The sequence below is a fragment of the Theropithecus gelada genome, chromosome 13 (genome assembly GCF_003255815.1).
Source record: "Theropithecus gelada isolate Dixy chromosome 13, Tgel_1.0, whole genome shotgun sequence".
Classification (NCBI taxonomy): Eukaryota; Metazoa; Chordata; class Mammalia; order Primates; family Cercopithecidae; genus Theropithecus; species Theropithecus gelada.
In genome coordinates, this window is record NC_037681.1 from 48,754,229 (window position 1) to 48,817,739 (window position 63,511).

The window sequence follows — 63,511 nt, forward strand, 5'->3', positions numbered from 1 at the left end:
TTCTTCTCCTCCTCTTCTTCTTCTTCTTCTTCTTCTTCTTCTTCTTCCTTCTTCCTTCTTCCTTCTTCCTTCTTCCTTCTTCTTCTTCTTTTTTTTTTTTCTTTTTTTTGAGACAGAGTCTTGTTCTGTTGCCCAGGCTAGAGTGCAGTGGCACAATCTTGGCTCACTGCAACCTTTGCCTCCCAGGTTCAAGTGATTCTCCTGCCTCAGCCTCCCGAGTAGCTGGAACTACAGGCATGCGCCCCCATGCCCGGCTAATTTTTTGTATTTTTAGCAGAGACAGGGTTTCACCATGTTGGCCAGGCTGGTCTGTAACTCTTGACCTCAGATGATCCACCTGCCTCGGCCTCCCAAAGTGCTGGGATTACAGGCATGAGTCACCGCCCCAGGCCCCAAACCTTCTGACAGTGTAAAAGTCCCCTCAGTATAGCGTGTTGGTAATGGGTCAGGTCTGGGACTTTTTTGTCCTTAGAGACATACCTCCTGGAGGCCACCACCCTTTGGTTCCAGCCTGCATAGGTTGCCCTTCATGACTGCTACATAGTTGTCATCTGAGACTTCTTTCATCACTCACCTGTTTAGATTCCTGGTTTCTTAGATCTTCCAGGGAACGGATTCATAGGAGGTCACCTTTTTGGGGGTGATCACGTCTGAAGATTTTGTATGTATATTTCTACCTTCACTTTCTTACTTTGACTGAGTACAGGCAGAAGATCATTTTCCCTCATAATTTTAAAAACAAGCACCCTTGTCTTCTTGCTTTCAACAATGCAGTTGAGAAGTCTGATTTCATTCTAATTCTGGATCCTCTGCTTTTGACCTATTTTCTGTCTACTCTGGAAGTTTGTAGATTCTTTTATCTATCTCCATCCAGAAATTTCACAATATTCCTTGGGTCTTTTTCATATATTGTATTAGCACTTGGCATTTTTTTTTTTTTTTTTTTTTTCTTTTTTGAGACAGGGTCTCACTCTGTCACTCAGGCTGGAGTGCAGTGGCATGATCACAGCTCACTGCAGCCTCATACTCCTGGGCTCAAGCAATCCTCCCACATTAGCCTCCTGAGTAGCTGGGACTACGGGTGCCTGCCATCATAACCGGGTATTTTTTTATTTTTTGTAGAGATGGGATCTATGTTGCTCAGGCTAATCTCAAACTCCTGGGCTCAAGAGATCCTCCCACCTCGGCCTACTCCCTTTTTCCCAGGCCCAGTGCTCCGAGGGGTTAACCTAGGAGGCCTCTGAGGTCCCTGCCAGCTCTAACAGTCCCCAGTCCCCTAACTTAGAGGCACACTCTCCAGAACGCTCTCTCTGGGATGAATCTGCTTTCTAACATTCTTTAAGTTTATGCAGGGGCAATCATGAAAAACAGACCTCAGCCTCCCAAACAGTTGGGATTACAGGCATGAGCCACCACGCCCAGCCTGGCAATTGTCTTGCTGAAAGACATTTGATGATTACTTTCATATTGGTCACCCATGTCATTAGTCCCGGAAAATTTTTCTTTTATTATTTATTATTTATTTGATTATTTTTTCCCTCCAATTTCCCCATTCTCTTTATATGTAATTATTGGTATATAGTCAGATGGTGAACCTCTTGGATTAATTCTCTAATTTTGTTTTGATTTGTTTTTTCTAATTTTTCACCTTTCTATTCTATTTTCTGGGAAAGTTTCTCAACTTTATCTTCCAACTTTTCTACTGGATTTCTTTAATTTTTCTATCACATTAATTTCAAAGAGCTCTTCTTTATTTTCCAGTGGTCTCCCTTTGTAATATATATCTTCTTGTCTTTATTTCACAGATACATAGCTTCTCTTATTTCTCTGAACAGTACAGGTCATTTTTAAAAGGTTTCTTGTGCTCCCTTAATAGTCTGTTTTCACTCTTAATAGTCAGAGGCAGAAGCAGGCCCAGAGTGCAGTGAGGTTTCCAGCCAGGGCCTCTGTCTTGAGGCCTCACACTTTGAACATTCCCTGTGCCTCCTCTTTTTCCTTCCCTTCATCAAGACAAAACCCATCTTACACCCATCTCCTTAACAACCTGCCTTATGGGAGCTAACTGTCAAAGTTTCAGGAATTTGGAGAACTGGCTGGTGTCGCATTGGCAGCTTGAAATCAGTGGTGAGAGAAGCATTTAAACCATGACAATTTGCAAATGCTATACATCAGGTTATTGTTGTTTTGTGGCTTGGGGTGCTACTTGGGGGAGTTGTTTTAAGAACTGGGTATTAAACATTTACCAATATACCACTGAGTATCAGTGTCTCTCATCCCGTGCTCTTGTCCTAGGGAGTGGGTTGCAGGACGATTGCAAGGAGTTGTGTAACAGGGCAACCCTGGTGGGGACTGATGCTCCGAGGCTGGGCCTGCTGTTGAATACCTCTGTTGAATGCCTCTGCAGCTTGCTGCATTAATGAATTGATTTTACTTTACGTGCTTGGAATTATGACTTATTATGCAAACAAGTGCAACCTATCTTCAAATTACTATCTCTGGGACACTTTTTTTTTTTTTTTAATGGTCACCGTAATCCACAGGGCAGGGCGCCATAGAACCAACCACAAGCACCAGGGGATCCTGATTGTCCCCAGGAAGCAAATGCATCTCTTCCTGAAAAGGTAAACCGAGGACTCTCTTGTCCCCGCAATGTGGTGGGCAGCCCACCCCACCTCTTCAGTCTTGTAACCTCCTGTTTCTACCTCTCTTAGCTGCTCCTGTAAAGATAGCTTGAAAGGCTGGGCTGCCCTTGGTGCCAAGCCTCAATGTGATCCCACATACAAGGTGACCAGAGGAGTTTGGGAAGTGCAGAGAAAAATAGGGAGTCTGTTCTCAAAGCCCCGGTGCAAAGGGGTTGCCCGGGGTCTTGACTGTCTCTGCCCCTTCATGCCCTATGCTCCCATCTCCTGCAGCTGCCCTCCTTCCAGTGCCTTCGATGCCGGCTTCTGCCACCCAACCAGACTGAAGATGGGCTGCCCAGTGCACACTTCCTGGGGCAGCACAAGAGGAAGGAAAGAATCAGGGAAGCAGGTCGTGAGGTGCCTGCTCTGAGCCTCTCACTGGCCCCTTGTGGACTCTGACTGACTGCTCCAAAGGAAGGTGCCCCAAGTGGACCCTGGGGGTCGAGGGCACCCGGGCTTGGGCAGCATCAAATTCTAGGTATACTAGGTAAGCACTTACCCTTCTGCCCTGTTCTGATTTCTTTCTGTGCCTTAGTTTTCCCATATGTGAAATGGAACTAATCACCCTCAAAACACCCCTGCAAGGTACTAATTACTGTCTGTGAAAGGCTTTGAGATCCTTGCATGGAAAATAACAGTACTAATAATGGATAATAACACTCTCCTTCTCCAGGGCCTTTCATCCACGGATCTCAAAGCCTTTCACAAACCTTAATTATTCTCACAACACCCCAGTGCAGGAGGCTGATGGTCATTAGCCCTATTTTACTGCTGGGGAAACTGAGAGAAGTCAGGAGACTGGCTTGAGGCCACACAGTAAGTTGGAAATCTTTTGAAGGTTGGAACTCACAACCCCCGGCCCTTGGGAAGGGCTCAGACAATGGGGGCTTCTACCCAGCCCAGCAGGGGGCAGGAGCCCAGCAGGGCAGCAGCAGAGCCTCCCAGCCCACCAGGGCCCCTGGAGTGGCTGCAGAGGGGAGACTCGGGAAAACAGGAGGAGGCCCATAAGCATGGACTTTGCTGGCCTGGCCTGGCAATTTGGGAAGAGAAGTAGCATTTATAGGGTGGTTCCTGAATGTCTTCAGGAAGCAAATGGACCTCCTCCAAAAAAGATAGATTAGGGACTAATTTGTCCACTGAGCCCTTGATGGGGTCAGCAGCCTGGCATCCCCACTCCCAGGCCTCTGTGGCTAGGAGGGCTAATGACCATCAACCTCCAACATACACCAGGTCCCATAAGAGGCACTTTTGTGTTGTGGTCTCCTCCTACCTGTGAGGAAGGGCATAGTGTTCTCATGAGGAAACTGACTTGTTTTATTCTCACCTACGGTGGGCCCGGCAACTTGCTGCTGTCTTCATTGGCCCTAATACAACCACAGGCCATGCAGGGACTATTAGCACTAGGCCCTATTAACCATCATTTTAGAGATGGGGAAACTGAGGTACACAGAGGCACACTGACTTGCTCAAGGGTGTGACTGTGACAAGCCACTGCTCTTCAATGGCCTTTCCCCGCCCCCTCCCCAGCCCGAGTGAGTAGGTGAGGCTGAATGAGATCATGTCCAGAAGGCCTTTGAAGTGTGTGGAGACTGTAGCTCTGGGGCCTCCCAGGGGAAGATGAAAAGCCTGGGGTCCTGGGATCAGTGAATGGAAGACAGCAGGGTCATCTGGGCTGACTGGGCATCACCTGGGGACATGTCCTGCCTCTGAACTTCTCTGGGGGAGGACCATGCTTCCTGGGACAGAGGGGTGAGCCCAACCCTGTATGGGGCAGAGAGGCTCTGAGACCACAGCTGTGCAATGGGGCAGCTACTCTCCTTCTCCCAGGCCCAGTGCTCCAAGGGGTTAACCTAGGAGACCTCTGAGGTCCCTGCCAGCAATGACAGCTCCCAGTCGCTTAACTTAAAGCCACACTCTCCAGAACACTGTTTTTCATGATTGCCCCTGCATAAGCTTCAAGAATGTTAGAAAGCGGATTCATCCCAGAGACAGTGGCAGGACCTTGAGGATCCAGCAGGGTGTCAGCAGCGCTGGCTCAGGCTCCGGGCCATCTCACAGACCTGCTGTGTGATCTGCACAAAGGTCTTCCTCCTCCTTGCCTCAGTTTCCCTGTTGGTAAAAACAGCAATGGAGAATACCAATGGAGTAATCCTGAGGCGGCTTGTGAAGCCCAAGGAAAGACATGCAGGGGGTGGCAATGATGAGCTTTCGTTGGCCAGGGAGAGCGCATGCAGGGACTTACAGAACGAAACGGGGGCGGTGCACATAGCATTTTCTTTCGGGGACAATACTAAAAGCTCTATTACAGTTTTGCTCACAGCCTGCCCACCCTCGATAGAAGTAACATTTCATGTCTGTGTAGCCTTTTACCTAAGTTAGCAACAGGCTTTCTCTCCTACGTTATGTCTTTCCATTCCCCTAGACACCTCGGGGGACAGCTATAGTACCCTCGATTTAAGGACAGGGAGACTGAGGCTCAGCAAGATGCAGTAATCTGCTGGAGGACACACAGGTGAGGGCAAACCCAGGCCTCAAAGCCAGCAGCCCCTTTGAGACATGCTTCTCTAGAAACTTCCACACCACGGGGTCCTTCCTGGGACCAGTACAAGGCAGGTCCGTCCTAGTGGTTGGGAGTGTGGTCACCACGTGCCTGGTTTGAGGGTCTGGATCACAGAGCCCACTTTCTGGGTCCTTTTCCTTCTCTCGAGGGCCCCAGGAGGTAGGCAAGGTCCCTTAGAGTGGAGGGCCTGGCCCCATGTGGGAGGTGAGGGCAGGGTGGGCGAGGTTCCTTGGGGTGGGAGGCCTGGCCCTCGTGACAGTGAAGGCAGGGTGCAGCCAGCAGTAGGTGGGAGGTGCAGGAGGCTCCTGCTCGATGGCTGGGCAGGGCGGGGCAGGGCGGGGCAGGCACCAGGAACAGGGTGACCTGGACACCGTGACCTGTGATCATTGAACAAGGCACGCAGAGGCAGTGGTGGAGATAGGGAGACCCTCTGTGCCTGGGGGAACCCTCACTGACGTGGGCACCCTCTGAGCCTCCCACCCTGCTAGCTCCCCCTCGGCCACCGCTAGGCAGCTTCCAGGAAGGATGTTCCTTCTCCCTCCCAGCAGGCCCTCATCTGGAGCCTGCTCAGACCTGCCCTCCCCACAAAGCACGGTAGCAACTCCCCAGGGCAGAAAGTGTCTCTTCTGAAAGCAAGACAAGAGTTTAATTAAGCCCTAAATGCGCAGAGTTGAGCCTGAAATTAGGGTGGTGAAGGGAGGGGGAGAAGGCAGTTGAGGACGGGGGGCTTCAGCCCAGCCCTGCCCCAGCTGAGCAAAACAGCCCACGAGCAAACATTTGCAGAAGCCGAGGGCTTGGTTACAAACATTCTGACCTAGAAAGGGGAGAATGCCAAGTTCCATTCCCCCTAAACTCAGGTTTGGGGCGTGGTATTGGGGTTTGGGGCTAATTTGGACAGTGGAAAGGGGGAAACCAAGAGGTAAAGAGAGGCCACCTCTGAAGGTGGATGCCTGGGTCTCTGAGGGTGTGCGGGGAAGCATGGGTCTGCCCGGATGGAAACTGGCAGGTGGGAACCCTCCCCACCCTGAGAGGGAGGGAAGGAGAGAGGACACTGAGGGCTGCTGGGCTCTGGGTAAGCCAGTCAGACTGCACACACAGGTGTGCCAGGGCTGGGACTCCTGCCCAGGACACCCAGCACCGCTCTACCAGGTGGGCAAAGCTCATTCTGCTCCCCAAGGAGGAAGGGAGCGGCCAGCCCTGATTGACACAACCAACTGGGCTCCTGGCTTTAGGGACAAAGCAACTGAGACTTGCTTTTACCAATGGCTGCAGGCATCTGGACAACTGGCGGCGTTGAAGGGAGCACTGGCCTTAGCCCCTCTCTCTCCTGTCCCCAGGTCTCCCTAAACTTCTGCTGAGACATTCAAACCGCAGCCTCCTCCTCTCCCTGGTAATTGATCCTCTTTTGCCCTGCAACTTGGGTTTGGTCTTAATTTGCCAGGCACTAAAGGCAAGAAGAGACGAGCAGAAGGGCATGTTATCGCTTGTCTCCGGGCACAGAGGCTGTTGCAACAGAGCTCCTGAGTGCGTGTAAAAGTGCACGCGTGTAGCAGAGGAAGGGAACAGGCTGCACACGGGGTGGGGGATGAGTGCCCAGCTCTCCTCCTTTGTGTGTGCGTACGGCTGGGGGAGGGTCACTGGGCTGATTTCTGTCACTGAGGCAGGGGACCCCACGACACAGAACAGACCCAGCAAGGCCTCTGTAGCAGCAGCCGCTGCCTGAGCTGCTCAGCCTCCCTGTACTGACTGATACTGACTGAAGCTGGCCTCACAGCCCCACTCCTAGCTTCTCAGCCGGTCTTGACTGGCACCTGCCTGGCAGCGCATTGACCACTTAGTGGAGATGGTCTGACACCCTGGGGGCTAGAAGCTGGTTGTAGGTTCTTTGACTTTAAGGGACTATCTTCTAAAGAGGCCAAAGTAGGCACCTTTGCTGGTGGCTCTGGCAGAGCTGTGGAAGCAGCAGCTCAAGTTCTGCCTTGAGACTGAGTCCATTTGCTTTCCCCCTTCGCGGGACAGACGGGAAATCCTACCACAGTTTTCTCATCACTGAATCAAAGGTATCACTGGGGGTGACGACCAGTGGGCAGGGGGTCAGGAGAGGCCCTGGGATCACTCAGCACAGACTCCTTCGCCGCCTTCCTCCTCAGCACCCCTACCTCTCTTGGCTTCCTGTGGCTGCTGTAACAGATGACCACAAACTCGGTGGTTTAACACAACAGACTCTTCCTCTTTCACACTTCTGGAGGCCAGAAGTCTGAAATCAAGGTGTCGGCAGGGCCTCGCTCCCTCTGGAGGCCCTGGGGGGACCCATTCTTCGCCACTTCCAGCTTCTGGAGCTGTCGGCATTCTTTAGCTTGTCCCTGCATCTGTCTGCTCTGTCTTTGTGAGGCCTTCTGTGTGTGTGTCATCTCCCTCTACCCCACTCTTAAAATACTTCCTGTTGAATTTAGGGTCTGCCCAGATAATCCAAGAATCCAAGATGATCTCCTCCTCTCAAGATCCTTAACTTCCTTACATCTGCAAAGACCCTCTTTCCAAATAAGCTTACATTCACAAGTTCCTGGGATTTGGACACAGACCTATCTTTTTGGGAGACCACCATTCAACCTGCTACACCATTCATTGGTTGGTAGGTTGTGGCTTAGACCCCTCTAGTGATGGGTGGCTCACTAGTGCAGGAGTTGGCTCCATCTATGTCCAAACAGGTCTAATTATTTTAAAGTTCTTACTTGGGTGGAGCTGAAATTTTGCTCAACAGGAACTTTTACCCACTAGCCTTAGTTCTGGTCTTCAGAGTACATAAAATACATCTAAATAAATAAACCTTCCAACCCCACCACCTCTGCCCCTGATTATAAGGCAAAAACAAAATGAGAAAAAGGATGAATGGGCTTAGTTTTGATATCAGGGAAAATGCACAGACCCCGGTCTCCCTGGTGGCTCTGTCCCTAGGAGTTTGTGCCTGTTACCTCACCGTAACACCAGAGAGTGGCGGAATCACCGTTTCATGGAATGCTTTTGAGAAATGCATCCTGGAGATTCACAATTTGCACTGGTACATTAAAGGCTCTGAGAAGTCCTCAGTAAAGAAATCCACTGAACCCCAATATTTTCCAAACTTATTTGAAAATACAGTGCTTTTATCGACTACCATCTTCTTTTGTCACCTTGCAAAACTTCCTCACTGTTTGGGGAAATGCTTTCAGTGATGCCTCGGGGTCTTTTCCAGCTTTCACAATCTGTTTAGGTCAAACCTAATAGCTCATGTGCTCAGATGCCCATCCCTAGCACTGTTGTTAAGCATTTTGCTGGAGGTAACAAATAATCTGGAAAATTAGAGGCCCCTGCCCCAAGCCACAGACAGCCAGGGCGAGGCTGTGGGCCATGGCCTCTGCCTAGGGGCCCTGGGCCTCTCTAGCCCCTACCTGGCACCACAGGAAGCTGAGGGCCCTGTGGGAGGAAGCCAGGGAAGTAAGGAATATTTCTGTTGCTCTGTCTCCTGGAGATCCAGACCTTGTCTCCACTTCAGACTCAGCGCTGCTCAGACATCCTCGTTAGGTAATGACGTCTCTGAATCAGGTCTTCTGGAAGCTTTATTTGGAGGTCTGAACTAAATTCTACCTTGGCTGTGGGGGGGCGGGGAAAAAAAATCTCAAAGGAGTTGAAGCTTATGAAGTGGGAGCAAGAAATACCTAGACCCCCCCAAATGAAAGGTGCTTCTAGTCGGGAAAAAGAAGGATCTGAATGATTTGTCCTAATGGAAGAAGGAGAGAGACTGAGGATCACTCACTGATGGAATCGGTGGGGCTGGGAGACAGATGGAAACGTTGACAGGAAAGCTGAATTAGGAGAATGGAGTGTCTTGAAAAGGCTACCACGTTTCTCCCCCTGCCCAGAGTGAGATGACATGTGGGCTATTACCCTCTCCTATCCTTTTCTGTCTTTAAGACTCCTAGAAGAGGACACACAGGCTCAGAGGATCAACCTCTATGGAGTGTCTGTTACCCGATAGTTTCATCTGCAGAAACAAGGTTCGCTGTGCCCTGAGATACAGCTGTTTACTGAGTGCCCCGTACCAGATCCCATGCTAGCTGCTGATACACATATATTATTTAATCCTTTTAACCTCTAAACTCTTACAGGTGAAGACACCGAGGCTCAGGCAGGTTTAGTGTCATGCCAAATGTCAAGAAGCAAAGCGTGGAGCAGGGCCAGATCTGTCTGGCTCCTGACCCCACACCACAGCTTTCGACATTATTTAGTAACGGCCTCTGCATCCTGAGGGTGCTCTCCCTTGGTCTGACCTGAATCTCTCCTCTCCTCGCCTGAGTTGGATCTGATGGAAGGACCCTGCAAGTAGGTCAGATCTGCTCCTAACCCGGCCTTGAGAGACATCACCTGTCTTCTCATGCAGGTAAGTAGCCTTCTAGCTACTGGGGTGGGGAATGTTTGCCTTCTGTTAATGAAAAGAAAGATGTGATAATAAATAAATGCCCAACCCAGTGCAGTAATCAGTGTCCCTAACAATAAGGCTCTGTGTTTGGTCTTGGCTGTGGGTTCTATTCACTGGCTAACGTCACTGCTCAGGAGCCCCTGGGCATGTCAACAGGGTAGGGCCCCAGGCACACTTACAGGGGAGCGGACTGAGCCTTTCTGCCCAAGCTCCCAGAATTCCTCCTGGGAAGTGAAGTTCCTGCAGACCTGCTTCCAGGTGCCCCAGGCCAGAGTGAGGGAGGTGCCTTGGGCTCCCAGGTGCATGGGGCAGTGGAAATGGCACCCTGCGCCTGACATCAGGATATGGGGGTCTTGGCCCAGTTCTGCCTCTGGCGCCCTGGGTGACGTGAGGCAAGCCTGTTTCCCTCTCTGAACCACAGTTCCCACATTTGTATAATGGTGGGGGGTTGCACCAAATATGTTCTCAAGTTCCTTCTAGTTCTGACATTACAGGATCCTGTAGACGCAGCTTCTCCCAGATTTGCTTTATTCCAGGTGCCACAGCACAGGGGCCCCCAGCTGGTAGGTGGAAGACCCCAGAGCTTCAGCAGCCCAACCTCTTTTTTCCGTAAGCTGCTGGACACACTTGCCTACCTCAGCTTCCCCGGACACTTCCTTTCTTCCCCACTGTCATGTGTATGAAATTTCCCAGTTTGTGAGACATTTTCAGAAACCTTATCCCACTGAAGCCTCACCACAACCCTGTGAGATGGGCAGAGAAAGAAATGTAAGACTGTGGGCATCACCCATGTGCCAAGCCCCTTCCGGGCTGTTTCAGGGACTCTTCCTATAGCTAGAGAAATCCTTTTGGGAATAAGGCAGAGTATAAATAAACAGATGGTGGGTGGATGGTTAGACAAATACACACGTGTAATTCTCACTGCGGCCTGGAGATCTTGGTGTTATCATTATCACCACCACATCACAAGGCAGGAAAGTGAGGCTCAGAGGGGTTCAGTACCTACCCAGGGTCCCCTGGCTATCAGGCAGCAAAACCAAGATTTGAACCCAGGCCTCTGTGGCCTAAGCTCATGGCCCTTTCTGCTGTGTGCTAAGGACACAATCAACATTCTTTGCTCCAAATGAACTGGATATATAGAGATGAAGTGACTTTGTCAAGGTTACTGAAGCTCCAACTGGCAGAGCCAGGAGTCAAACCCCCATTTTTTGCCTACAAACGTAAGGCTGTTTCTGGAAACAGCACAGTTGCCTCAAAAGAAAAACCAGTGGAGTCCCTCCCACCTTCCCTCCCTTTCTTCATTCCTCCCTTGCTTCTGTCTTTCCAGGAACATCCCCTCTCCTCTCACATGTCCTGAGCAGGAAATCGCATGATCTGCTCCTTGGCTCAGATAACACAGCCACCACTCCCCAGGCTCTGTGTCTTTAGAGGCGTGGGGAGTGCGGGCCCCAGGCAGCAGCGCATGTACTCAGTGACCCACGGCAGCTGATCCATGGGGTCTGTGTGTGCTGTCCTTGAGATGTCTGGCTGAGTCTGTGCAGGTCTCCCCTGTCCCTCTGAGCATACCCCAGGCAGTTGGAGTGGCAAGGCCTGCCCACACAATGAAGTTGGACTCTTTCTCTGAGGTGTACTTGCCTTCCTGTCACCTGGCCCTGCTACAGAGTCTCCCTACCTCTCTCCCGAACCACGGCAGAAGAGTCCAGCCTCCAGCCTCCTCTCTGGGCTCTTCCTGTTGCCTTTCATTCTTTACCCTGCCACCAGGGAGATCAGCTTAAAACCAGACTTTTCAACTTCAGGCTGCAGCCCATTACATGTGTCCCACGGGTCATGGGAAAAAACATCTCACTCTGGAAAGTAGCAAATTTGTTTGGAAAACTCTTGCTTAAAGCATAGCCCAGAGCATGTCTTCTCCTCGCTTCTCAAGAAATGATCAGTGGAGGAATCCTACTTACTTCAGATCTCTCTCCGTGTGTGTGTGTGTGTGTGTGTGTGTGTGTGTGTGTGTGTGTAGGGGGTGGTATTTTGGAGTGAATTTATTGAAGTCTAAAACATACATAAGGTACACAAATCGTGTGCACAGTTCAGTGAGTTTGCACAGAGCCAGCAGGCCTGCAGTAGAGTCCCAAGTCTGGCACAAAACTCACAGAATGTTAAACTCAGCTAATTTGACTCTCATTTCGTTTCTGAGTCTCTTTTCACAGCATCCACCGTACAGACCCAGCCTCTTTCTGAACATTTGCCCCAAACAGGTAGCACCACCTTCCTTAGTCAGGGGTCAGGTCTACTTCCTCCATCTGCGAGCATCCATTCTTAGTCCTAGCCTTGTCCTCTGGGGTCACTCCAAATAAGCCTAGTTTCTTTTCCATGGGGAATATCTTCAAATATTTGGAGATACTTCAGATACTTCAGAACTATCCTTTCCCCACCCTGCCCCAGCCTATGTTTTAGACCTTTCCTTTGGTCCCAGGTAATCCCATCAATTTACACTTGCCCCTGCATGTCCATACTTCCCTGAACCTGGGCCCTTCCTCATGCTATCTGCCCTGTAGCTTCCCTGCCTTCACCTGCCAACATCCTATCAGACTTCTGAGGCCAATTTCACCACTACCACCTTCGTGAGAACTTTTCTGATGTGTTCCATCCAATATAGAAAATTCTCACCCTTTGCATTAACCCGAGAACCCGGGTAGCTGCCTTGTGCTGTCAATTGTGTTCTGACTTGTTTTAAAGTTTTTGGAGAATCTTTGTTATCCCTCACCAGCTTCCAACTTCTTTGAAGACTGATCCTTTCTTATCTGTATTTGTTTTTCTGGAAATGTCTTGAAAAGAGTAGATGCTTGGGCCGGGTGTGGTGGCTCACATCTGTAATCCCAGCACTTTGGGAGGCCGAAGTGGGCAGATCACAAGGTCAGGAGTTCGAGACCAGCCTGGTCAACATGGTGAAACCCTGTCTCTACTAAGAATACAAAAATTAGCCGGGCATGGTGGCACGTGCCTATAGTCCTAGCTACTCAGGAGGCCGAGGCTGGAGAATCACTTGAACCCAGGAGGCAGAAGTTGCAGTGAGCTGAGATTGTACCACTGCACTCCAGCCTGGGTGACAGAGAAAGACTCCGTCTCGGGGGGGGAAAAGAAAGAAAGAAAGAAAAAAAAGAGTAGGTGCTCACAGTATGTGCTCTGTGTTCACTAGTACTTTAGGACCTTTTTGGTCATAAGTGACAGATATCCAACTCAAATTGGCTTCAACACAAAAGGGATAATTTCCGTATAACAGGAAAGTCCAGGGAGATAACCACTGGAGGTATAGTGGGGTTTAGGCCATCAAACAATGTCATCAGGAACTTGCTGTTCTCCACTGCTCAGCTTTGCCGCCCTCTAGCTTGGTTTTCTTCCTAGTATTTCCGTCTTTAAGGAGTAATAAAGAGTATAGTGCCTCAGTTGAAAAAAGACTGCTTCTCCCCTTCTCCAAGAGTTTGAGCCATAGTCTCAAATGTGACTCTCAGAAGCCAGTCTTGGGTCATTGCTACAATCCTGAACCTACTACTAACTGTAGGGGAGCGAGATGTTCTGTTTGGTCAGGACTGAATCGTGTGTCCATGTGTTCACCCCAAGAGCTCAAGGGTAGGGTCACCCATGGCACATGAAATGGGGAAGTGGAGGTTCTCCAAAGGAAAATTGGGGTGCTCTTACCAGAAGAAGAGTTCATTAACACCATTTGTACCAAGACTCTGGGACCAGAATACCTGCAGTGAAATCCCAGCTCTGTTGCTTTTCAGCTCTGGAAACCTGGGCAAGTTGACCTCTTCTGACTTCAGTTTTCCCCATCGTTGAATGGGGATAATAACTGTAGCTACCTCATAGGGGTGTTGTGAACATTAACTGAGTTAACGCAGTATATATGATCCAATTAAAATACTGTCTGGTACCAGGTAAGCCCAATTAGAGGTTTTTATAGGTGTCCCCACAGTTATTGCCTCATGCCCCCAATATTTTGTGTGTTACTCTTTATTCTTCTCGGCTAGATTGGAAGTTGCCTGAGGGCAGCGCCCATCTAGGCTTCCAGCTTCTCTTATACCCCTGAGGACAGGCTGATAGTGGCTGTGAGACCATGGCTGTGAGACCCTGGCAGCATCCTGGGCCCCCCACCCCATGAGGAGTAGATAAGCCTGCCTGAGCCTCCTGGTCTGGGCCTGAAGCAAGCAGGGCTCCCGACAGCCCCTTCCCCCTTGCTTTCCCAGATCCTCAGAACAGGAAGGGGGCAGAATCGTGTTTCACAGTGGGATTTGAAGATGCTGGGCAGGAGACTCATCCAGATGGAGGGGCAGCGGGGAAAAGCTTTACCTCCTTTAGGACTTCTGTGTCTCCCTTGCCTTACAATGTATCCAACATTCAATCCATCATCTTGGTGGCAGACGAGGAAGCCGAGGTCTGGAGATGTCAAGGGGCTTGGCCCAGGTCACACAGCCTGCCATAGCAGGGCTGCCCTTGGAGCTCCATTTCCCAACTGGAAGCCAAACCCTGTGCTGCCTCTCCTTGTGCAGATCCTAGAACCAGAGAAGCAGCAGGGGAAGTTGTCCTGTTTCTCTTCTCCCAACCTGACAAACATTCCTACCAGGGGTGACTTCTGTTCTGACTCATAAAGATATTTCTGAATAAGAGCACTGGTCACTTTATCTCTGGAATGTATCCGGCTTTTAAAAAAACCAAAACCAAAAAACTGGTGGCAGGGAAGTACCCTCTTCCTGTCCCCCCGCCCCCACCACCGCCAGGGCACTGATTCCACTCAGCCTCCTAGGGGCCTCATGGGGTCGGCCGGAACGGCCTCATTTGCATATGCTTTCTCAAAAGTCTTGCCCACACTTCAATATAACTCTAAATGTGTTCTAAGGAAATAAAAAGGTTTTGTTGTCGTTGTTTGCTTCTTGTTTTTTGTTAAATCGAGGGTAACATATATAAAGTAAAATGAATAAAATGGTGCAATCCTAAGGGCAGAGCCTGTGGATGAACTTTTACGCACTCACAGACGTGTAATACCGCACCCAGATGGAGATTGTTGTTTTAAAACTACGATATGACTGCCTCTAGAGTGATATTTCTTGTCTTCATTTCTTCTCCATTGGTGTATAGCCCATTCATGAAATGGGAATCATGTAGGGTGAAGGCTTATGTGTCACATCTGAGAAGACTTTAGCTGGGAGGGTTGCTCCTGGAATTTCAAGGAGGTCGCATAAAGCCACAGGAGAGAAAGTCATGCTTGCTTCTTCCCCAGGAGTGGATCCCTGTTCATCAGCGGGTATAGCCTTTTCTCTGCCCCACACCTGAAAGATACAATACATGGCTCAGTGGCTCAAGTATCAGTGTGAGTGGTTTCGTGTTATCAGTAAAGAGGGGAGATGTGGTTTCAAAAAGCTGTTCAGGCTATTCCAGTGTTCACTTCCACAGTACATGAGGTGTAAGGCCTCACTGATTTACCTTATTTCCCTCATTCTGAAACACCATCCCTCGTTAGATCCCTCATGTGCTTAATGGGATTTATACTGGTTACTCCCCATTTGCTGAGTGCCCCACTAGATTTGCTCTTTACCCTTCTTTGCCCTTCTCTGTGCCCTGGGAGGCCAACCTTAGTGGACTGCATGGATCAGCAGCTCCCGCTGTTTGGCCAGAGAAGGAGGCAGGAGGTGGGAGAGATGGTCTGGTATTTCTTGACCCCAACTTCTCCCTCCCTTTCAGCGGGCTATCTCTGGCAGGGGCTCCTTCCCTCTACCCGCTGGATGGCCCCTCCTTCATGGTCCCAAGCTCACTAGGCTCCAATAACATGATTGCCTCCTCTTTTCAACCCTAGGGACGGTCATCATTTCCTGCCGTTACTAGGCTCTAGGTGCCTCAATTCCCTCTTAACTTTGCCCATACCTCTATGGGAAACTCTATGAGGAGTTTCTCCATTAAAGCCTCATCCTTTGAACCATCTGGGTTAAAGACTGTTTCCTGATGGACCCATGAGTGATTGACAGGTCTTTGGACAAAAACGGGAACACTTCCATATTCAATAGTCATCGATTATAAGATACATCTGGCTTTCAGAAATATTACATCATCTAAAAAGTATGATTTACTATAAAGATATGATGGCAGGTTCATTCAGGCATGATGGATATAGAGGACAGTGTATCATTAAGAGATGTAAGCTGGGAATGGTGGCTCACACCTGTAAACCCAGCACTTTGGGAGGCCAAGGCGGGCTGATCACTTGAGGCCAGGAGTTTGAGACCAGCCTGGTCAACATGGTCAAACCCCATCTCTACAAAAAACACAAAAATTAGCCAGGTGCGGTGGCGTGCTCCTGTAATCCCAGCTACTTGGGAGGCTAAAGCAGGAGAATCACTTGAACTCGGGAGGCAGAGGTTGCAGTGGGCTGAGATCACGACACTGCATTCCAGCCTGGGGGACAGAGGAAGACTCTGTCTCAAAAAAAAAAAAAAAAAAAAAAAAAAGAAAAGAAAAGAAAAAGAGAGATGGAGTTTGCTCCTAAACTTACAAGGCTGGAAGCATGGCAAACAGCAAAGTGCTGGGTTTAAAGTCTGGTGAGATGGCTTTGAACACAGACTGACACCTACAGCTGGAAAATTCTGAGTAGGCTGCTGTGCCACTCTGCACCTAAGCCTCCTCTCTGGCAATCCAGAGTCACTCTGCTGTCTATATCCCTTTCAGAGATGTCATGTGTAAGGACAAGTGAGGCGATGTGTGTGAAAGGGCTTCAACTATCTCGTGCTGAGATGTGTGGGCCAGCGCAGCTCAGAGGTGCCAGCTATTCTGGGATTCCTCATCTCTCAAGGGCCAAACACTGGCCAGGATGGACAAACAAGGAGACTGGCAAAAGTGGGGCAGAGAGGTCTCAGAGACCAAGAGGCAATGAGAAGACAGCTCATCTACCCTTTTCTTCCCACCCCAGCTTCCCTCTTCCCCTTCCCTTCCCTTCCCTCACTTGACATGGCCTCTTCTCTAAGCTGAGGGATGGTGCTGAGGCTATTTGTTCAGTGGAGAATTAAGGAACACCTCTAAGTGTAGGATAAAGTCATGCACCAGATAAAGACCATGCCTTCCAAGACCAGTAAGAGAGAGACAAAGACATTCCAACAGGAGGCAGGTCATGCCATGTCCTGGGGAACAAGAAGAGCCTGGGGTCGGAAAATCTCAACTGCACTCCTAACCGATCACTAACTCACTAACCCTGGACAAGTTATTCAATCTCACTGTCTTCTGCAACCAGAGAATAATACCCACCTCCAGCGTTTGCTCTGAGAATTCCACTGAACAAGCCCTGTATTCAGCATGGTGCCTGGCTCTGATTTTAGCACTCGATAAAGGGTCACCTCTATTTTTAGCATTCCAGGGAGCCAGAGGACCCTTTCTAACTGGATGACTCTGGAATGATTTCCCAAGGAGAGGGCACTGAACTAGGCTTGGAGGCTGAATTCTCGGTTTGGCAGGCACAGTTCGCTGAGGCACTGGCTGAACCTGGGGAGGTCAGTCTCGCAGCAGCACCAGGGCACAGAGTTGTGTGTCCGGCGCTGGGAGTACTGAAAGGGGGTGAGCCCGCGGCGGAACACAGGCCTCCCGGCGGGCAGAGGGAGCCAGCACGAGCTCTGGAGTAGGAGAGGGCCGGGATCAAAGCGCTCTGAGGCAGGCCAGGGCGCACCAAAGGGAGGCTAGTGAATTGCATCAGCACAGATTCCGTGATGCTCTGCAGACGTCTCCAGGCTGCTGGGCTTTACGGGAACCCACAAGAAAGGAAAGGACCGGGGAGCTGGCAGGCGGGGGCGGGCGAGGGCGCGAGGGTGCGCTCGCCCGCGCGCTCCCGGCGGCGCCGGGCCGGGGCTGGGCGCGCCCGGGACTGCGGAGGCCGCGGAGGAAGCTCCTGCTCCCCTTCCCCCGCCTCTTTTCCCTCCGCATTACTGGAAGGACTGTGTGGGAGAGACCCAGAAGCACCCGGATTTTCGAGCGCCAGGTGGGGGAGGGCGGGGCAGCCTCTACTGCTCAAAGGAAAACCAAAAGTGCGTCTGTTCGCGCCGCTCCGACACGCGGTTGCTACTGGGAGGGCTCAGGGCGCTTTCGCCGCGCCTCCCTTTGCAGCCCCCAAGACTTGGCTAGGGCGGCCTGAGGCCCGCGTGGCGCGGGGAGGGGCTGAGAAGAGAGTGGGAAAGTGTCACGATTTCTTCTGTGCCCCTCCCGTCCCTACCCCCACCCCCAGTTTTCTGGGTTTTGCTGCTGCCGCTGGGGAAGGACTGATTCGTTTTGCGTCAAAGGACTGCATTTACTCAGTCCTGCTGGGAGAGGCGCGTAAACACCCAGGCAGGCCAGGACGCAGGGATGGGGAGGAGGAAGAAAAAAGCAAAGCACCCACGGCTGGCGTGCGCGTCCGCTTGCCCCACACCCCTCTCCTGGGCCCGCGGAGTTGGGGACTCTGCCCAGCGGGCAGCGGCGGAGGTGCGAGGAGTCTGGCTGGCCTCGTCCCCTCGCGCACGCGCGCGCGTCCTTGGGGATAGCGTTCAGGACAGAATGTGTTTTATAGCTGTAAACAATGACCCCGAGTATTGTTTGGGATTACCGTATCTTGGGGCCCTTGGGGCGGCCAGATGCCGCCAGCCGTCCCGGAAATGCCAGCGCTTTATATAGAGCCCCAGGAAAGCTTCGCGTTCCCGGCTCTATTTTTCTTTCCTACCAACACCCCCACTTTACAGATAAGAAAACTGAGGACAGAAATTGTGTGACGGTGCACAGCGAGTTGCCCGCAATGGACTCTCAAGAACACCTCTTAACTTTGGGGCCTCATAAGGACCCTGTAGGGTACAGACGGCTGGTGCTACTTAAGAATTGGGTAAACTGAGGCTAACAGACCCTGGGCCAGAACCTAAGTTCCCTGAATTCCGCTACAGTACTTCTCCATTCACACACCATCATCTCAGCAGAAGGACTGGAGCTCCAGGGCAGAGAAGGGCCTAAGGTCATGGCTCCAAACTCCTTCCCTTTATAGCAGGAAACTGAGGCCCAGAGAGGTTAAGGAATTGGTCTAAGATCTCACAGCTCGGAAATAGCGTAGCCGGGCGTTCCTGCTCCAAGGTCTGTGCTCTGTACCCTGCGCCGCGCCCCTCCCAGCCCCGCCCAGTGAGGGAGGAGGACCCAAGTGTCCGGCTACCCGCGCCCTGAACTTCGCTCCAAAACAGCTGAAGACGACAAAGTTGGGGCACACCCTCTCGCTGGCTACTTTTTTTTTTTTTTTTAATTCGTAACAGTCGGGAGTTTGCTTATAAACGCCCGATTACTCTTATTAGATGCGTCCTAATTGCTCGGCGTACAGGGCAGTCGGAATGTCTTGCCCGGTTAATTTCATCTTCAAGGCTACTCCTAACGAATTAACTGTAGGACCGAAAACATGAAAAACAAAAATCAAAAAGGGAAGCGGTAGGCAGCCCGCCACGGAGGGAAAAATAGGCAGGCCAGCCCCGCCCGGCGCCGCGCCCCGCCAAGACCCGGCCGCAGGGCGGCGCGGGCACCCTGCGCGCCCCGGGCGCCCGCTGCACTCGGCGGCGCCGCGAAGGGCGCCTACGACCGCGCGCGGCCGCGCCCTCCCTGCGAGCGGCTCTGCGCGCCCAGCTCCCGGCCTCCCGGTGGCGCCGCACCGAACCGCCCGTCTCGCCGTCAGGGCTGTGATTATTTTCTAAAATCCGGAGTCGAGACCGCGCGGCCGCTCTCGGGGCCCCGCCCCGCGCCCCTTCCCGGGGCGGGGGAGAGGCCACAGCGCACTCGGGAGCGGGCGAGGGAATCCCTCTCCCTCCACGTCACCCGAAAGCGAGGAAACCCGCACTCGCGTCCTCTAACGCAAATGACCATCTTTGGCAACGTGCGCCAATGGAACAGACCAAGGGCGCTGGGCCCGGGGGGTGAGCGGGGGGCGGGGGAGGGCCGGGGCTGCCTCGGCGCCCCCGAACCGTGCGGGCCGCCCGCTCCCGCCCGGGCCACCGCCTGGCTTCCTCGCGCGGGGTGCGCGGCTGGCGTCAGTGCGGCCGGGAGCCGGGGCTGGGAGGGAAGAGCTGCGCCCGCCTCCTCCCCTCCTGCGCCTCTTCCTCCTCCGCGGCCTCCTCCCCCCGCCTCCTCGTGCGCTCCTCCCTGCAAGGTGGAGTCTGGGGTTGACGTGAGTGAATCCACATGGTACAGGGCTGGAGAATAAAGAGTGTGAGTTGAACTCGTGCCATTGTAGTGACTCATCTCGGGCAGAGCGCTAGGGCTTCGAGCGAACCAGCGAGCGAGCGAACGAGCGGCGCTCGGCGGGGACAGAAAGAGGGAGAGGGAGAGGCGCGGTCGGGCGAGGCGGGCCCGTCCGGGAGCGGGCGCCGGGGAAGGGGTGCAGGTCCGGGCGCCGGAGCGGGGAGCAGGGCCGCGTCCCTCTCAGCGCCAGCTCAGCTTGAGCCCCACGAGCCGCTGTCCCCCTGGCGCGCTCGGGGCCGCGGGACGGGCGCACGCCGCCTTCTCCCAGTCAAGTATCCGAGCCGCCCCGAAACTCCGGCGGCGAGTCGGCCACGGGAAGTTTATTCTCCGGCTCCTTTTCTGAAAGGAAGAAACAGAAGTTTCTCCCAGCGGACAGCTTTTCTTTCCGCCTTTTTGGCCCTGTCTGAAATCGGAGGGTCCCCGGGGCTGGCAGGCCAGGCTCTCTGGGCTCCTAGTCTTTTTAATATCCAATTTTTGATTGGGCCGTGGGTCCCGGCTGAGCTCCGGCTGCGCGCGGGGGCGGGAGGGCGCGCGCAGGGGAGGGACCGAGAGACGCGCCGACTTTTTAGAGGGAGGGACCGGGTGGACAACTGGTCCCGCGGCGTTCTCAGAGCCGGAAAGAAGTGCCGTAAGAGGCGCTCGGGGGACGCTGTTCCCGAGGTGTCGCCGCCTCCTTGTCCTCGCCCGTCGCGGTTGGGGAGAAACCCAGGAGCGAAGCCCAGAGCCCGCGGCGCGGCCGGCGGACGAACGAGCGCGCAGCAGCCGGTGCGCGGCCGCGGCGAGGGCGGGGGAAGAAAAACACCCTGTTTCCCCTCCGGCCCCTACCGCGGATCATGTACCAGGATTATCCCGGGAACTTTGACACCTCGTCCCGGGGCAGCAGCGGCTCTCCTGCGCACGCCGAGTCGTACTCCAGCGGCGGCGGCGGCCAGCAGGTAGGTGCGGGCCCCGGTGCACCTGGCGGCGCGGGCGGACCCCTGCCCTCCTCTCTCCGCCACTGCCTCTTTTGCTTTCTTTTCCTTTTCTTGGCGAAAAAATACCTACGGGCCACCGTTGTTAAGTTCTGGATTTTCGTCCTCTCCTCCCCCACCACCCCCTTTTACATCAGGGGATTGGGGAGTGGGCTTGAAGAGACAACATGCCCTTTTCCTCCCACATTATATTTTACCCAGATAAACTCCTGAAATTGTAGGCCCCCTACCAGGAAGAGCCTGTTACCTCCTCCCGTGAACTACTCCCCCTCCCCAGTGCCCGCCCCTCCTCGCCCCCCGCCCCGAGTCTTCTTTCTGGGTGGTGGACAGACAAGAAAATCTTTGCACCCACTGGCACCTTTCGACATCCTGGGACCCTATTCTTTCAGGAAAGCCCTCTCTCTCTCCCCTCCCCGTTCTCCATCAGTCTTAGCTCCTTTCTGAAAGGGGTTGGGGATCCAGAAACATGGTTGGACTCCTTCAAGTAATCTGGAGCGAGGGCGAGGGCTGCCGCTCTGGGAATCAGGTGCGAAGGTCAGGAAGGAAGAAGCCAGCCTTGATTGGCTCATGCCGCCTGTGTGCCCAGTGCCTGCCCGCCTGCCCGCCCGTCTTCTGTGAGGGTCGAGGACAGGAGGCTGCACTGCCCCCCAGGAACGAAGGACCACCTTGAGGGTCTGGGGGTACCTGGAGCAAGGAGGCCAGCAGAGAGAAGAGGGGGTCGGGTGGGGGAAGAGACATCACACAGGCTCCTGGGTGGTTCTGGAAGCAGAAAACAACTTGTTTCTAAAGCAGCCGGACTGGTTTGCAGTGGAGGGATTGTGCGTGTGATCTCTGTGTTTATAAATACCAGGAAGGTACTGTTGTTGCGGGGGGGGGGGGGTGCTGATGGCGTGCCTGCCCTCTGCTGCGGCTCCCCACCCGCTCTGTCTCAAGAGAGAGCTGGGTTAACGCAGGCCCAATACAACATGAAGCCCACAGTGGTCAGCATCTGTGGAGTCTAGCACAGTTGGCTGCAGCAAGGGATGCTCCATAAGGCGGTGGCCTTGGCCTCTAGAAGGGGCTGGGGTAGGCTTCCAGGGAGGGGTAGATTCAGCTGGAAAGTCTTATGGAACATGGCTCTCTTTTGGATCTGATGAGGGATCCCTTGTTCCAAAGTGATTCCCTATACCTGATGAGTCCCCAAAATGGCTTTTCTGCCTTCCCTCTGCCTCCCATGGTGCTCCTATAAGCACCCGCAGTAGAGACAGCCTGGTCTGTTCATTGAGGGTGCAGTCAATGCACCGTTCGTATTGAGCACCAAGGTGATGAGTTTTAAATCCGAAAAGTTACTGGTTATGTTTGCTTCCCAGCCCCGTTGGTGGTTTGTATTGAATGTAAACATCATGAGGGAATAGGCTGAAGTCTGTACCCATTCCCTCCGTCTCCCGTTCAACAAACCCCAAACGCCTGTCCTCCTCCCTGGAATCAGGAAGGGATCTTTTGATTTCTTCTCTGTTCTTTTCCCTAATGTGTCTTTGGCAGTTATCGTTGGAGTATTACAATCTCACTGCCTGGCTTAGCATAGACCCTGGGGCCTGCCGGGATGTCAGACCGGACATCATTGCCCCAACTGAATAATCTGTGTCACTAGGGCTTTGAGCCCAGGATGTGAGCGGAGGCAATTCCCGGTTTTGGAAGAAAATCAGACAGGAAACCAGTGCTAGGAAGAAGGAAGAGAACTCAGTCCAGCAGAGTGTAATAGGGCCTCATTACCGAAGCAAAAAGCAGCTGTTGGCTAATTCCTAGCATGCTGTAACACATGAGGATTTTGCAATTAGTAATAACCAGTGCACGGGGTTCTCACATAGACGCCTGCCCATTCGACCTGGCAGTGTGTGAGACGCCTTTCAAACCAGAGGGACTGGCAAGGTAATGCCACTTGAGACGAGGTTCTTGGCCTGTCCGCTCCTTGGTGTGGTCGTGGTTGGGTGGGGGACGAGGAGGAACAGGGTGGATTTTTCCGTCGTTGCTCCAACTGTGAACAAAATCGTTCTGTGGTCCTGAGGACTGACCTCAGAGGCTTTTGTTCCTTCACAAGTCTGTGCTATGACCTTGCCTGATCTTGGGCTTGAGGTAACTTTACTACATACTAGATAAAACCTGTAATCACTTTATTTCTCTCAGCTTCCTTTACTGGGAGACTTCCCTGGCAGTTAGTGGATGGGCCTTTCTCTTTTATGGCATATCTCAGTGGACTGATCCATATGAGACAGTTCTCTGGTTTTTCTTTGGGGAAGTGAATTTTATTTTTTTCAGGTCTCTCTTTTGGGAGTCCAATATTCCTGATCAGTTTGTTGCCAGTTCTTCAACCCAGAGCTTTCCCATCCCCTCTAGCTTCATGAAGCTGGATCTTAACACATGACCATGAGCTCCACTGACTTTGGGGGTGGGGGGAGCAGACTAGTCTTTGTTCCAGCCTCTGTTCTTATATATGGCAGGAACTTGAGGCATGAAAAATATTTCCTGTTCCAGTTACAGTTTTAATCTCAAAAGTTGGTCATTGGTGATTTTGTTTTGTCAGTAATTGTTGCACACACCTCCCCTTCTTGGATTTTTCTTTTTGCTGTTGTTTTTTCTCTCCTAACTTTCCTAGGAAAACATCTCCCAGATATATGCCCTGCCTGGCTGCTTGACTATTACGGTTTCAGGGCCTGAGCATTACGCAATCCAGCCAGTTACACAAACACAGGTCATTTCATAACTTGTTTTCATCAGCTGGCCCCCTTTTAATGAAAAAAACAAAACAAAAACAAGACCTAGAACTTTTCCAAGGCTGCTATTTGTTTCTCAGATAACTTGTGAAAATAAATCAAGGGCAGTATTTCCTTTTTGGAGTTAAGGAATACCAGACTAGCACTCTTCTTCCTCAACCACTCCTTCCCAAGACACACAAACACACACTTACACACACACTTACACACACACACACACACACACAATTCCCCAGAGTGAACTTTTGCCAACTGTACCAGACTGGGACATTCCTCACATCAAAGAACTTTTACCAGAAATGACTGTGATTCCCAAGCCAGCCTCAATCATACCTCTCTAGTGCCCTCTATGGGAAATTTTTAGGACAACTATCTTGGGAATGTATTTTTCCAGTCCCAGAGTGTTAAATTGGTGAGTTCGGAATTCTTAGGATGCTTTTTCTTTTTAATGAGGGACAAATAAATGCCACATATTTAACCTTGGTTAACTAGGAACTGCTTGACTTTGAGTTTCTTTTTTGTTCTGTTCTAAATAAAACCTGGTTATAAAAGGAGTGCTTTTTTCTTTTTCTATTTTGATGTCTGTCTGTTCATTAGGGTGCCTTCACAATTTGTTCAAATTCCCAAGGCATGTTTTCTTATGTGCTTATATTGGGAGGGGGCTTGTTCAGTTGGTGGGAATGTGGGAGGCATAGATTAAGGGTCTGGTGCTTTGTTTTCCCCCTTGATCTTACAGATGTTGTAGATTAGGATCAAACAAAATGTTATCCCAAGAATTTGTCTGTTCCGCTGATTCTTGATGGTGGAAGTCAGCTTCACTTTTTCATCAAAGGGACTGGGGTGAAATAGCAGTCATGTATTGTCTGACTGGCAGTTGAATTTTCCTATCCAAAACCCTGAGTGCATTTCCACTACCTATTTCTGCTTCTGCCTGTCTTATTATTCAAGGTGAGGGTAAAATTGGGAGACTTGTTTTTTTCTTTTCTATCTTAATACAAATACAGCAGAACTTATTCATCCAAATCACTACTGTCCCCTTCCTTGTTTTTTCCTTGAGGAGACTAAATGCTTATCCGAATGCTGTGGCTATTCTCAGACTGAGAAAGGTTTTGCAGTACCCCCTCTTTTGCAATTGCTTTCAGCGCATTCTTTTGAAAATCCTCCCTGCTAACAAATCTTTGTCCTCTGAAGGGTGAATTTGATATTTGGAAATTACCAAAAGCCTCTTTGGAGCCAAGTCTGACATACAAGTCTGGATGATCCCGCTGAGTCCAAAGTAGGGTGGGACCCCATGTCCTTCAGGCCTCTGGAGTCTACCTGGGAGAGCATGCCCACGACAAAAGACACCAAAGCAGGCACCTTTGCCATCAATAACTTGGATTTTTTTTTCTCATTTGTTAGATAGGAATAAAGATACTGGTTGTGAGAATTAAGGAGATGAACATTCTGGTCTATTCGTTGAAACAAAGAAAAAAATAGCATCATTACTTTGTGGGTATGTCTCATCTGTGTTGTATGTGTTGTCTTTTGGTGGCCACCGTATTTCAAAATGACAGCAACTGCCCTGACTGAGGGAAATAGATCTGTTCCAAACCCCATCTGGTAATTCTATCCCTTCTCAGCTCCCTGGGCCGGAGAGGGAAGGTGTAAGGTTTCTCCTGACACACCTGGTCTCTCAGCCCTGTCCCATGGCAGTGACACTTTCCTAGGCTCACCTTCCTGTGGCTCTAAGGGAGGATGAGAGGACATGTCATTCCCATGGAGTGTAGAGCCTCCGGGGCACTGTGGGGGCTCCAAAGGGGCCCACAGAATAGCGGGGTGAATTCCCCAGTGCTTTGGTGTGGCGCTTCTGGCCAAAAGGGCCCTGGCAGGGAAGCAGCTGGGGAACCTGGGCAAGGGCGGCCTTCTCTTTCTGTTTCTTTCCTTCCCTGGTTATCTTCCTCCTGGCAGGAAGCCAGGTGGAGGAGGATAGAGTAACTCTTTCAAGGGAACCCAGGAAAGCATGGAGGCTGAAGGGAGGCGGGTCACCTAAGAGAGCATTTATAAACTGTAAAGCTTTGGGAAATTACAACTTATTAGCAACAGTTTCCATTGTGACATAGTGGTATTTCTTCAGAGAGGAATGAAAGGTCAGAGGTCAAAGTGATGTTCAACGCAGAACCTATGAAGACTGGTTAAATTCCTTATGGAAGGCTTTGGGGAACATCCCAGGTTCAGTAAAAATACGAAGCATTTGCATTAAACTGGACCTCAGAGGGGATGTGATGGGAAGTATGAGACAGCGTGTGCCCTTACCCTTTTCTCTTCTCTGGAGCCAATCTCTAGGATGTTGGAGTTGTCCCTTTTCCATCCTGGGAATCTAAAGAAAGGGTATTTAAAGGGAAAGAACCCAGTCCCTTCCTAGATACACTCAATCATAGCTGCTTGCCTGGCAAGGCAGGTTACAGAGTCCACAGGGCTTCATGGCTTGAATGCTTGACAACCCAGACGAAGATCCATCTGATGGAGAATTGCCTGGCCAAGGGACTGGGCCAAGAACCCCAACCCTGACTTCCATCTCACATACCAGTTCTGCCCACTCACAAGTCTCTGGGATAAGCCCTCGGCCGCATCCAGGCCTGTAGGGGCCCAAACCCTAGTTCCAATACCTGTCAGCAAAAAGCCATGGGTTCATGGCTGAAGCCAAGGCTCCAGTATAGAGTCTCAGGAGGCAGTTTTCCCAAATCAGCAACTGTTGGGCTGGGGAACGTCTCTGACCTGCTGAGGTTTGGTGGCCCTCGAGGGTCCATGTCCTCAGCTGTGTTGCTCATTGGCAGTGGAAGGAGCACACACATCCTTCCTAAGCAGCCCCGTGGCACCCTAGCAACAGGGTACAACAGGGTGATGGGCGTTTCCATGCCCAAAGACCACAAGGCTTGTACGGGTTTGAACGTCGACTCAGGGTCTGGAGGTTCAAGCTGATGAGTGAGAGCCCATCTCCTCGGCTACCTGGGTTGAAGGAACATCTCAGTTCTGACTCTTTGCTTTCTTATTTCCTCTGTATTGTTTTCCCTGCAACCTGAGCATGGGAGATAAGAATGAACTTCTGGGACAGGGGTTGGCAAACTATGGTCTGAGTATTTTTCTAAATAAAATTCAGTGGCACAGTCATGCCTATTTGTTTACGTGTTATCTAGGGCTGCTTTCTCACTGTGGTGGCAGAATTGAGTTGCAGCCAAGACCGTATAGCCCACCAAGCCTAAAATATTTGCTGTCTGACCCTTCACAGCAAAAGTTTGCTAAACTCTGCTCTAGGAAGTGGATGGGGGACCACTATATCCGTTTATAGGCATTCTTGCCCACCCAGCAGTTGACAGGGTGACATGGTAAAATATTTGGAGGCTTTGCCAGGCTGGAATGCTACACAGGCATCCAGCATCTTCAAAGTGTCCTCAAGGAGAACATGTTGGCTACAGAGTCCCAGGGAGCCAAGTGAGGTTTTTGGGTTATCTCTCCTGATCCCATCACTCCCAGCACACTCCTGACACTGCAGCAGGTCTGAAACAGCCCTGTAGCCCCCAGCTGAGCAGCTCTATCTTGGTTTGTGCTTAATGTTAACTCGTGCATAGAGAACCATGATTTATCTCCAGTGTGACATTTGGCTGATTCTTGGGTCTATTGGCGTAGAGGAATGCTAGGCTAACTTCTGGGACCACAAACTCCTAACTTCACCTCTTCTCTCCTGCCCCAGTGTCTGAATAACACGTTTCTGAATAACACGTTTCTGAATAACATGTTGGGAGTTGAGACAAGGCCCATCTGCCAGATCTAATTGAAACTTTTGTGTGTCTCCCAGAGAGGCTCCTCTTGGAGACAAAAGCCTTCTTTATCAAAGCCCCGGGCCCCTCTGGGGATGGGACATTGTTTTCCTTGCCGTTTAGAGCCAGTGCATTATCCAGATGGCTTTACCTCCTGTCTGAAACAAGGTGTACATGCGTTTTCAGAGGCAGTCATTACCTCCTGGCTGGTTTTTATTGCTGTCTTGTTTTGTCTAGACCAAGCCATTGCTGCAAGGAATCTGGCTGATGTATACCGGAGAGCACACACCGCGGACCTGCCCTCCACAGCGGGTGGACTAGAGGGCCTCAGAGGGGCTAATGGGCATCCACTTATTCCGAAGGGGTCTTTGTCCCTCAGCTTTGCTTCAGATTTTCTGCTGCGTTCCCCAAGCCTAAAACGGGAGCACTTTTATTTGTTGGAATGAGGAGTGACTTTCTTAGGTGCTTTCCTAGAAGGAAAGCTAACAGCTTCCCCGTGGAGGAGGGGGGTCCTATCAGACCATGGTGCTGGATGCCTCAGGTGCATTTCAAACCCAGACTCTGGCTTGGGGAGAGAAATGGAATTTAAAAGTTGGGAGCTTCCCAGGAGTGGGAAGCTGGCACTTCTCCCTGGAGCCTCCTGTGCAGAGTGCACAGGCACATCTAATGGTGACGGTGATGGTGAGGATGACCTTCCATTTGTTAGGAGCAATGTTTCTCAACCCTGGCTGCAGAACAGAATCTCCTTGGGAGGGTTTTTTGTTTTTTTTTTTTAAAGTTTATCAGAGCCCGGCCCCAAACCAATTATTTTAGAGGTCTAATGGCGAGGCTCTGACATTGGTGTATTTTTTACAGGCTCCTTGGAATATTCTCATGTGTAGCCAGGGTTGAGAACCACTGGTGTGCTTTTATAGCCTAAAGTAGCTACTCATTTAATCCTCATGACAGTGGAGTGAGTTTGATGAGTATTCCCCTTTACATCCATGGAATTGAGTCCTTGAGCCCAGGGCAAGGCACTCAGTGGCTAAGACAGGCCTCAACCCCATGCCTCCTGACCCCGAGTGCAGTGCTGACTCCCCACCCCTCCCATCCAGCAGCTCAGGAAAAAAATAGCTGTCTGGGACTTGGTGCTTCTACACACACTCAGCCATGCCTGCTGTTCTCACGACTCTGCCTACTCACAGCCCAGCCCCAATTGGCCATTTTTCCTCTTGGAAGATCATTTCCCACTTGGATGCTTTCCTGTTCACTGCACTCTTCCCTCCTTCACGTGCACACACCTGCTGCTTTTCAGTCAGTGCCTGATAAAAAGCCCACTTTTGTTTGCCTTCAGAAATGCAACTCAGAATCTATCACCCTGGGCAGCTCTCTTTACAGGATCCCAGAATCCATTGTACTGGGTAACTTTTCTCCAGAATCCTGGAACCCATTGCTCTAGGCAGCTGTCCTCTCGAATCCCAGAATGCACTGGGCTAGGTAACTTTCCTCCAGAATCCCAGAGCCCATTGCTTTAGGCAACTCTCCTCCTGAATCCCAGAATGCATTGCACCGGGTAACTTTCCTCCAGAATCCCAGAACCCGCTGTTGTGTGCAGCTCTCCTCTTGAATCTCAGAATGCATTGTGCTGGGTATCTTTCCTCCAGAATCCCAGAACCCATTGCTCTATGCAGCTCTCCTCCCGAATCCCAGAATGCATTGCACTGGCTAACTTTCCTTCAGAATCCTAGAACCCATTGCTTTAGGCAGCTCTCCTCCCGAACCCCAGAATCCATTACACTGGGTAACTTTCCTCTAGAATCCTAGAATCCATTGTGCTGGGCAGCTCTCTTCACTGAATGCCCTTGGCCTGGGCCCCTGGGGTGGTCTGGGAGGTGGGGCAGCTGTTCCACCATACAGACTGGGGTCAGGCAGATAGGAGGGAATTGAGCAAGAAGGGGTCCCCAGCTCCGTCAGCTGTAGTGAGGTACTCTATGCATTATTTACATAGCAGGAGCCCTGATGTGACGAGGCAAAGACAGTGGTGGTTCCAGCTTCCATTGCTGCGAATGCTTCTATCCTAGTTGGTCTGATTGGACCAGCATAGGGAGGGTACTACAGCATCCATGCTAAGAATAGTGGGGTTCCATTCGGGGCCAGACAGACCTGTGGGACCTTCTTGGTGAGAGGGAAGGTCTATAGGGGATGACCTGACACTCTGAGGGCAGTGGGGGTAGATAACCAGCACTTAGGGCTGGATTTTGAGAAGGAAAGTAGTAGTGGCAAAGGAGCTTCTATACACTGTGTCCAGAGGCTCTGGCCTCTTTGTTGAGCTGGACTGGGTTTGAATCCTGAGCCTGCTGCTTATTAGCAATGTGGCCTTGGATAAAGTACTTAATCTCACTGAGCCTAGATTTCTGTCCCTAAAATGCAGCTAATGGTTGTTCTTCCCTCAGAGGGAGATTTAGTGAGATAATCTAGGTAAGACATGGTGTCTGACATTTAGTAAGTGCCCAGGAAACATTAGCTATTGTCATCATTTCACCCACTTTTTAAGTGGGAAAGAAACTACTTGGAGAAGCTGTATGTGGACCCAGGAGTCATCTGAAGATGAAGGTTCACCTGGGTTCCATTAGGGGGACTTTCCCCTGAAAAGCTAGAAGTGGGGGGCCCTCCTCTCCTCTCCACTTCTTCCATTTTCCAGTAGCTGCCTTGGAGAAAGGTCAAGACCAACTGCTAAGGAGCACAGCCCATTTTAGTTTCTATACTCTGTCATCATCTTATATTTTAAATAGAATGCTTCCTGCAGCATGTTCCAAAGAGTTCTGCAACGTGGTCTGGGCATAAATTAAGAAGCGGGGAGAAAACTGCACTAGCAGCACCAGAGTTTCCCACAGAAACATCTGTGAACATAGATCAATGCCTATGTAGCTGAGTAGAGAGACACGCTTAGGCGGTCTGCCCCAAGCAAGATGCTAATGATGGGAAAGGAGGAGGGACAAGGAGAGCAAAGGATGTCTGGCTGCAAATGCTGCTACTTGTTAGTCTCGTGGGTTAGAGGACATCTTTTCCTGGACCTGGCTGTGCCCTGATGGAGTCATAGCTCTGTCCTGAACCTCTTTGGAAAGTGACAAAGGCAGACACGGTATGCTCCCTTGGTGATCTTTGTTGGTCCAAAGCTACTGGTGTGCAAATCCCTTCAAGGTGTCCTGAGCCGGTACCCTGAGAAATAGTTGGCAGGTGACTCAGAGGCTTAAGAGACCCAGGTGCCACATCCTGCAGATGTGTATCCTGGAGAACTGCCAAGAAGGCCTGCCGAATGTGAGTGCTGGGGACCACGTTTATCTTGGAAGTCATTTGGGATACGACAGTTTCCTCACTGAGCCACCTGGGGATGGAGTTCTCAGGACCCCAGTCAGGGAGCAGGTCCGACGTGAAGCCCCAGGAATAGTTAAGATTCCCCTCTTGATTCTTGGATGCTCAGGACCTGTCCAGGCCCACCTGGGGGCCGGATCTTGCCCTCCAAACACTGACCCTGCTCTGTGCCAGTTTTTGCCTCGGCTCTGTTCAGTTATTATCAAGTATCCTGTTCAGCTTAGTATTTATTGGCTCAATTGTATTTTTTTCCTCATTTCAGAAATTCCGGGTAGATATGCCTGGCTCAGGCAGTGCCTTCATCCCCACCATCAACGCCATCACGACCAGCCAGGACCTGCAGTGGATGGTGCAGCCTACAGTGATCACCTCCATGTCCAACCCGTACCCTCGCTCGCACCCCTACAGCCCCCTGCCGGGCCTGGCCTCTGTCCCTGGACACATGGCCCTCCCAAGACCTGGCGTGATCAAGACCATTGGCACCACCGTGGGCCGCAGAAGGAGAGATGAGCAGGTACAGCTCAGACCAGTGGGAAGGAGCCACGTCAGTGGCTTTCAGAGCCCCAGAAACACACAGCGTTTTTCTGCAGTCTGGTAGGGTTAGTGTTCTGAGAGCAGGGGAGACAAGGGAGCTAAGGGTTGAAGAGCTCGTCATCCTCCTCACTGGAGGCGGAGCTGGAGACCCAAGACTCAGGCTGGCTCTGTCATCTCGCTTGTGTCCCTTCGAATCTCTGAGTCTCAGTTTCCTCAGCCACAAAATGGGGATCATGGTCCCTGCCAGCCAGGACTTGGCTACAGATGGGAAGGACCATTATGACCTGCCACAGCAGGATCCTTCTCTGATCCTTGGCAAAAGGGCCATGGGACAAGCAGCCAATGAACCCTGGCTGTGAGCTTTTTAGGATTAGCCCTTAGCTGTTTCCCAGGGTCTAGTGCAGGCCAGGCACCCAGCAGACCTGCAGGGTCAAGCTCTGGGCCGGCACTGCCCTCAACTTCCCATTCCTGCTCCGTGTTCCAGGCCTCCAACTTGGGGCAGGAGCCCATTTCAAGGGCCTAGAATGCATGTTCCAGCAGTGCAGTAACTCTGGGTCTTTAGTCTGTTCAGCGGCATGAACAGATGGGAGGATGAGGCGGGGGAGGCCAGACATCAGCCCTTTTCTCTTCAAGGGGCTCAGCTTTGAGAAAGAATTAACCTGGCTGGAGAGGGAAGCCAGAAAATGGGGAAGAGGCGGGGCACTGCTATTTAGGCAGCGCGTACCCAGTACTGAAGAGGCTCATTGCTTGGGTCAGCAGTGAGCCAGGGCAGTGCCAAGTCCCCTGGTCCTGGAAAGGGAAATCAGAATCATGCATAATTCCAGAAAGAATGGAATACAACCTCAGAGAGCCCCATCTCACCCCCATGTGAGATGATACAAGCAAGGGCCAGACATACCTGCGTGTGGCCACTCGACCAGTGAGTGGGGAAGTCTGGACTATATCCCAGTTCCCTGGACCCCTTATGCAGTGTTCTTTCTCCAAGGCTATGCCACCCTGAGCCCAGGGAAGGGAAAATACTTTAGCAGTGGAATCCCTTTTCCAAATGAATTATTTTCCTGGAAAACTATTCCAGTGACCACCTTGGAACCCTTCCCCATTTCAACTACTGTCCATCTTCACTCTGTGATCCCCAGGGCCACAATGTTCCAATATACGGACCTTTCAAACATGGTTCCCAGTGGATCAGGGTAGATCCAGACCCCAGGATACTTGGAATTACAGGGATCACCACACCAAGGAACTGGAAGCTTTCTCAGGAGCTCGGCTCCTCCGAGGACAAAGCTGGGTCTTGTATCCACTACTTGTTGGTTTGTTCTGTCAATGGCGGAACCACAGTGCAGAACCACTTGCGGGGAGTGTGTCTGCTAGAGTCTGTAATAGATTCACAGCTGCATGTGGGGCCACTGCTGCTGGAGCAAGTGGCCAGTATCCTCCTCACAGTTGCTTTCCATAATTGCAGTTGTAAATATTGCAGTAGCCATGCTTATAATGACCTTTATAAATATGCTTCCTTCACGGAGTCCAAGGTGCAAAGCCTTATACTCACCGATGAGCTGGACTCTTCTGGGATGTGAGAGCCAGGCTTGCCAGGGACTCTTTGGGGCTAGCAGGACCACAAAGCTGGAGGATATGCTGAATGCTCTCCATTCTTTTTTTTTCCCCTCTCTCTTTTTTTTTTTTTTTTTTTGAGATGGAGTCCTGCTCGTATTGCCCAGGCTGGAGTGTAGTGTCACGATCTTGACTCACTACAACCTCCACTTCACCGGTTCAAGCAATTCTCCTGCCTCAGCCTCCTGAGTAGCTGGGATTACAGGCATACACCACCATGCCTGGCTTTTTTTTTTTTTTGTACTTTTAGTAGAGATGGGATTTTGCCATGTTGGCCAGGCTGGTCTCGAACTCCTGACCTCAGGTGATCCGCCCGCCTCAGCTTCCCAAAGTGTTGGGATTACAGGCGTGAGCCACCGCGCCCGGCCACACTCTCCATTCTCTTCTGGGCCTACCTCACACCAAATTTAGAAGTTTATATCCAGAAGGGACTTTGGAGACCATCTTTTCTCATTTTCCCTTTATACCCATTTTATAGACAAGGAAATGGAGACCCAGAAAGGTGAAAGTCCCTGTTAGAGTCGCACAGTGAGTTAGCAGCAGAGCCAGCACTGGAACCCACTTCTCCTGACCTTTAGTCCTGCGGTTTTCCCACCACACCACCTAGGCATGCCTCATACAATCTGTCTGGAGAATTTCCTTCCTTTTTTGAGAGGGAGGGAGAGAACAAGGAGCATTTTATTCCGCATCAGTTGGGAATTCACACATCTCCCAGCAGCGCTGAGGAAGCCTGGGCAGTGGCAGTCTAGAACCTTGGCTGTTCAGGTTCCCAGCCCTCAGGGCTTTGCTCTAAAGCTTACTCTGGCCGTCCCTAGCCTCCCCGAGCCACCCTGCTAGGGAGGAGCCTGCCCCCAGAGCCAGCCTGGTGCCTCATAGGCCTCCTCTGGAGCCCGCCTAGGAGGTTCCCTCTGTGCCCCGTGGCGGCGACTCTGAGGAGGTGGGGAGGGGAGGGTGTGTGTGGCTTGCGGGTGGGTACGTGGTGCTGCTGACACACTGAAGCTGGAACTATGTTGATTTCACCGCCCCTGAACACTTCCTATGTCGACAGCTCCCACAAGTTGCCCCACACCTCACCAGTCAGGGGAGAGACTTCTAGGTCAGTCAGGAGGCCAAAAGTTGTCCAGAAGCAGCCAAGGGGGAAGGAGGGCTTGAAGTGGGTCAAGGCGAGCCTCCTTCTTTTCTGCCTCTCATTAGAGAGGGATCTAGGGGTCTTCCTGGGCCTTAAGGGGAGCCCTTGTGGCCCTTTCTGTGGTGAGCCCTAAACCCAGGCCTGCAGCAGGGCCATAAGGCTTTCTTGGCAATTCTGCCGGGCTCAAGACAAGACAGGTTTAGGAGCAGCAAGTATTCAGGGCCTTGGCCAAGTAGCCTCATGACCTCAGCCGGGCTGTGGCCTCCTCTCTGTGTGACAGGCATGGGATTGTCCTCTCTGGTGCTGTGATGATTGTCCTCTCTTTGCTGTTCAGAACACCACAGCAACAGACCTCCAGGACTGGAGGGAGCCTTGTGGGACTCTGACTTGGACCCAGCCAGGACAGTGGCTCTTTCCTTCATGGGGTGACCTGAAGTCAAGGCAGTATCCCTCCTTGGGGCAGCTTCTCCCTGTTCCTCCAAAAGTAGCTTTGATTTTGCCCCCAGGTGTCCCGTGAGAGCTGACCCAGGTCTTCTTCCCCTTGAGGTCTTCGAGGCTCCCAGTATAGCACCGGGTACTTAGTAGGTGTGCAGTCCATGTTTGATAACTGAATGCGGGCACTTAGTAGGTGTGCAGTCCATGTTTGATAACTGAATGAGTGGTCTTTCCCTTTGCATTGCTTTCTGCTTTGGCCCACAGCCATCTCCTTGTGTCACCTCTCCCTGAGAGAGGCATTGGGGTCACGGCTCTGCAGGGCTCTGTGGAACCAGAGTATTAGCCCTGCTCAGGAGAGCAGAGTTCATGCTCTCTGGTGTGAGTGACAAGTTCCTAACCATCTCATTGGAAGAAGCTAGATCCTAAGCTCTTTGCAGGGGAATCTTCCTTTGTTTGGTTCGCAGATAAAATCCTAAGCCCCTAGAACTGCATCTTGCATATGGAACCAGGTGCTCACTTGTTGAGTGGATGGATATGGTGGGCAGCAGGATTTTACCTGCCGGGGGTTCCTCTTCATTTTGCATGTCCTGTCCAACTTAGCACTGCACCAGGCATGTGGGGGAGTACTTGGGGTCGAACCGTGAGCAGCTGGCATTCTCGGATTGGCAGAGGAAATCGGGAGTGGAGTGGCACTCTTGACCCTCCCATCAGCAACATAACATTCCCCCCTGGGTGGTTCTTACCTGTGTGGGGACTCCAGGCCCAGCTACTTAACCAAATGGGGATAATGAGGCTTGCAGAGCAGGCAGAGTGATAGGAGGAGTAATTAGCCAGGGTTTGGAAAAAGCTGCTTAAGTGGGTGGGACCACACCTGGCTGGCAGGAGGGGACTCTTGGAGAAGCATCCCCAGCTCCTTCTCTCTGGCCTGGGCACTGAGAGAGAAGCCCTGGCTGATGTGACAGGTGCTGCTATCATGCCTGGTCCGGTGAATCCCTGACCCATTGCTGTCCTGTTTAAACATGGACTTTAAACTTGGACATCACCTTCTGGGGCAGATTCAGCTCAAAGAGCCCTCCCAGGCAGCCAGACATCAGGAGCCACATGTTCTGGGGCCTCTGAGTCCAGCCATGATCCTTTTGCCCTTCCTCCTCCTCTTCCCATTTCCAGAAGGGCTTCTTGCCTTCCTTAAAATATAGTTTTTTAAAAATGCTGTGAACCATTGTCCCTGTTCTAATCGTGATCCTTGGCTTTGGCTTCTAGCTGTCTCCTGAAGAGGAGGAGAAGCGTCGCATCCGGAGGGAGAGGAACAAGCTGGCTGCAGCCAAGTGCCGGAACCGCCGCCGGGAGCTGACAGAGAAGCTGCAGGCGGTGAGGAACTCTGTGTAGGGTGGGAGCACCTCTGGGTAGGGTGGGAGCACCTCTGGGTAGGCTGGAGTGAGAGCCCTGAGGGTCCTGATCCTGTCTCCCACAGCTGTCTCCTTACCCACAAGCGCTCTACAGATGAGTCAGTGGAGATAGAGCTTTCCTTCCTTTGGACACATGGGTCAGCCTTGTATTGATTGAAAAAAGAGAGAGGGAGGGAGGTGACCTTTGGCACCAGCCAGGGCCCAGAGGGAAGAAATGAACAGCCTTCTCGGGGGGTGCTAGCCACTTTTTTTATGCAGTGCCTGAGTGTTCTCTGCTCACAGAACTGTTGGGGCTCCTGGGTGAGGGATGGTGGAAGGTTGGGAGCCAGGACAAGACCTGCCCCTCCAGGGCTCCTTCCCGAGGTTCCAGCCACTCCCATGCCTGCCACCGTCAGGAGTGGCCCAGCCTGGCCTAAGCACTATGGGTTGGGCCGGGGAGAGGTCTTGATGGAGATGGGTCACGTGGCAGCCGGGTTGTATTTTCTTGGGGTTTTCTCATTTCCTTTATGGGCAGGCGGGTTCCCCACCTCTGTCATGAACTCAGAGCTGTGGCCGTGGTACCACATGCTGCCCTTGTGAGTCACTCTCCCGTGCCACCTAATTGCCCAGACCTGGGGACCCACAGCCCTGCCCTTCCCTCTCTTAAGTTTGACCTGACCAACGTCACGTAACTCCTTTCAGAGCCTAGCCCTGCAGGAAGGGCCGGTCGTGTGCTTTGTAGAGGAAGCCCCGAGTCAGGGTTGACTGTCCCCAGTGGAATGCTTTCAGAGTGAGGAGATGAGAGAGACTCTGTCAGTGATCCTCACAATGACTGCCCAGGATGGGGCTTTGGAAAACATCCCCTCACTTTTTTTATTATTATTATAATTTTTTTGAAATGGAGTTTTGCTCTTGTCGCCCAGGCTGGAGTACAGTGGCATGATCTCAGCTCACTGCAACCTCTGCCTCTTGGATTTAAGCGATTCTCCTGCCTCAGCCTCCCAACTAGCGGGGATTACAGGTGCCTGCCACCATGCCTGGGTAATTTTTGTATTTTTAGTAGAGACAGGGTTTCACCTTTTTGGCCAGGCTGGTCTCAAACTGCTGACCTTGGGTGATCCACCTGCCTTGACCTCCCAAAGTGTTGGGATTACAGGCGTGAGCCACCGCGCCCGGCCCATCCCCTCACTTGAGTTAATGTTCCCAGGTACCATCCACCTGCTTAGGCTTGTCTTTCTCTGTCCTGCAGCCCTCCCTCTGGGGTGTTGAATGAATTGAATTGCGTGAATTCTGTGATGCCTGTAGTAATGTCCCTCGGAGGTGTTAGAACCGGGGAGGATGAGTGGGAATTCTTCATTCCCAGGTGAGGCAGATCCACAATCCACTTCCTCAGCGGGCCCTCCCACCACTAACCTTTCTCTGATTGGCACTTCAAGGAGCTGTGCCCCATGTGGTGCTCCTTACCAACTGCCCAGAATAGCCCTGCCCCCTGAGGCTCCTCTGCTTTCCTCCCCTCCTCCCAGAGGCCTCACACCCTACTCCCCTGCCTCCCCCGCCTCCCCCGCCCTCTGACCCAGCCACCCAGGCCCCTGAGCCACATCCTCCACAGGAAGCCTCTCAGAAGCTCATGACGTTCGTCAGACCCTTGAGACAGACGGAAACTGTTTTTCACTCCGGAATATGCTGTGCTCTGCTGAACGAAGCCCTTGCCCGTATGTCCTCACTGATGAACAGGAATCCATGTTAGGGAAAACGTGGGGAGGAGGCTGGTGACACACACCTCTTCCCCTCCCACAGCGGCCCCTCCACGTGCGCTTGCTTGCTTCTGCTTCTCTGGCTGGGGATGAAAGAAGGGGGCTGAGGTCCTCGCAGAGTGACCCTGGCATCCTCATGGGCCGTCTCGAGCTGTCACGTTACTTCTGTGTCAAGCATGGTGGCTGAACCGAATGTTCTCTGAAGGTTCTGAGAGTCCTGAAATACGTGCTTAAGAAATTGGAGCAAAAGGCCGGGCGCCGTGGCTCATGCCTGTAATCCCAGCACTTTGGGAGGCCAAGGCGGGCGAATCACCTGAGGTCAGGAGTTCAAGACCAGCCTGGCCAATGTGGTGAAACCCCATCTGTATGAAAAATACAAAATTAGCCAGGCGTGGTGGCGGGTGCCTGTAGTCCCAGCTACTCGGGAGGCTGAGACAGGAGAATAGCTTGAATCCGGGAGGCAGAGGCTGCAGTGAGCCAAGATCATGCCACTGCACTCCAGCCAGGGCAAGACAGAGTGAGACTCCCCCTCAAAAAAAAAAAAAAAAAAAAAAAAAGAAAAGAAAAAGAAATTGGAGCTAATAAAGGGAGGAGAGACTGTGATAATCCCACAGGGATTTGCTGAGCACTTACGAGAAGCCGGGCGCTGTTCTAGGCGCTGGGGATACAGGAGTGTGCCTGACAAAGTCTCCACTCTCGCAGCCTAGGGCTTAGCGTTTATCCATCCACAGGCGGGCTGGCATGGGGCTGGGGAGTGAGAGATGGGTAGAGCTGTGCTCCATGCCCCCTTCTCCATGCAGATCTCTGCAGTACTCACCCCTCGGGGGTACCGAGGCGGCAGTCCTGGCACCAAGGCCATAGAACATAGTAGTAGCACATAGACTCTGGAGTCAGATACATTGGGAATCAAATCTGGGCTACCCCACCTGCTGGTTCAGTGACTTTGGAAAATTAACCCCTCTGAACCTCAGTCTCCTCATCTGCAAAATGGGGTGATAACATCTGCTTCCACAAACTCCTGGAAGGTTGAATGAGATCATCTCTGAAATGCTTAACAGTGTCCTGCACAAAGTAGGTGCTGAGTTATGGCAGCTGCAGTTGTTTCTTCACCTGCTCTCCAAGCTGACTTTCCTTCTTTGGAAATGAAAGGAATCTTGAGCCTGCAGGTGACTCAGAGCAGCAGGGTCTGTGGTTAGGTGTGTGACCTCTGCTCTCACAGTGTCTGAGGACAGACGTTACTGGTTTTCTCTTTTCCTGCCTAGATTGGTCCCTGGCAGGTTGCTGTCCCTCACATCCCTCTCTTTCCCTGGCAGGAGACAGAGGAGCTGGAGGAGGAGAAGTCAGGCCTGCAGAAGGAGATCGCTGAGCTGCAGAAGGAGAAGGAGAAGCTGGAGTTCATGTTGGTGGCTCATGGCCCAGTGTGCAAGATTAGCCCCGAGGAGCGCCGATCACCCCCAGCCCCTGGGCTGCAGCCCATGCGCAGTGGGGGTGGCGCGGTGGGCGCTGTAGTGGTGAAACAGGAGCCCCTGGAAGAGGACAGCCCCTCGTCCTCGTCCGCGGGGCTGGACAAGGCCCAGCGCTCTGTCATCAAGCCCATCAGCATTGCTGGGGGCTTCTACGGTGAGGAGCCCCTGCACACCCCTATCGTGGTGACCTCCACGCCTGCTGTCACTCCGGGCACCTCGAACCTCGTCTTCACCTATCCTAGCGTCCTGGAGCAGGAGTCACCCGCATCTCCCTCTGAGTCCTGCTCCAAGGCTCACCGCAGAAGCAGTAGCAGCGGGGACCAGTCATCAGACTCCTTGAACTCCCCCACTCTGCTGGCTCTGTAACCCAGCGCACTTCCCTCCCCAGCTCCGGAGGGGGGTCCTCCTTGCTCCTCCTTCCCAGGGACCGGCACCTTCAAGCGCTCCAGGGCTGTGAGGGCAAGAGGGGGACTTGCCAGGGAGCTTCCTGGCTCTGGGGGACCCAGGTGGGACTTGGCAGTGAGTATTGGAAGACTTGGGTTGATCTCTTGGAAGCCGTGGGACCTTCTCCCTCATTCATCTTGCAAGCAAATCCCATTTCTTGAAAAGCCTTGGAGAACTCGGTTTGGTAGACTTGGACATCTCTCTGGCTTCTGAAGAGCCTGAAGCTGGCCTGGACCATTCCTGTCCCTTTGTTACCATACTGTCTCTGGAGTGATGGTGTCCTTCCCTGCCCCACCACGCATGCTCAGTGCCTTTTGGTTTCACCTTCCCTCGACTTGCCCCCTCCCTCCCCCAGTGTCAGTTTCACTCCCTCTTGGTTTTTATCAAATTTGCCATGACATTTCATCTGGGTGGTCTGAATATTAAAGCTCTTCATTTCTGGAGATGGGGCAGCAGGTGACTCTTCTGCTGGGGCTGACTTGTCCAGAAGGGGACAAAGTGCAATACAGAGGCTTCCCTGCCCTGACGCCTCCCAGTCACCGTCTCCAGAACTCCCGGCCGGGCTCCCTGAGCTCTCGAGATGCTGCCCTCACTGGGAGGCTCAGAGGACCCTTCCTGCCCACCTTCGGAGATGGCTTCTGGAGGAGCGGCTTGGCCAGAAGACAGGGTGTGAGTGAGACAGTGGGGCACAGGTTGGGTTTGCCAAACGCCTAATTACCAGGCCAGGAATAATGCCAACAAAGCCACACGGGTGTCCTAGCCAGCTTCCCTTCACCTGGTGTCTTGAGTAGGGCGTCTCCTGTAATTACTGCCTTGCCATTCTGCCCCTGGACCCTTCTCTCCAGACCAGGGAGGCGTCCCTCCCTAGGAGCCACACATTATACTCCAAGTCCCTGCTGGGCTCCGCCTTTCCCCCACCCTGGCTCTCAGGGTGACGCCACCCACAGAGATTTAATGAGTGTGGGCCTGGACCTTCCCCAGATTGCTGCCAGGCAGCCCCTCCCTGAGCCTCAAAGGAGCATTTGCCGAGGATGGAGAGGCAGGGGAGGGAGGCAGGAGGCCGTCACTGGAGTGGCGTCTGCAGCAGCTGCTGCCCCAGCACTCGCTCAGCCTGTCCTGGCTGCTCACCTCCCCACAGGGCGCCAGGCCTTTCCTGCCCTCTGTGGTCATCTGCCACCTGCTGGATCAAGTGCTTTCTCTTTTACACTCCCCTGTTCCCACCCCAGTGTGCTCTTCTGGCCCAGGCAGCAAGCAAGCTGTGAGCAGCTGGCCTGAGCTGTCGCTGTGGCTTGTGGCTCATGCGCCATTCCTGGTTGTCGTTGAGTCTTTCTGGCTGCTGGAATTGGAGATAGGATGTTTTGCTTCCCACTGCAGGAGAGCTGCCCCCTTTCACAGGGTTGGGGAAGGGTCCCCCTGACCTCCAGCAGGAGCACAGCTCAGCAGGGTCCCTGCTTCCCACCTCCCTGAGCCTTTTCTCCCTAGGGTATGGCTCCTGCTGAGTTTCTTGCCCAGCAGGGCCTTGACAAAGGAACCCGGGGAGTAGCTCGTGGCCAGAACCAGCCTCTGAGGGGCTTGTGCTCTGCAGGGACTCTGCTGCTGGGGATTCAGCTCTAGAGGTCACAGTATCCTCGTTTGAAACATCAAGTAAGATCCCCTGTGGAGAAAGCAGTGACACATTCACACAGCTGTTCCCTCGCACGTGGAGTCCATGCGTGCTGGTCATTATTTCATGAACATGACCTGCTTTCGTGCACTAGACACACAGAGCGGAACAGCCATATGCTTAAAGTACATGGGCCAGTGGGACTGGAAGTGACATGTACAAGTGATGCAGAAAGGGGAGTTTCAAAGAAAAAGGATTTTGTTTAAAATACTTTAAAAATGCTATTTCCTGCATCTCTTGGCTGTGATGCCGCCCTCCCCGTTTCCCAGGGGCTCTGGGAGGGACCCTTCTAAGAAGATTGGGCAGTTGAGTTTCTGGCTTGAGATGAATCCAAGCAGCAGAATGAGCCAGGAGTGGCGGGAGATGGGCAGAGAAAACTGGGGTGCACTCAGCTCTCACAGGGGTAATCATCTCAAGTGGTATTTGTAGCCAAGTGGGAGCTATTTTCTTTTTTGTGCATATAGGTATTTCTTAAATGAAGCTGCTTTCTTGTCTTTGATTTCTAAAAGCCCCCTTACACCCCACTTTGTGCAGCAAACATCCCAGTGCAGGTCACAGCCTGATTTGTGGCCAGGCTGGACAAATTCCTGAGGCACAACTTGGCTTCAGTTCAGATTTCAAGCTGTGTTGATGTCGGGACCAGCAGAAGGCAAAGCTCCAGCCAACACACAGGACTGTAAGAGGCTCTGAGCTACGTTCCCTCCGAAGACCCCCAGGCTTTGTCATAGGAGGTTCGACTTCCCCAAAGCCAGAGGTGATTTGATTTGGGGAAGACTGAATATTCACACCTAAGTCATGAGCATATTCTGAGTTTACTTCCTTATGGCTTGCCCGCCAAGTTCTCTGTCTCATACACACGCACACGCACCCTTGCTCCAGAATCACCAGACACTGCCATGGCTCCAGCTATGGGAATAGCTGCATTGGGTTGCCTTTGTGTTTGGGTTAGGAACTTCCGTGCTTCTCGTGGCTCCACTCACAAGGCAGCTCAGAGGCATGGACTCCGACTGGGCTGCAGGCAGCTCTGGGATGGCACAGGGCAGGCACTCTAATCAGCTGGTGGAAAACACTGTCCTCTCGGCCTCCTGGCCAGTCTTGCTGCGAGTACTCCTCTCCCTGGCCAGGTGAGTGGGGAAGCTGCTGACATAGGAAGGAGAGGAGATCCTGGCTGAGGCTTAGGAAATTGCTGGAGCCGGCTCCAAGCAGAGAATTCACTGGGGAGGTTTTCAGAAAGAGTCAAACATCATTCTGCCTGTGTTGGGGGCCAGGTGTGTCACACAAGCATCTCAAAGTCAAGAGCCATCTGGGACTGCTGCTTCTCTTTCTCAGGCTTTGGGGAAAGGAATCTCCCTCTGCTCTCACTTGATTCTAAGTGTGAGGGTGGTTGAATTGTCTGGAGCACTAGGACTTTTTTTTTCTCTTTTCCTTGATGGACCAACAGTGCAAATGCAATCTCGCCATTTAACTTTCAGGTCAATTTCCTTTCCTGGTCGGACATCTTTGTGCCCACTTTAGGAAGGAAAAGAATACACCTACTATGTGCCAGGCACTGTGTTAGGTGCTTTTATATAGATCCTCTTTAGGATGAGACTGAGGGATGAGGACATCTCTTTATAAAAGGCCCCTAAGTAATGAATAAACAGAAACACTTAGAGGTGAGGTCTGTCTTCAAAGATCCAAGGTAAGATTGCCTTCAGTCTGATGTTTGTTCTCAAGGACTTATCCCCTACAGTATTCTCCCACTCCATACTTCTCCTTCTACCCCACCACGTGCTCCTGTGCACTCCTCAGATGGTCGGAGGGGTAACCCGAGTCCTTAGAGAATTTGGGGACCAATAGGATATGTGGTGTGTAGAACTTTCTTTAAAAAACTTAAGGGGCCTTTGCTACCTTCTGCTTGTTGAGTTGTTTTGGCATTCATCTTAAAAGCCAGCATCTCACTATTTATTGACAGGTTGGGCTATGTGTGTGCGCATGTGTGTATACATTTCCAGGCGTGCCTGTGTCCTGTAGCTTTTTAAAAGGAAACCCAGTCATCCCACTATGAATCTGGCATCTTCTTATGCTTCTAGTGTTTTGGCCATACATTAACCAAGGGGTTTAATTTATCCAATGCTTGACGACATGTTCAGGAAGGGCTGGATCAAATTTTGAGAGGGTTTTGGGAAAGGGAGGGGGAGAAGAAATTGACATTTATTTTATTATTTATTTTAAATGTTTACATCTTCTTTATGTTGTATCAAGCCTGAATAGAAACTGATAGCATTAAAATACTCCGTTCCTCTCTCTCTTCTCGCTTCCTTTTTTTTTTTTTTTTTAAATTTAGGATAATGCATTTTTGTTTCTAAAGTGATTGTGATTTGTGCTGTATAAACTGTATAAAAAGGTTCTGTTTTTAAAGGTGGATTTTTATTCCTCTGGGGACAGTGGTCGCCAAGACATCTACATTGTAAGAGAACACAGTGGAAGATCCTGTCCTGATTCTCAAAATTACTTTCTCTGTATGATTAAAAGTTTATTCCATTTATTTTAGTTTGTGTTTACTTGATTTTGAGGAAGGAAATATTTGACTTTGTACAAAGAGTAGGGTATCAGATGTCTTTTCTGCCATGGGAGATGTGTGTGTATATATAGTATTTTGGTGTATAGTAGAAAATAAGCTTTGTGCATCTGTATTTGAGATATGTCAATGATGTGGAGTAAAGTCAGCTGTGAGACTGTGGAGGCAAAAACAAGTTGTATATGGTTCATGTGGCTCTGTGGGGAATTTAATTACCTTTCTGGGCACTTTTTTTTTTTTTTTTTTTTTTTTTTAAGTAATGGTGAAATGGTCCCATTGGAGAGTCTCCTAAATAGACCTTCCAGGCAGAATTGCAAGCTCAAAATCTTTGTATAGTTTTGAAAATTGAGGAGTAGCTTTGTTTGGAAGCCTTTCTGGTGGTGTTTTTTGTCGTCGTTGCTGTTGTTTTGTTGTTTTACTGTATGTAATACAAGCCTACAGTATTTGCACTAAAGAAAGCTTGTTAGAAAAAGCTTGCTGCTATGGAAGAAAGAACATATTAAAACTTCTTTCCCTTGCGATTTTTTTTGGGGGAGGGGGGCTAGCTTTTCCACTTTCAGTTGAGTAGCATTTTGTAGAATAAAATCAATTAAGATTGAAGAGCCTCTGATGGTTGGTTTATTCTGTCTTCCCATCTCTCCTTTTTCTTCTCTTTTCTTCTATTCTTCTCTACCTTTGGCCCTCATGGGTAAAGTTGGTTTTTCTGTTGCTGGGGGTGGCATGGGGGCTGGGGGAGCTGGGAACTTCTTTCTGCTTGCTTAGAACCTCCTTCTGCAAAACTGTGAGGTGGGCTTCTGGGAGGGCATCGGGGCATCTCTACCTCCCCATCTCATTCTTCTTGTCCCTTTTGACCCCTTCCCAATCCCTCCTGATCCTGTTTCCTTCTCAGGGCCTAATTCTCAGCCAGCTGCCAACCCTTGCCAAGCTGTGAGCCAATAAAAGTGTAAGGTGCCATCCCTTCCTTGGGGTATTTTGTTTGAACAGGTTGACTCTGGAAACGCAGAAATCTTCAAAGAACCAATTGAATGTATGGCTAAGGTTGTCAGGGTGGTTGGATGAGATCATGAGCAGGAAAGGGCTCGGAAAGCTGCGCAAATATGTGGGGTGATCACATCTCTAGACTTCTGTTTTGGAAAAGTCACAGGTTGTTAGGTGTTGAGCACTTAAAAGTGTCAGCTCAGGCCCCCATTATCCTGTAGACCAGGAATCCCAGGGTGATTGGGGAACATCTGCTCTGGGGTACTCTTTCCTTATAGTGTGAATGATAGGGACGAAACTCTGTCATGAGTTAAGGCCCATGGTGACTGGCAGCTGGCTAAGACTTAGCCCTAGAAATTATACCACTTGCTCCAATATGCTTTATTATTTTCTTTTATTTTGAGATAAGGTTTCACTCTTATCACCCAGGGTGGCATGCAGTAGCACAGCCATGACTCACTGCAGCCTTGACCTCTCGGGCTCAGGTGATCCTCCCACCTCAGCCTTCCAAGTAGCTGGGACTACCGGCATCCGCCTCCATGCCTGGCTGATTTTTGTATTTTTTTGTAGAGATAGGGTTTCACCATGTGGCCTAGGCAGGTCTCGAACTCCTGGACTCAATCCTCCCACCTCAGTCTCTCAAAGTGCTGGGATCACAGGCATCAGCCACCATGACTGGCCTCCCACATGCTTTAGACAAGCTCAGCGTATAGGCCTCATTCTCTGGAGACACCAAAAGCACTAAACTGGGAGTCACAGGGACCCTAAATCCTAGGCCTGCCCCCAATACTCACTGGCTATTGAGGTTTGGAGAGAGCCATTTAACCTCTCTGACCCTTAGTTTCCTCATCAGCAAAGGAGCAGTGTCATGATAATATTATATATATAAAATATGTAAGTAAACACTTAGGAGGAATAACAATATGCCTGCCTTTTTTTTTTTTTTTTTGAGATGGAGTTTCACTCTGTCGCCCAGGCTGGAGTGCTGTGGCACAATCTCGGCTCACTGCAACCTCCGCCTCTTGGATTCAGCTGATTCTCCTGCCTCAGCCTCCCAAGTAGCTGGGATTACAGGTGTGCACCACCGCACCCGGCTAATTTTTGTAATTTTAGTAGAAACCGGGTTTCCCCATGTTGGCCAGGCTGGTCTCGAACTCCTGACCTCAAGTCATCCACCCGCCTCAGCCTCCCAAAGTGCTGGGATTACAGGTGTGAGCCATCACGCCCAGCCTCCTTTTCCTTTTACGTGAGCCAGGGGCATTAGGGAACAGGGCCACTCCGAGTCGTAGCACTGGGCCTTGTAATGACCTCTTCTGTCTGAGTGGACAAGGAACCAGAAGGAATCTGGAGGGTTTCAGTGCTACCTGTACTTCCTTGAGTAACTGGTGTGTTTCCTTGTGGTATAAATGCCAAGGAGGCAGATGCTTGGGAGGTCTGCATCCAGCTTCTCTGGGCTTTGGGGATTATGTTGTCAAGAGAGACACATGTGCTTATGCTTTGTTGCTTGGCTCTCATGCCTAGGCCCTTCCATAACATTGTTCATCTTCAAAATCCACTGTTTATTTAAATTCCCACCTCTTCACCCATATGGCAATTAGAGAGGTTGATGGCTGCCAGGGGCTTATTAGATGGAGTCAGAAGCTTCTCTGAGCAGCTGTAAATGCCTTCAAAGCATCCAGACAGTTTTTCAGTCTCTTATGGAGAAAAACAGTAAGGGGCGACCTCCGCTGGGTTCTCAACCTAAGATAGTCTGTTGGGGAAATGTTGCAGTCACCTGTCATTCTAGGCTGCCTCGGCCCAAACCAGTTCAGTGACCTGGGGTAATGGTTAACTCTCGATGACATTTCCAACACATTTGCAGTTTTGAGGATTAAGCACCATCTGCTTCCCCAGGAAAGCTGTCTTGGTGAGGAATCCCTGGGATCCATCCCCTTTTGCTGGATCTAGAATTCCCCAAGTGAACACAACCTAGTCTCCAGGCTTTCTGTGTTCATTAGTCCCGCCACTATGTAAGGGAAAAGGAATTTCTCCCGGAGCTGATAATTTCCAACATGTTGAGCAATGAGACCATGTATGCGAGGGCATATGAGAAGAAGTGAAGGGCTCAAGTCAGAGGGAAACTTAAGTAGTTGAAATCATAGACCTTTGTGACAGTGTTGATGGAGGCAACTTGATTAAGGGGAAGCCACTGGGCTCTGGGCTCCAGTGCCGTGTTTGAAATGAAGGGTGCGATTTTCCTTTTGGCCTGTGTGTTTGAAGGGTGAATGGGATACTTGCACATGGGTAGCTCAGCCCCTGCTGGCCACAGGGCCCTGCCAGGCCCTCACGCAGGTCTGATGGCCTTCAGGGCCAACTGTGCACCTGGTCCGGGATGCTGTTCTTACACCTGATGAGACAACTAAAGGACTGTTTCCTGAGACGCTGTGAGCTGTTAGGACAAGTCCATCCAGCGTTCTTTTTTTTTTTTTTTTTTTTTTTTTTTTTTGAGACAGAGTTTAGCTCTTGTTGCCCAGGCAAGAGTGCAGTGGTGTGATCTCGGTTCACTGCAACCTCTGCCTCCCGGGTTCAAGCGATTCTCCTGCCTCAGCCTCCCAAGTAGCTGGGATTACAGGTGCCCATCACCATGCCCAGCTAATTTTTTGTATTTTTAGTAGAGACAGAGTTTCATCATGTTGTCCAGGCTTGTCCTCGAACCCCTGACCTCAGGTGATCCACTCATCTCGGCCTCCCAAAGGGCTGGGATTACAGGTGTGAGCCATTGCGCCCGGCCCATCCAGTCTTTGCAGTCAGCTTCTGCCTTTGCCAAACCTTCCCAGAGTGGAGAGCAACTATACCCCATGACTTCCCACTGGGCAGATCCTCCTCCTTCTCCTCCACTAGGCCCCTCGTGGGTAGAGGCCACAGGGAAGCACATCTGTCATCTATCCAAAGTCTGTGAGCTGTTGTCCCTGGAAAGTTCCACTTACTTGAGGGAAAAAAAATAGAACCTTCTTCAGGCTCCACCTCTGGAACTGGGAAGTCCTTAAACTAAACACCTTAACAAGTCCTTCTGTAAACCCAAGGGGAAAACAAACCAAAACACAAATGCTCCGCAGTGGCCCGGACTGCAGTGTGTTCGGCTGAGTGTCTCTGAGGGCACTGTGAGGATAGGGCCCTGCTTAGACACGGGGACCCCCTTCTTTCTCCAAAGGCAAAGTACAGGCTGCCGTGGGGCCATTCAGATCTGCCGCTATTTCAGAACATAACGCTGCCTTGTCCCTCTGGACCTCTGGAAACTATTCAGTATTATATAGGTGTCATATCTTTGTTTTGTGGTGGAATTCATATAGAAGAAAATGAACCATTTTAGAGTGAACAATTCAGTGGCATTTATTAGCTTCACAACGTTGTATAATACAACTACCACCTCTATCTAGTTGCAAAATATTTTCATCACCTGGAAAGAAAACTCCAAACTCATTAGGCTACTACTCCCCAAGCCTCTCTCCCCCATCCCTGGCAACTGCCAATCTGTTTTCTGTCTCTATGGATTTATATTTAGGTAGTATTTTTGAGAATCCCAATGACTCTATTTTCTGAACTAAAAAAGAATCATGAAACATTAGCACAGAAAATAAACTAATAGAGATTAGTGCTACTGTTTCCCCATTATTTCCATACTTTGTAACCTTTTCATATGCCTTTATATACATGGTCTCATTCAGTAACCCAAGAGACAAATGTTGCTGGATGTGTTGGAAAATCTCAACTCCATTAGAAATTCTCTCTCTTTTTTTTTATTTTTCTTTTTATTTTATTTATTTTTGAGATAGAGTCTCTCTTTGTTGCTTGGGCTGGAGTGCAGTGGCACAATCTTGGCTCACTGCAACCTCTGCCTCCCAGGTTCATGCGATTCTCCTGCCTCAGCCTCCCGAGTAGCTGGGACTACAGGCGCCCGCCACCACACCCAGCTAATTTTTGTATTTTTAGTAATAATGGGATTTTGCCATATTGACCAGGCTGGTCTTGAACTCCTGACCTCAAGTGATCCACCTGCCTCGGCCTCCCAAAGTGCTGGGATTACAGGAATTTCACACCCAGCCAGAAATTCCTTTTTTCTTACACAGTGGTGTGTCTGTTCCACTGGCAAGTACAGTTACTACCTTGATCCAGTGCAAATGGCATGCATTTGTTTCTCAAATAAAGATGGAATAAATCTGAAAAGGCAGACTTCATTCACTGATAAAAACAGACACCTTATGTTGTAAGCATAAGAGAACCACGTTTTTAGAGACTGTCACCATTCTTACAGGGATGAGGGAGAAAATATTCATTAAAAAATATTTTTGTGTTCCTACTAAGTGCATGACACCGCCAAAGGCACTCTTGGGACACAGTTCTATACGACACTGTTGATGCCAGTGTTAGAAATGAGGCATCTCTTTATTTCACAGTCAAATGTTTTCGTTGGAAATAGCAATGAGCTACAAACTAGAAGCTGCCCTCAAGGAGGTCACAGTCCGGTTGGGGTGGAAGGAGAAGCAGCACAGACATTTTGGCAGGTGGGACTTCAGAGAAGTTTCCATGGAGGAGAGGATCCTAAACTGGAGCCTGAAAGTGGGCGGCTATGGGTAAGATGGAGTGGAGCCGGGCATGGTGGCTCACACCTGTAATCCCAGCACTTCAGGAGGCCCAAGGCAGGTGGATCACTTGCGGCCAGGAGTTCAAGACCAGCCTGGGTAACATGACAAGACCTCATCTCTATAAAAACTTAAAAAATTAGCTGGGCATGGTTGTACACACCTGTGGTCCCAGCTACTCGGGAGGCTGAGGTGGGAGGATCACTTGAGCCCAGGAGGTGGAGGCTGCAGTGAATTGCGATCATGCCACTGCACTCCAGCCTGGACAGCAAAGTGATACCTTGCCTCAAAAAAAAAAAAAAAAAAAAAAGGGATAATGAGGAGAAAGCGTGCCCGGCCAAGAGAACAATCTGAGCAAAGACACAAGGGGAAGAGAACAGGGGTTGGCTCTGGGGGCTGTGCAGGAGGCCTGGATGTCCTGAGCATGGGCTGACTGGGGATGTTGGAAATTTAAGCTGCCAACCTCGGTCTATCAATGCCTTCTATTGAGCGCCTATTTGTGCTAGGTGCTGTTCTCGGCTCCAGGAAGACAGAGGGGACAAGGAAACCCCAGGGACCCCCACCCCACCCCAGGCCATTGTAGGATAAGTAATTACAGGTTCACGGAGTGTCTCAGAGAGATGTATAAGGCACCATGGGGACAGGTACCAAGGGGACTTTCCCTAGTCTGGGGGATGGTTAGAAAGGGCTCTCCAGAATCAGTGGCATTTCACCAGACCCCAAAAGTAAGAAGAAATGAGAGCTTTATTTCTAGGTATTGGGTGCTGTGAAAGGGGCAGCTGCATGGAGGAGTGACACAGCCACCGTCCCACTCTAGGGAGGTGATTGCAGCAGGTGTGCAGGACAGGTGGGCGGGGGGAAGAAGGAGGCCCCGCGAGAGTCTGCACTAGCTGTGATGTCAGAAGGACGCTCCTGGGGAAGCTGAGTCTGAGAGGTCTGCTTCCAGGAATAGAAACTGGGAGGCAAGAGGAGGAGCTGGGTCGGGGGTGGGAGGCCCAGGTCCTGAGTTCGGTTTTAGGCATTTAATGCCAGGAGCTGGTGGGTGTGCAGATGGGTGCCACTATCACGTCATGTTTCCACCCTGCCCTGGGCCTGAGCCCTCTTGTGTTTTCCCAGCCAGTGCTCTCTTATTCCCCAGAGGAGCTCCCCAGACCCCAGACTGCCTCCCCTCTTCTCAGGCCCCCCAGCCCCCTCGTTTTCTACAGATGATGTCACCTTCCACCTCACAGAAAATGGAGGCCATCAGAGGGCATCTCCTCCATCTCCCATCGCTGCCATCTGTCTCCCACCTTCCCTCCTTCTCCTGATTTGACAGAGAAGGGCCCTTCCTGCCCCCAAACCCCTTCCTTCGCCCAGCTCTGGGTCCTCGCCGTGCTCCTTCTTCTTGGGGACCCTCTTCCATCAGCTTCCTCGTCTTACTTTGCGGTTGACGTCTGTCTCTTCAAGGGCCCTTTCCCATCAGCATTAAATGGGATCAGTGTCATCTGTCTTAAACATGACAAAAACCCTCCCTCGGCCCCACTCGCATTTCAGCTTCACAGCCGAGCGTCTTGGGAAGTTACCTTTACTTACTTCATCCACTTCCTCACTCCCACTCTTCTCTCAGCCTACTGAAGTCTGGCTTCCCCCCTCTGCCCTGAGCCTCTGTACTTCCTTGTGACAAAATCTTACACAGACACATCTCAGCCCTTATCATCTTTGTTTACTGCCCAGCATTTGGCACTGCTTACCACTTTTTCTTTGAAATGCCTTTTTTTTTTAACTTTCCTCTCCCTGTCCTTGAGTCTCATCTCTCCCTCAATCCCCCTATCAATGCAAACACCCCCAAGTCGTGTCTGCTCCCCATGTAAATGTTCTATCCTGCCCCACTGCCTCCATCCTAGTATAAACCCCTCTCATCTCTCATCTAGACAACCACAGTCATCTCCAGTCCCCACTCTGCAGCCAAAACAAACTGATATGAGTGTTCACAGCCTGCTATTTCCTGCTGCTGCTGTAGGTTCTGGATACCTAAAACCAAACCGATTATTTCAGACTCCTGCTCAAAGCCTATTGGAGAGGTACTTCCGTTAGGATTCCATCCAGCCGCCTGTGCCTGAAAACCCAAATCAACAGAACCTTGAGCATACAAGGTTTTCTTCTCTTCTCTTCTCTTATCTAAAAGTCTGGAGCCAGAGGTTGGGGGAAAAATTTGCTCTCTGGGAAGAATTATTTTGTTCATCGTCTGTGTCTCTGGGCTCTTACTTCTGGGAGGTTCTTCCTGGTTCACTGACCTCCATGGTCACCCTTGATATGGGCATTGGTGAGTGGGCTCCCTGGGTGTTCACAGCCTACTTCTTGCTGCTGCAGGTTCTGGGGCCCCTGGATTGTTTTAGGATTTAACTGTTAAGGTTATGACAGACCATACTCACTGCTTTTTTAAAAAAAAATTTTATACATTTTCCTCAAAGCTTGGTAGGTTTTCAATCTATTTGCTTCTAGTCAGTTTCTTAAGCAAAACCACAGCTAAAGATCTAGCGTAGACATCATTTTCACACCACATGGGAACCCAAGGTGGCTTGAGAAGGTTCAGTTCAAGCCGTCTCTGTGACTAACCGCACCAAACCACCAAGTATACTTTGATGGGAAGACCTCTGGATAGATATTCAAGGAAATCTCTTCCCAGGGACCTGAAAGGACCGCCTGTTCCTCTCTCTTCTAAGGCATCTTCACCCTCTGGGACTTCAAATGGAAGATAGAAGATTAGGACGCACATCTGACTTCCTTCCCCACCTGCTTCTCTCTGGCCTTGTCCTTGCCATCCTTTGGACTGAAGGTCAGGGGTTTCTCCTCTATTCTTTTCTTCAGGTAAAGGCCCACGATCGATTCCGTCAGGTCTTCTTGATATCTTAAAGAGGGAGCTAAAGACACCAGAACATCTTTTTTCTTTCAAAAAGAATGTTTTTTGAGACTATTTTCTGGCTGAAGAATCTTATTTTGGCTGTCAGAAGCTATGCATTATCTTTCTCTCCATTTTTTTCTTTGGTAATCCTAGTCCCTTTCCCCAAGGAAGCAGATGTTTGAGCTGAGCAGGAAGAAGGTCACATGCACAGAAATGCAAGAGAGAAATGCAATTAATCCTGTTTTCCAAAATAGGATCCTGTTTACATCATCAAGGACTTCCTATTTTGCTTAGGGTAAGTCCAAAATGTGTAATAGGGTCGTTCTGGTCTGAGCCCTACCTATCTCCCCAGCCTCATCCGATCAGTCTCCCAGCCTCACACGCTTCACCACAACTACCCTGCACTTTTCTCACTTCCTTCAACACAGGTTGCTCAGGACCTTCCAAAAGCTTTAGTGTTAGCCAACTCCTATTCATCTTGCAAGTTTTGATTTCAAAGTCCCTTCTGGTCTTGGGAAGGATTTCCTTGACTCAAAGCATCCCTCAGAGCACCTTGCATCCTTGTGATTAGTTCATTAATTTTTTAATGGTTATTTTTGATTAAACACCTCTGTTTTCCAGTAGAACACCAATGGCAGGAGGGCAAGAACAATGTTCTGTCTGCTGGGAGCCCCTCAGGTCATCATTATCCCTAGTCTGGATTAGACAGATGTGTTTCTAAGACGCACATCTGTGCAAAACCCTTCAGTGGTCCCTCTTTTTACTCAGGTACTCCTTTATGTCACTTCCAAGGCCCTGCATGATCTGGCCCCAACTTCTTCTGCCTTACCCCTCATCTTCTTCAACCTTCATCTAGACTGAAACATCTCTCAGTTAATAAAAGGGCTGACTCTCTTGCCTACAAGTCTCCAGATATTCTCTACCCATTTTTTTCCGGTAGAGACAACTCCTATTCATTCTTCAGCTCTTGGCCAATAGATTGCTTGCTCGATTTATTGACTTGTTCACTCATGCCCGTTCTAGTTGCCAGGAACTACCCTGAGTGCTGAGGAACAGTCAGCAAGACAGACCCAGCCCCCGGTCTCCCCCTTGTTATCTTCCCTCACCAGCCTCACCTCGAGGCTAAATTAGTTGTCTCTCCTCTGGGTCCCCTGGCTCTCTGTAAAACTGCTGGCATTGCCTTATCACAGTTTTAATGACACTTAACCTGTCTCTCCCCGCTGCTAGTCTATGGGCTATTTGTTGAATGCATCTGTGACTCCTCAAAATACTCTGCTAAGGGTAATTAAAAGGAATAGCTGGCTGGGTATGGTGGATCATGCCTGTCATCCCAGCACATTGGGAGGCAGAGGCAGGAGGATCACTTGAGGCCAAGAATTCAAGACCATTTTGGGCAACATGGCGAAACTCTGTCTCTACAAAAAAAAGTTTTAAAAATTAGCTGACCATAGTGGTGCACGCCTGTAGTCCCAGCTACTCAGGAGGCTGAGGTGGGAGTGTGGCTTGAGCCTGGGAAGTTGAGGCTGCAGTGAGCTACAGTCACGTCACTGCACTCCAGCCTGGGCCAGAGTGAGTCCCTGTTTCAAAAAATAAAAAAGAGAAATAGGAAATGGCATAGAATGGAGGAGCTGAGCCACAGGTGCTGCTGGTGGGTGCACAGGGCAAGGTGGACAAGGGGCGGGGCGGGAGACAAAGGCAGAAGAGGTCCCTTCTCCTCCTCCTTCCTCGGGGAGTAATGGAAAATAACTTGGACCCAGACACAAAAGGCCACATGTTGTATGATTTCATGGATTCCATTACCAGACTAGGTAAACCCAAGGAGACAACACAGATTGGTGGCTGTCCGGGGCTAGGAAGAGGGAGAAAAGCGAGACTGGCTGCTTAACGGGGATGGGGTTTCTCTTTGGAGTGATGAGAGTGTTTTGGAACTAGATAAAAGTGGTAGCTGCACAACGTTGTGAATGTGCTAAATGCCACTGAATTGTTCATTTTAAAATGGTTAATTTTGTTGTTTTTTATTTATTTTGTAGAGACGGGATTTCTCCATGTTGGCCAGGCTGGTCTCGAACTCCTGGCCTCATGTAATTCACTCACCTTGGTCCCCCGAAGTGCTGGGATTACAGGCATGAGCCACCGTGCCTGGCCTGAAATAGTTAATTTTTATGTTATGTGAATTTCACATCAAAAAGAGACCAAAAAAAAAAAAAAAAAAGTTTGGATCTGGAGAGAGGGGAGAGGCACGGGGGCCTTTTCCTCTCCTAGTCCCTGATGATGTTCCAGTGACTCCTCAGATGCTGGGGCTGGCCCGGTCTCTTCAAACTAGAAAGAGGGCCTCGCAGAGCCAGCCGGGTCCTCTCTGGGCACAGGTAAGCTTGGACAACTGGACGTTGGTCCCTGTGCATGCCAGGGCACTGCAAGAGCATCGCAAGCTTCTCAGACACAGGACCTGGATGGATGACAGTCTTTCCTTCATGGGGCAGAAGAAGGATGCCTCAGGAAGCTTTTGCACCAAGAATGAGGCCTCAAAAGCAAGGGTGAGGAAATGTGAGAGTGTTTGTAAGGGCATGGAATTGGCTTGTCTAGCTGAGGGGACAGTGTGGTCAAACAGAAACTACCCAAAGTATGGAACCAGAAGTGCTGCTCTACCAACTAATAGTTGTGTAATCTTAAGCAAGTCACTTTCATCTCTGATTTAAAATAAAAGTCTCGGCTGGGTGCAGTAGCTCACACCTGTAATCCCAGCATTTGGGGAGGCCAAGGCTGCCGGCTCATTGAGCTCAGGAGTTTGAGAGCAGCCTGGGCAACATGGCTAAAACCCGTCCCTACAAAAAATACAAAAAATAGCAGGGCGTGGTAGTGTGTGCCTGTAGTCCCAGCTATTTGGGGGATGGAGGCAGGAGGATCACTTGGGCCCAGGAGATTGAAGCTGCAGTGAACCATGTTTGTGCCACTGCACCCTAGTCTGGATGACAAAGCAAAATCCTGTCTCAAAAAATAAAATAAAGTTTCATTCATTGCCAGTGGGAATGCAAAACAGAACAAATACTTTGGAAGACAGTTTGGTGGTTTTTTACAAAATTAAACATATTGTTACCAGGCGATTCAGCAATTATTCTCCTTGGTATTAACCCAAAGGAACTGAAAATGTACATCCACACAAAAACCTGCACACCAATTTTATAGCAGCTTTATTCACAGTTGCTAAAACTTGGATGCTACAAGGAGGACCTTCAGTAGATGCTGAATAAATAAACTGGGGTATATCCAGACAATGGAATACTATTCAGTGCTTAAAAAAAAAAAATGAGCCATGAAACCACAAAAAGACATGGAAAACACTTAATTGCATATCTGTAAGTGAAAGAAGCCAACGGAAAAGTCTGTATACTATATGAGTCCAGTGATATGACATTCTGGAAAAGGCAAAAATATGGAGACAGCAAAAATATCAGTGGGGTTATCAGAGGTTTGAGGAGAGGGAGGGATGACTATACAGAAAACAGGATTTTAGGGCATTGAAACCATCTCATATTACAATGGTACATATATGTCATTATGCACTTGTCAGAACCCATAGAATCACAACTCTTAAGAGGGAATCCTAGTGTAAACTATGGAATTCAGGTGCTAATGATGAGTCAGTGCAGGTTCATCGATGGAAAGAGATGCACCACTCTGGTTGGAGCTGTTAACAGTGGAGGACTCTATGCATGTGTGTGGGCAGGGAGTATCTCGGATCACTCTGTACTTTCTGCTTAATTTTGCTGTGAACCTAAAACCGCTCTAAAAAATAAAGGCTATTTTTAAAAATTGGTTTGAGACCAGCCTGGGCAATATAGTGGGACCCTATCTTTATAAAAAATAAAAAAAGTTAGCCAGGTATGGTGATGTGCCCCTTGTATTACTAGCTATTCAGAGGCTGAGGCAGGAGAATCGCTTGAGCCTAAGAGATCAAGGCTGCCATGAGCTGGGATTGCACCACTGCACCCAGCCTGGGCAACAGAGTGCAACCCTGTCTCAAAAAAAAAAAAACCAAACGGACCTGAAAAAGAGAAAATAAAAAGCTATTGGTTTTGAGTGCGAAGCATTGCACATCCACTCTGTTTTTAGTCCCCACAATTACCTCCAGGTTATAGATGAGAAAAAAGCAGGCTCTGACAAATGGATGACTTGTCCAAGGCTACCCATCTGGTCATCGAGGAGCCACGAAGGACTCTACAGTGCCTGCTATGGGTCACCTTTCTGCCTCGATTGACCACCAAAATGATGATAATAGTAATATCCCCTGCTGGGTGACTGTGAGCATTAAATGAGCCTTGGACAAAAAGGTCCTTTGTAGAGGTTTTCATAGGAGTTATTGTTTTATTAAATGGACGATTAGGAAGTTGCATGTAAAGGATGTGTGGACTAAGTTCTTGCAAAGAAGGGCTCAGTTTAAACTCAAGCCAGCATGCTATTGCTGGGATGTGAGAAATAGATGACAATCAGTAGCCCTTCTCAGATGAGTCAAAAGACCTCAGGAGCCTGCAAGAGCAAGCGACAGTGTGGATTGTGGAGGCCGCAGGGCTCCTACTGCTCCACGTCCTGCAGGGCCTGGTGGTGGGCTAGGGCCATCCCTGCCCATCCCCTGTGCACCAAGCTGAGAGCCCAAGCCCTCAAGCAGCGGTGAGGTGGAGTGCAAAGGAACCTCGGCAGCCTCTCTCGATTTTTTGTGCTGAGGATGGAGCGCAGAGCTGGCCCAGAGGGATCCCAGCTGGGAGTTTTAGCAGGTCCTTTGGAACTGGCCATTCCAGGGTTTAAAGTCCTTATTTGTTGAGTGACCTTGAACACATTACTTAACCTCCTTGAAGTTTCATTTTCTCATCTGCAAAATGAGGATAGTAATACCTATTTCATAGGGTTGTCATAAGGATTACATGAAATAATGTGCTAAAGTCACTCAACTATAGTAAGTGCTGCAGGTTGGTTAATGCTATCATTATGTAGTCATTGTCCTTATTATAACATGAGGGAGGGGGAACCCAGAGAGTTGAAGCAATTTGTCCAAGGCCGCACAGTAGCTAACTGCAGGCCTGGGCTTCCTCCGGGGTCATGATTTCCACTCCTTCCTGAGTCGGGGCTTTTCTGAGAACCTTAAGAGGTCAGATGAATTGATAGTCTGCACCTCACACCCTAAGTGCTGCCTCTCTACACCTTTTGACAATGGCATTAGAACACCACAGGCTGCCACTGCTTCCAGCTCAGCCACTAATGCACCACTTGCCAGGCAAACTGAGGTTTTGTTGAGCTGCTCTGCACTGATCCCCTGCCTCCTTCCTGGGAGGGGGTCCTCCCTATGGGAGGTAGCTGTGCTTCTGAGTGGGTCAGCATACCTGTCCATCTCCATGAGCCATTGGAGGATTCTGAAGGCCCTGACATGCTGGTCCTGCAGCTAGAATCAGTATCCAGATCCATCCCTCACAACCTGCCTCTCCAGAGTGGAACCAGACCCATCAGTGTTTCTGACTTTGTGACGCCTACTTCCGCCTTCTCCACAGGGCCTCCTGGCAAACAGATGTTTTCACCATGGCCCCTGAGATCATGAAAGACACCTCAGCATTGTGACACAGAGCTAAGGAGCTCTGGCCCATATGAGGCTGTCTCTGATGCCCAACCCTGGGCATTTGGTGACCAGCAGGTATGCTCGGCTCAGCCCTTGGAGGATCTCCCTGTTTGGTGTCTCTGCTACTCTGGAACCCCACCTCCTCCTGTCCTCTTCTCTCATACCAGGGGCCATGCTCCTGGCATTTCAGAGCCCCCAGCCTCATAACCACCACCCCAGAGCCAGCACTCCTTTCCTCCCTGGGCAGTAGGCCACACGTGGGCCCTAGGAGCAGGTGTAAAGGGGTGACTGGTTGAGAGTGGCACTAGGTGGTTGGAGACCCTGAAGGGGCCCTTACCTGCCAGGCCCAGCTGGGAGATCCCTGAAGGGGCCACAAGGAATTGCCACTAGCACCAAAGCAGCCTCACCATGCACCAGCTGTTCTATGCACTTAACACACAGCAGCCTATGTGGTAGACACTATCATTACCCTCACTTTAGAGATGGGAAAATTGAGGCAGGGGCTAAATAGCTGGTCCAAGTCCACACAGCTTGAGACTGGCAGAACAGAGATCTGAGCCCATCATGGGAGCCAGCATGCCATTGTCACCCTGCTGATGGTACCCCCTAATCCAATCCTGCTCACCCCACCATCTCTCTGTGCCACAGACAGGTCTGTTATATCTGCAGCTGCATTCTCAAGACATGTGCTGTCTCTCCAAGTCAGGACAGGCTCATGAAGTGGATGGCCACTGGCTGAAGTCCCTCAGCCTGCTTTCCCCACCCGCAGGCCCAGCACCCCCATCCAACCCATGCCTGGCCCTGGCTTGGATACCATACCCTTCAAGGGTTTTCTGCAGAGCACCTTGCTGCCAGGATGACCTGCCTGGGGCACCTCTTGGAGATCACTTGTCGACCCTTAGCCACCAGGTCCAGGGTCAGAGTCCCTGGGAAGCTCCCTTGGCCCCAAGTCCTACTAGGCTGCCTTAGTCTTTTCTGGAACTTAGACCTGCCTTGGGGCAGAACTGGTGGATGGAGTCATAAGAAGCCCAGAAGTGTCTGGAGATGGTGGCGGGGAGGGTGTTCCTCCAGCTCTGGCCCTACCCCTCCCCACCTGCATCTGCTGCTCTAATGGCAGACCCTACTGCAAGCCCCTACCCGAAGCCCCTCCCTTTTTTTCTCATGCTTTTTCTCATCCACTCTGGACCCTCTCTCCTCCCATAAATCATACATCCAAGGTTCATTTACACCCAGTGAAGAAATGCCTACAAAACCGCTCAGCTTGGGGCCTGGCAGGCTGTGGCTCCAGGTATGAACTTCCCTTCCCTTTGCCTTCATCTCTCCATGTGGCTGGCCACAGTCAAGTGGCAGATTCCTACCTCCAGCCTCTACTCCACCTCACCTACACTGCCAGATAAAGGGCAGACTCCTTTTGGGCCGTGGTCATCTGCAATACTTTTCTCCCTTCCCTCTACCTGGAAAACTCCTTCTTCTCCTGAAGAACTCAGCAGAAGTGTCACCTCCTCCAAAGCCTTCCAAGGTGCCCCAGGCAGTGGGCGGCCCCTGCCCCAGTGGCCACAGTGTTCTGGCCACGCTGCCTAGAATACTTACTGAGAGCTGTTGGTACTGGCGATTTATTTGATGTCTCCGGCCGGGACCCCACAAAGACGAGTACATGTGTCTTCTTTTTTTCTTTGGATTACTTAACAAAAATTTTTTAAAATTATGCAAATAATTAATGAACAAGATGGATGTTATAAAAATGTTTTTAAATGCACAGTGTGAAGCCACAACCCCTTCCCCAGAAAATACCATGGTTAATAGTTTTGTCAGTTCCATTCTGTCTGTATTTATTTTCTCTGTAGAAATTTATTTGTTTTTTTTTTACATAAACAAGATCCATCTATATGCATTTGTCCTACAGCTTGCTTTTCTCACTTAATAATACATTGTGTGTATGACAGAGTAATGCTTCCCCAAATATGTACACATCCTAATCCCCCTTCTAATATGTTATCCTAAATGACAAAAGGGCCCTCGCAGATGTCATTGAATTAAGGCTCTTAAGATGGGAAAGTTACCCTGATTATCAGGGAGGGTCTGATATAATCCTATGGATCCTTATAAGAGAGAGGCAGGAGGGCCAGAGAAAGATTTGAAGATGCTACACTGCTGGCTTTGAAGATGGAGGAAGCACCCATAAGCCAAGGAATGCAGCAGGCAGCCTCTGGAAGCTGAAAAAGGCAGGAAATGGACCCTCCCCTGGAGCCTCCAGAAGAAACGCAGCCCTGCAGATACCTTTATTTTAGCCCAATGAGACTGTTGCCTTATGTAAACAACACACGTTTATGGTTCTAGGACCTCCTAAACTATAAGGTAATAAACTTGTATTTTAAGCTGGTACAGCTGTGGTAACTTGTTATAGCAGCCATCAGAAACTAATACAGTGTGGGTATACAGTGGAGGGAAGGAATGTTGATGTAGCAGTCAGCATTTATTGTGTATTGTATGACAGATACTGTTCTAGTACTTTATGTGGTGTATTAACCTACTAGGGCTGCCGCAACAAAACGCCATAGACCAGAGGCTTAAACAATAGAAATTTATCTGTGCAGAGTTCTGGAGGCTGGAAGTCCAAGATCAAGGTGCTGGCAGGGTTGGTTGATCCTGGGGCCCTCCTCCTTGGCTTGCAGATGGCAGATTTCTTGCTGCCTCTTCCTGTGGTTGTCCCTCTGTGTGTGGGCACCCCTAATGTCTCTTACTCTCCTTTCATAAGGACACCAGTTAGGCTGTATTAGGGCCCACCTTAATACAGTTTAACATATTCACCTTGTTAAAAGTCCTGTCTCTAAATATTATCGCATTCTGAAGTACTGGGGGTTAGGATTTCAACATATGAATTTGGGGCAGGAGCGTCCACAATTCAGCCCACAACATGTGGATTACATCATTCAGTCTCCACAATAACCCACTAAAATAGAATAGATAAGAAAACTGAAGCACAGAGTGTTTGAGTTAGTTGCTGAAATTTACACAGCAAATAAGTGGTCTCACCAAGTCTGGGAGTTGCCTGTTCTTATGCTTTGCCCACTTTTCTATGAGGTAGTTTTCTGTTCTTTTTGGTTTGCAGGTGCATGAGTTAGCATTTATTGAAGGAAGGAAGGAGTGGGAACAGTTACTAGTCCTAGAAGAACATGGGCCAAGCTGGGCCGAGCCTGGAGTCCGATCATGCTCCCCCTGCAACCCTGACTGGCAGTGAATGCCTCCAGAGGGAAACTAAAAACCAAGCAGGAGGTGGGGGCGTGCAGAGGGTTGGGGAAAGGGAACGTGTCACTCTCTATTCACCAACTGAGCACAGCCCTGGGAGCCTTTCTGGAGGTAGGGGATGTTCTGCTCCATTTTCTAACCCTCAGGAAACTGTGGCCAACTTTAGTAGCTTGGGGTGTCCAAGCCACAAAAAGCTCTCAGTGTTCTGAGAAGTATGCACAGAGCACTGTTGCCACCGTGGCAGGAGCCCCTCACTGCCTGGGGGATCCTAGAAAGCTTGGGGTGTCCCTAGGACATTGCTGGGATGCCACTATGAAATCCCTGCACCTGAAATTCCAGGTTCCGGATTCTAGGTACTCAGATGTCCCAAGAGAACTCCTCCCAGCATGAAAGATCTGTCCAGTCCAGCTGCAAAGGAGAGATGGCCAGTGACCTGCCAACTGTCTCCTGGATGCAGGTGGCTGGCCAGAACCCATGACCAAGACAGGGCTTGCCTCCATCCACCTCACAACTCATTTTGTTTACTGTGGCGAAGAGGACAGCTGCCGATGGCGCCCAGGCAGGTCTCTCTGACTGGCCGCCCAAATCAATGGAAATGCCCCAGTTGTTTTTCAGGGAGAGCAGAGAGTGAAGGCTTCAAAGCACTCAGCCCTCAGAGCGTGGAGCTCCAGAAGTTCCTTCGTGTGTCAACCTTTTGGCTTGCTGTGGCCCAAGGACTAACACACACGCACACACACACACACACACACACCCTGCTTCTTGACTCCTTCCCCCAACTCCATCCCAGTCGTTAACAGCAGAAGGTAGAGACACTCTGACAACTCTATCTTCATGAAACATGCCCCATAGAAGGGCATCAGGAGTCTGAACAGAAGCTGAAATAGTTCCCGTTTCAGATCATGGGCTCTTGGCAAATGATGGCACCCCTGGCATAAAGAAGTATGAATATCATTCACCCCATTCTTACCACTCAACTGTCTAGTGGTTGAATTTCCTCTATAACATACCTAGGATAGAATGGTTCCCCAGGCTTTGCTTGAACTCCCCCAGTGATGGGGAGCTTACCACCTTCCAAAGTAACATCCCCAGCAATTCTTTTTTTTTTTTTTTTTTTGAGACGGAGTCTGGCTCTGTCGCCCGGGCTGGAGTGCAGTGGCCGGATCTCAGCTCACTGCAAGCTCCGCCCCCCGGGTCCACGCCATTCTCCTGCCTCAGCCTCCCGAGTAGCTGGGACTACAGGCGCCCGCCGCCTCACCCGGCTAGTTTTTTGTATTTTTTAGTAGAGACGGGGTTTCACCGTGTTCGCCAGGATGGTCTCGATCTCCTGACCTCGTGATCCGCCCGTCTCGGCCTCCCAAAGTGCTGGGATTACAGGCTTGAGCCACCGCGCCCGGCCCCAGCAATTCTTGAGGCAGGAGGGTTCGTGCTTACCCTGGTCCTTCCTTATGCCGTCCCGTCTGCTTCCTGCTTAGTCCCCACAGGTGACTGTATTTGAAGACAGCTAATAGCTCTGTTTCTCTATGAGGAAACGGTGCGGGGTTTAGCAGGAGGAAATAAATTCAGTCATCTCACACTTTAGGGAAGGTTTGCCCTGAGTTTCCGACACACTACAGAGAGGCCATCCTTCTCTATGCGCCCATACATGGGCCCAGGACAACACTGGAATGAACCTCTGGGCCCTTCTGACTGTAGACGACATAGCCTCGCTAGCTGGGAGGGACTCAGCCCACTGTCTAGGTGCTGGTGGAGGTTTTCTGGGTCCCTAAGGCCTGGAGAGAGGGACTCCGTGTTCTGAAGAGAATGATGTACTTGGAATCCAACCTCCAGGCTAGCAGGCTTGTTTCTTTCTACTTCCCAGTCGGGATCCTGTAAGCAAGTTGCTGAAACTCCCTGAGCTTTAGTTTTCTCATCTATGAAATGGAGAAATATCTGTTGTCTTTTTATGAGGATCAGATGACATCACTTATGGGAAAATACCTTATAAACCAAAACACAGTCTACAAATGATTAACCAGTCTAAATGGTAAGTGAAGGAGCTTGTGGAGTTTGGAGCTTGGAATTTCTTTGTCCCAAGTCTTGCTGGTGGGTGAATGTCTGGAGCACAGTCAGTTTTAGGAAGACTTTGGACTGTCCTTCAAGCCTTGTGAATGTTTCCTGGTACTCTGGGGCTCCCCAGTGCAGGGCTCAGACTCGTTTATCCTGCGTGACCCCTGGCCTACATAAGGCTGTGAGGGGACTCTGGGCCCAAACTCACAAGATCAAGTTCGGGGTGGAGGTCAGGCAGGTGGAGCCAGACGGGACCTCCTGTTCTCCTCCCCTCTCAGGTGCCCCAGGGCTGCCTGCCCAGATCTGCACCTGCACAGCCTCTGTTCATT

The 63,511-nt window shown here is 50.6% G+C and overlaps 1 protein-coding gene across 2 annotated transcripts; it reads left to right on the forward strand.

Annotated features, from left to right (window-relative positions):
• Positions 1-19,532: 19,532 nt before the first annotated feature.
• On the forward strand, positions 19,533-41,730 carry FOSL2 (FOS like 2, AP-1 transcription factor subunit). 2 transcript variants are annotated; one of them, XM_025353932.1, is made up of 4 exons: positions 19,533-20,895; positions 31,092-31,343; positions 35,799-35,906; positions 38,991-41,730. In XM_025353932.1, exons 1-4 carry the CDS (start codon positions 20,794-20,796, stop codon positions 39,507-39,509), a joined length of 981 nt encoding a protein of 326 aa, XP_025209717.1. In that variant the 5' UTR covers positions 19,533-20,793; the 3' UTR covers positions 39,510-41,730. The 2 variants fall into 2 exon arrangements, with proteins under 2 accessions (XP_025209717.1, XP_025209718.1); XM_025353933.1 differs by lacking the exon at positions 19,533-20,895 and adding an exon at positions 22,305-22,839 and having other exon boundaries at positions 38,991-39,658.
• Positions 41,731-63,511: the final 21,781 nt, after the last annotated feature.

Excerpts from the sequence above, each read along its gene's own strand:
- FOSL2 (XM_025353932.1), top strand. The coding sequence starts at position 20,794 with ATGTACCAGGATTATCCCGGGAACTTTGACACCTCGTCCCGGGGCAGC. Across the intron at positions 20,896-31,091 it reads GCGGCGGCGGCGGCCAGCAG|AAATTCCGGGTAGATATGCC; the intron begins GTAGGTGCGGGC and ends TCCTCATTTCAG. Across the intron at positions 31,344-35,798 it reads GCAGAAGGAGAGATGAGCAG|CTGTCTCCTGAAGAGGAGGA; the intron begins GTACAGCTCAGA and ends TTTGGCTTCTAG.